This window comes from Megalops cyprinoides, chromosome 2 (assembly GCF_013368585.1).
Source record: "Megalops cyprinoides isolate fMegCyp1 chromosome 2, fMegCyp1.pri, whole genome shotgun sequence".
Lineage (NCBI taxonomy): Eukaryota > Metazoa > Chordata > Actinopteri > Elopiformes > Megalopidae > Megalops > Megalops cyprinoides.
The window spans coordinates 17645676-17717764 of NC_050584.1; the positions used below are offsets into that span (position 1 = coordinate 17645676).

At 41.3% G+C, this 72089-nt stretch overlaps 2 protein-coding genes and 1 long non-coding RNA gene across 4 annotated transcripts; 1 reads left to right on the top strand and 2 right to left on the bottom strand.

Annotated features, from left to right (window-relative positions):
• Nucleotides 1–822: 822 nt before the first annotated feature.
• mybl1 (v-myb avian myeloblastosis viral oncogene homolog-like 1) lies at nt 823–16458 on the top strand. Of its 2 annotated transcripts, XM_036521430.1 has the most exons (16): nt 823–1000; nt 6811–6910; nt 7286–7357; nt 7895–7987; nt 9172–9392; nt 9596–9782; nt 10234–10308; nt 11115–11213; nt 11963–12196; nt 12507–12887; nt 13033–13172; nt 13284–13398; nt 13752–13868; nt 14054–14161; nt 14898–15068; nt 15732–16458. In XM_036521430.1, exons 1-16 carry the CDS (start codon nt 978–980, stop codon nt 15855–15857), a joined length of 2262 nt encoding a protein of 753 aa, XP_036377323.1. In that variant the 5' UTR covers nt 823–977; the 3' UTR covers nt 15858–16458. The 2 variants fall into 2 exon arrangements, with proteins under 2 accessions (XP_036377323.1, XP_036377324.1); XM_036521431.1 differs by lacking the exon at nt 11115–11213.
• A 7220-nt stretch (nt 16459–23678) lies between these two features.
• LOC118769812 lies at nt 23679–25118 on the bottom strand. The gene is made up of 3 exons (XR_005004515.1): nt 25037–25118; nt 24677–24765; nt 23679–23774 (listed from the first exon to the last, which is right to left on the bottom strand). It is a non-coding gene; the product is annotated as an uncharacterized LOC118769812 (long non-coding RNA).
• Nucleotides 25119–32437: 7319 nt separating this feature from the next.
• On the bottom strand, nt 32438–34296 carry rrs1 (ribosome biogenesis regulator 1 homolog). Its single transcript, XM_036522120.1, has one exon. It carries the CDS (start codon nt 34287–34289, stop codon nt 33261–33263), a length of 1029 nt encoding a protein of 342 aa, XP_036378013.1. The 5' UTR covers nt 34290–34296; the 3' UTR covers nt 32438–33260.
• Nucleotides 34297–72089: the final 37793 nt, after the last annotated feature.

A 72089-nucleotide genomic window follows, 5' to 3' on the forward strand; every position in this document is an offset into this window, starting at 1 on the left:
ATAAAAATAACTACTAAACTTAAATTATTTCACATTATTATTTATCAGAAATACTATTTTACTTTATGGCAAACCTTGGCGCCTTTCTGACCTCGATAACGCAAATGGCCATAAGAGGGCAGCAGTGCGTCATATCAAATCACCCAACGCACATGCCAGTGCTGCCTTTTATAAATTCATCCTTAAATTCATTTGTCAAGCACATACATTTTAAAACGGCGTTACAAATAAGTTATAAATAACAGATCAAATGTTATTTTTTCTTTAAGTGAATCTGTACGGGCAACTAAAAGTAACTAGAAGTTTGTTTCCCACCGAGGGACAAACGAGGGCTGACTACAACATCCAGTGGTCCCATGACAAATGTTGCGTTTCCCCAGCGTCAAGGCGCCTTACGAAGGAGCGCTCCCCCCAGTTCTGGCCAATCAGGCGCGAGGCCGCGTGCGCAGATTCAAACAACTTTCTAGAAGGAGGCTGGGCGCGAGAATCGGCGGGACGGACAAAAAATCCCGAGTCCGAAAATATAGAGCGAAACACAGACCGAGGTGGGAGGGTGAGCAGCTATCAAGGCGGGCTACGGGCGAAGTTATGCGCACCTCATTGATTATCGCCCATCACCACAGTGCGGACACTGACAACATCCAAGAGCTGCCCTGATCAGAGATTTATCGCAGTATATGTGCGTCTGAAGGATTGAATCGCCATCTGACTAAGGAACAAAATCCGTCAAAAAAAGAGAAAAATGTAACCTGGCTAGCTAACTAGCTACTGTAAGCTACGTGCTGATACGTCTTATATTTCTACATCATTGGTGAAGGTCAAGAAACTGTGACATTGACAGTGAATGGTGTGGGTAATTTCATTGTTAATCCGATTGTTAGATTTCTGGATTTACACTAAAATTGGAGCAGGCTGAGGTTTTTTCTTTGATTTGACCCTTCGCATTGAAGAAAAAAGTTGATCATCGGCCGAAAGTCATGGCCACCAACAGATCACGCAGGTGAGTGACTTCGTGAGAGGACGCTATCGATAGCTAGTTAGCGAGGGCACTGCAGCTATAACTGCAACTGCACTAGCTAGCTAACAGCAATGTCCAAGACTTTACAAAGCATATACAGTCAGTCAGCCAGCTAGCTAATTTAGATGATATCGGCCACTTGCTTAACTTGACGCGATTAGCAACAACGTAGGTAAGTACGTAGGTAACTAGATAACTCGGATGCCAACTGTCTTACGAATAAGCGTATTTGTGATTGCGATCATTAGCTTACTAGTTTTGTTAGCTAGCATGTTAATTTTTTAATAATTGATGCGCTTCTGGCCATCTAACTTAGCTGGCTGGCTGCATAGACTCAAACAACTATCTCACTAATTCAGCTAGTCTAATTAACTAGCTCTTACAGCTGAAGGATTGAATCCGGGTAATAACATGTCTTTGTATGCAGAGGGTGAAATTTTTCAAATAAAATAGAATGTGCTACCTAGCTAACCAGATAATTTAACAAGAGATATGGCTAGCTACCTCATATTAGTTCGTGCTTTGCCACCTGTCACAGTGGCGGCGGCAAGTCTGCAACCATATGCTCATGATGACAGCAATCGACGTCTTTACCTTGCTAGCTCATAGTTTATGATGATAATATTACCATAATTTTACCTTATTTGACTATTTTCAGAGTGTGCTTTGCGTATTCTCAGCTAACATTACATGGGTAGCAAGCTAAACTCCATAACTTTCTGGGAATGATGACAGATCTGTACAGTTATGCAAAATAAAAAAAGTTATCATTAACATATTTAGGGAGTGTAAATTGGCTAGCCGTCTTCTTGACACAGCAAGATAGGTAACGTTAACTAGGATAGTTGGCGAGTTTAAAGTTTATCCACGAGTTCATAGGGAGAAATGACGTTACGTTACCCCGTTATCATTCTTACCTTGTGCAATTAACTATGTTTTGCACAGTTAACCAGTTAACCACTAGATAACCCTAACAACGTGTTGCTAACTTAACGTAACAGCGATACAGCTGGTACTCTAGTTAGCAGGTTATCTTGCAAGTTAGTTATTATACACTTTAGTAGCTACATATCAGGCTAAATAGTACAGTGTAGAGTGTGATGTCTTCACAAACAGCTATTTAGCAACCCAAAACTGTTGAAAGTGGTGATTCTGTGGCGAGCTAGCTTGTTGGCTAACTTACGTCACATTTCAAAATGAATTGGACATGTATTTAGCGCCTGATGGGGGTAAGTTAATTCGTTTCTTGTGCTATTTAGTGGCACCATTTTGTAAAGCATGACTAAAGCGGTCTTGTATATTAATAAAAAGAACATCAGTATAAGATCGAAAGCTGTATGGCATTGTGCGACTCTAACTTTTACCTGAACCATACGCCACGCTTGCCCGCAACAAATCTTAGGGGCTCCCCAGAACTTGTTTACTTAGCTTATGTGAAAATGTCTGACCTGTCAGAGGTTGCGATCCACTGCATTTTCGCGGCCTGGATTTCGAAGTCGGACACATTTCACCTGGCAGTGCCTGACTCAAGACAGCAACGACTTAGCATTTGGACAATAAAAACTGAAAAGGACGATCTCCATTTTATTTGTTCTGCACCAGTATATCCTTATTACTCACAGAAATGAAGCAGGTTTGGTCTCTGCTGATTGTCTAGAATGTCATATAAATGAAACAGTCATGCAAATTTACACATTCTTGGGCGGGCTCGCGTAAGTGAAGTGCCATGCCATTTTTCATGCAGCAAACACATTACCGATTGTATCAAAGCATAGCTAATTATACTGCAGATGGAATTCTTGTACAGAGAAACTTTGGGCGTTTCTCAAAGTGCAGAAGTAGTACAGTGGACTAGTGACTGGAGCGCTCGCGTAATTTCTGTTTCAATTAGAAACAATAATTTAACTGGAATAATAGGGCTTCATCCTCGCTTGGTAACTTGCGGTCTACGCCATAAATATACAATGGTGCCGCGTGTTAGCACATGTGGTAGGGTTACAAGAAACGAAAGCGAAGGAAGGCATTTTAAATTGATAGCGTGTAAGAGAGATTTGTAGTGGATATATAATTTGTTATGGACCAAGACACATTTGAAGGACGAATGAAGCTCCTGTGACTTCAGTAGTCTGGGAAACCATACTTTAATATATTGTCGGTCACACATTAATGGAAAAGCAGTAGTTCTATGTTTTTTAGAGTAAGTCCAATGAGAAGGTAAACCCAGAAGCTCTTCAAAGGCGGAAGCACTGGCAGAGAGGCTTAAGCTTTTGTTTGCACGCAGTTTCTGAACGACACCTCAGTTGTGACGGCATACCCATAATTATTTTAGGGAGGCTGATGGGGATTCGGCCATCCTCCCCTCTTTTAACATGCAACTGACCGTCATGACATTCCTGCTCGAATGGATGGTTGGAGTGTGGGATTCCCCTCCGGAGTGAGAGGGGGCATCTGATGTACCGTGCCTTGTGCCCTTACGAAGAAATCATCAACAATGAGAGCGTGTGGACTTTGTATTAGTGGAGCAAATACTGCTTGGGGGCGGAGGGGAGTGCCATTAACTCTATCCTTGCCGTAACTCATTACTCACCACTTGTTCGTCGTCCTTCGCATCCTGTTATCCGGCACTCCCGATTCAGCTGCCCCCCCTCCTTCTCACGCGATGTGCAGGCTTTTCGACGTAACAAATAATTAGAAACACCGGATAAACTTCATTAGCATTTGCCTCGCATAAAATTCCTTTAACAGAGCGAATGCTTCTGCCGCATAACACAAGAACCTTTATTCACGTTCGCGCTGTATGAACAGATCCTAAGATCGTGCAAGCTGTTGAAAATAAGCCAATATTACCAGAATTCTTCATACGCTTTCCATTTTTTTCTGAGGTCCAAAGTGAAATAGTACTCGAGGCATGTTTGGATTGTATTTCAAAGAAAGTGGACCCTTGAGTTTTGGTGCAGTACAGAGGGTGGCTTTGTGTTACTTGTCTGAATGTGTAGTAACTAACACAATTTATAGTAATACAATTTGAACGTTTGGAAAGAAAAGTATTGCGCTGGTTCAACTTGATAGTTTTCTGACTTCCAACTTTTCTAATTTCACTTACAATATTGGCTCTGTACACTTGACAAATCAAACAAGGATGGAGTTGAATTGAATTACATCCGTGAGGTCGAGAGATGGTAATGACGTCACTTTATGAATTAAATCTTGAGATCTTTTAAAACTCACTCCGGTTGCATTTGCCCTTTGATTCTTTTCCTCGGCTAAAATGCTAAGTGAAGCTCAAAGGTTTCACACTGAACTCTAAAGTGTTTCAGCTTCACATTGTTTACATAGAGGAGAAAAATACATATATGATAGCGAAAGAAGTGGATTTTTGAATGTGAATTCTGGGGGGAGTTTATTCTTGGGTTGGTTTTATTGCCCAACACAAACTGCTTCACCTCACTGTTGTGCTGAGTGGTGAGTGTATTTTGTCTAAAGGGAGGCCCATGTATGGTCCAGTTTTGAAAGGCAGAGTGCTGGAAAGTATTGTCATGACATGGTTCAGGCAGGAATGCTGTGGCGTTCTTACTTGCATTCCCAAGCTTTTCCAGCTTAGCCGACCCTTTCGGTGACATAAAACGTAGCTTTTTGTCTGGGGTTTCGTGTGTCTCTTCAGCCATTCTGAGAACATTGTTAGCTCTGCGAAACCTTAACTTTACTTACATCTCACACTGTAGCTCATTCAGAAACAGGCGGCTGATGTTGGAAGTGAATGCAGAGACCACCCCCCTTCCTCTGTCGAAACGATGTCTTCTGAAATCCAGCCGGTGTGTCTCGCTGCTGGAGCTCTCCTTTCATCAAAGGCCAGCCCCGCTGTGGAACTGTGGGGGGGTCATATTCTCATCTCAACCTCTTCTGCAAAAGCCTGTTTCAGAGGCAAATGATAGGAAATATTCAGCTCATCCACAGCACAACCTTATCTGGAGAGCAGAGGATTTTGCACTTCATGTCGGCCAAACCAGTTTCCACAGGACATTCGTGCACAGGTGTAGTAGCTACTGTGCAGCTGTCTGTCCCGCTCGGTGTAAAAGAGAATGCCTGTAGCATTTCTTAGTCTTCAGTTGTTCTGTGCTCTTTCTCTTTCGTCTCGCTGCGACTGCTCATAAGATCTGTGATTCTGTCTGCCCCCGTTGCTACCTAGAGTACCGTGTGTTCAACACTTTTTTCTTTTTGTAACATAACACATAGGATTAAAAAATAGCCTCTGTGTTATTTGTCTCCCACCTTTGCATCCAGAATGAGTAATGGCTTGATCAGCGCAGAGCCGAAAAACCAAACACGAAACCACAGGTGCAAATTGTTACAGCAGCAAATTGAGCCGTTCTGTCTTACCTGGCCCACTGCTCCATTTTGAGGTGAATAATAAATATGTTGCAGTATGAGTAGTCTCTGGAGCAGTGTCCGGCAGCAGGTTTTCTGTGTCTTTTGGCACAAGGCCTCTGCGCTTTCTCAGATACGGCTCCCTGCTCTATGTTTTCCCCACTTCCAATGCGTGTAGCTTGGTGCCGGGCAGTCCAGATGGATGGGCAGTGGTAATGGCCCCTTGTGTGAGTGAGGCCCATTGTACCTCTGTCCACACCCCCTGCTTCAGGCCTTGCACTGCTGACTGTCACTCCCTGCAGTGTGTCTGTATTTGAGGTCATGAGACAGAGTCTGACACCTTTATGTGACAGTGAAGAACACAGGTAAAGACAGGAGCCTGAGTTCCCCCTCCTGGCTCAGCTTTGTTAAGGCCTGGTGTGTAATGCTTTTTGGCTGCCTGTGCCCGCTGGAGTAATATAGAGGTGTTTATGTGCACGGCGGAAACCCTGAGCGACTCATTTCTTCTGTCCCCCGCCCTGTCGGTAAAATGGATAAGACTGGCCCTGTGCTTAAGGGGAACTGTTGCCTGGTAACAGGGCATTCCTAGGAACTGATGACTTCCACAGTGTGATTTCCGTGGATCTGGGTGGAACAGACACAGTAGATTGGATCAGTGGTTTGTCAAAAATCTCTGACACTTTCTCCTTCGGTCAAAGGTCTGAGTGAAAGCAGTAGTACTTGATTTAAGATGTAATTGGTTCAAAATAACATCAGCTTAAAGTATACTTGCCAGCAAGTACAGGAGCAAAAAAAGCCTCCAACTTATATTTAGTGGCACAATTTATCTCCTCCCTAATTGGGGTTTGGAATGTCCTGTTTAACATTCGGATGTTGTCATTTCCTTTGCACACTCTAAAAATGGGAGAGATTTGACCATAGATTAAAACATGTGCTTTGCAGTTAATCAGACTGCTGTCTGCTTTTTGCTTTACTTTGTTTTAAGCATGCCTTGCATGTCAGCACATTAATTTTCTTAAAAGTGCTTCTTGCTGATTGTCGGGTTATGAAGAGAAGTGTAGACTAGTTTATTAATTCATTGAGCATTCCTGCTTTATTTCTTGCTGGATACCGTGAATGCTAATATGACAATATGTGCAGTAATTGTAAAGTTTTGGTACACCATCTCTACAGATTACATTTAGACCTTTAGCAGATGTTCTAGAGTGCCTACAAAAAAGGAGTTCAAACTGCATCTAATAAATTTGCTCAAACAACTGAACGTGCTGAACCTAACCAACCACATCGAAACACCCTGCGATAATTAGTGCCACTGTAAATAAAAGCATGCCATAATAAATTCAGAAGTGCTCTATGCTCTATGATGTGCAACCACCAGAACAGTGACAGTCATTTCTGCCTTCCTGTGTTTCTTTGCCCTTCATCAGTGAGGACGAGGAGGAGGAGCTTCTCTCCATAGACCCTGAGAGCAAGGAGCTGAAGAACCCGAAGAAGCTGTTCTGCAAAGTCAAGTGGTCCAGGGATGAGGTATGTCACAGCCATGAAGTGTGTGTGTGTGTGTGTGTATATGTGGATGAGGTAACTCGCAACTGAAGTATGTGTGTGTGTGTGTGTGTGTGTGTGTGTGTGTGTGTGTGTGTGTGTGTGTGTGTGTGTGCGGGCTTCACCTCATCCATTGTGCCTTGTCCTGCATGTTGGTTGCTGTGGTGCTTGCACTGAGGTCAGGTGGTTTTCATACTGAGGTCACTGTGGTGCTTGAGGGTTCATAACATGCCACTCCAATCCTTTGCAGCTGGAGTACCTCTTATTGTCTTTTCAGACAAAGAGTAGTGGGTGGGATGTTTGGATGGCTGATTGTAGGGAAGTGAGTCCTGATGACTGTTATATCTCTTCTTTCTCCAGGATGAGAAGCTGAAAAAACTGGTGGAGCAACATGGCACTGATGCCTGGAGGCTGATCGCCAATTATTTCCCAGTAAGTTCTGTATTTAGTAAAACACAGTGTGATACACAAGGATAACTGCATTTGAGCACAAATTTTTATCGTCTTTATAGTTCAGTTTATATCCTTTATATATGACTTGCATTTACAGGGAAGGCGTTTCTTAACTGAGGATTTAAAAAACTTTAATTTAATGATAAACTTCCTGTATGGTTTAATATGTGCTAATTACAGTATAGAATGATATTGGGCTTTTGGTTTACAGTTACCAATATGATAATCATGAAGGTGCATTGTGGTTAAACCTGACCCCCCCTGTAAACTATTTTCGCAGTTGTTTTCCATGCAAATGAACATGCCTATTTTTGTGCAACTTGAGGACGCGGCCATTGCCCGTGTCAAACAAATGACACTTATGAAAATGTTTGCGCCTTTTAGTGTGTAATGAAGGCGCTCTGTAACGGGTTGCTGCCTGCCTTCTGGCGGGGCGGGGCGTTAAAGAGGATGTGTGGTAAGAGTGCACGGCGCGGCTGCAGGTGTTGAGAAGGCGCTTTTGTTGCACCGTGACAGAAAAGAACAGATGGCCAGTGTCAACACCGCTGGCAGAAGGTGCTCAACCCGGAGCTGGTGAAAGGGCCCTGGACAAAAGAGGAAGATCAGAGGGTAAGGAGAGCCAGGCAGTTCACCTGCCTGACAGAGGTGGTGGGTGGGAGTGGGGTAGGGGGCAGGGAGTCAGGGTCTGAGGGCCTATCTCTTCTCAACATTACATTACATTACATTTCTTCACATTCATTTAGCACAGTGTTTCTCAATGCTGCTCCTGGAGGCCCCCTGTCCTGCATATCTTCTGTCTATCCTTGCTCTACCTACCTGACTGAATTCATCAGTGGCACTTTTGATTAGCTGAGCATACCTGATTTAATCAAGCAGCAAGGATAGATAGAAGATATGCAGGACAGGGGGCCTCCAGGAGTAGGATTGAGAAACACTCATTTAACAGATGCTCTTATCCAGAGTGACTTCCAGCACAAAAGAGCAGAAGCGTATCCATTAAAGTTGAATTAGCAACGGTGTCAGACCAGGCTAACAACACTCCCAGACCAGCGACTGTGAGCATAACACTATCCAAGCCCTACCAGAAGTTAACTTGTGCAACCTGACCAGACAAAGGAAGCCAGGCACATAGAATCAGTCACTGTCATCAGCAGTGTCCGTATGAAAGTTGGAAGACGTTTTCTCATCTCGGCAGCGGTGAGGCTGGAATGTATTGAGGAGCTGGGCAAATATGTGTGGGGAATGCAGCATCTGAGGTACTCATGAGTCTGGACTGTGATAAGATCACATTCCCCGCTGCGAGCGCTTTGTTCGGGGCCGACTCTCTGGCCCCGGTCACTCGATACGTAATGCAGCAGTCAGGGGTGTGCCCGGCTGTGCTCTCCCGCTATGCGGTGCTTCTGCAGGGTCCGCTCTCTCGCTGCTGGGAGGTGAACAGTGCATTCCTCCACTGGCGCCGGGTTACGCGCCGGCTGCAGGAATGCCAGGAATGGCGGCTTGAGCTCCGACAGCCAGGCCCCTGAGCTCACGGTGTCTTATCTTTTGTGGGTTTTTTTCCCCCTTCTCGTAGTTTTAAAATAGCTCAGCTGATATGTGAAGATAAAACTCCTAAAAGATTCCTGCCCACCACAGCTGTAGTATTGTAGTGCTTCTTTGTATGCATTTTTGAATGACCTGAAAAGGACAGACTGCTGAAGTGTGGGGCAGATAATTCTCCCCTGTGTGTGTGAGACCCAGCACTCTTGTGTGAGCTCTGTGGCGTGACCCCCTGACCCTGCCCTTTGTGCATTCAGGTCATTGAGCTGGTGCACAAATACGGCCCCAAGCGCTGGTCCATCATCGCCAAGCACCTGCAGGGCCGGATCGGCAAACAGTGCCGGGAGCGCTGGCACAACCACCTCAACCCCGAGGTCAAGAAGTCCTCCTGGACCGAGGAAGAGGACCGCATCATCTACGAGGCCCACAAGCGCCTGGGCAACCGCTGGGCCGAGATCTCCAAGCTGCTGCCCGGCAGGTACGGAGCGGGGGGTGGCCTTCTGTGTGTCCAGAGTCTGAGGCTTAGAAAAGTGTCACTGTGTTCAGACGCTAATGTTGCTTCCTCCTGTGTGTCCACCAGTCACAGCCAGAAAGTGATGTGGATCTCAGTAAACACAGAGGATGAATTAACTTTACCTGGTTTAGTTGAAATTAACGCTTCTGTCTTGAATTTGCCTGCAGGACGGACAACTCCATCAAGAACCACTGGAATTCCACCATGCGGCGGAAAGTGGAGCACGAGGGGTATCTGCAGGACAACGCTGGGGCCTACAGGGCCAATCAGGCCATCAAGAGACGGCCCAAAACCTGCAACTCGGTGGAGGTGCTGCACGGCCAGAACCAGCTGGTCATGACTATCCCAGCACAGGTGATCATCCCCTCCCCCCTCTTTTGCCTGAAAGAAGGAGGTAATCCACAGCTTGGGGTGGCAGTGTAGCATAGTGGTAAGGAACAGGGCTTGTAACCGAAAGGTTGCCAGTTTGAGCCCCCACTGGGGCACTGCAGCTGTACCCTTGTGCTGTATAAATGGATGAAATGTAAAAATTGTAACACACTCTGGATAAGAGCATCTGCTAAATGACAATAATGTAAAGTAATGAGCTTGGTGCTCTTGGTGCTCTTGGCCCATGGTCAAGTCTAAGTGTTGAAGAACTCAACTCAGATAGACATTTAAAAACCAGTATTAGAAAAAAAGTGGACTTAGTGAAATGCATTGCCTGGTTCATTGTGTTCAAATCTGGTCATGTGACTGGGAGACTAAGCCCAGTTCAATGCAGTGTTTCCATACATCCCTCATTGTGTGTGTGGTCTCTTTAAAGATCGCGGGATACTCTTTCGGGCCGTTGGACAGGCAGTGTGTGGACAGCATCCCTGATGCCTCTGTCTTTGTCCCAGTGAGTGTTATCCACTGTCCCCGCCCCCCTCCACACACACACGCACACACACACACACACACACACACACACACACACACACACACACTGTGTCCATGTTGGCGGACTCTCTTGGCCTTCACACTGCTTCTCATCAACTTTATCTCTGCATCACATTGATGCTCTTATTCAGCCAACCAAGGAATGATTGCCTTTCTCTTTTCTCTGTTTTAACATTCTGTTTGTTTGTGTTCGTCCTCTGGTGTTCTTTATTGGTCTTCATTTGAGTTTTCACCGGTGCATCTCAGCGTATGATATTTAAAATGAATGGTTTTACTGTTTACAAGTTGTTGGGCAGCCATGCCCGATACAGTTTATGTTAATTATTAATTGATGAATCTTTTCCCATACAAGATAACTAACAACAAAGCCTCATTTACTGTAATGGCCTGGGCCTGGTCAAGACCCAACGTAAGAAAACCAGATAATATATTTCATTTGCCTGAAGCCTGTAAGAATTTCAGTTTACCTTTGGCTTATAATTGACACCAAAGAAATGCTATTGACCTACAAGTCATGATCTAGTGGCCATTCCATGTACCTGTTGGTAGTATGAAGCCTTCTCCCCCCTCCACCAGTTGGCTCAATTCTAGATTTGTATCAGTAATATTTGAGAATCTTTCCTTTAATGGCTTTCACACCGATGCATCGCTGAAGGCTCGATGAGGCTGCGGTAACATGTCAATAAATCGGATGTTTCCCCGTCTCTCCTCCCGTCCCCGCCTCCTTCCTTCCCCCCCGACCCCCCCACGTGTCTGTTCCAGCAGCCGTGCCACGATGACCCTGACAAAGAGCAGAGAATTAAGGAACTTGAGCTGCTGCTTATGTCAGCTGAGAATGAAGTCAGAAGACAGGCAGCCTCATGTGTAAGGACACTGTGTGTGCGTAGTTGCGCTGTAGAAACCCCGCCCCCTCCCATTCCCATCCTCACCCACTCATCCCGGTTAGCTCCGCTCACCGCTTTATGCCCGTCGGCCGGCGAGTCCTCCCTAACCGCTCCCCACCTTCCGCTCTTGCATAGCAGCGGTAGTGCACGGCCTGTGTGTGGCTTGGGACAACCGTAGAGTTTGGACAAGATTCGGCGTCTTTTTATTTGTTTGGTTTTTATTACTGTTTTTTTTTTTCTTGTGCATCCATGAGATTAACTGCATTGCTACTCTGAGATCTCATGCTGGCCCTTGTCAGGCTAGAAATCTCTCAGTTGGGACCAGTGTCACTCCATAAACATTGCCGTATCCATAGATTTAGGCTTCAGCTGCAAGGTAGATGCTTTCAGAAAGGAAGGCAATGATTAAGGAGGAATGGACAGTGGCTGAGGTGTGCTGTGTTGGTTGGTTGTTCAAACAATTGCTGGAGTTGGCGTTAGATGCCTCATGCCAGAGTGGCTGGTGGTACTGGCTGTAGCACGAGTTGCAATTTCCGTGTTCCTCTTGGCAGCTGGTGCTGCCTGCAGTCCTTCCAGGTTCAGGGCCAGTGGGGAGTATGAACCCTGCCCTCTGACCTCCGAGCCTGTCACCTCTCCCTGGTCTCCCATCTCGCCTCCCATGTGACCAATAGCCCCCGAGATCCCGTACCCATGGACCATTTCATCTGACGTCTATTCTGGCCTCCACAGCACTCCGACAGGTACCCCCGCTGGTCCGACAACGTGACGGACGACACCATGACCACCATGAGCAGCCTGGAGGACCAGAGCATGGAGTTCTGCCGGGCGGAGGACAGCCTGGGGCCAGCGGCGGCCCCCGTCCACGTGTCTCCCAGCAAGTTCCTGGCAGTGGAGGCCAGCGCCGTGCTCTCCTCCCTGCAGACCATCCCCGAGTTCGCCGAGACCATGGAGCTCATCGACTCAGTGAGTGGCCCTTAGCCAGCACTGGGCAGGGAGAAAGGATGTGTTGGAAATGCATTACATTGCATTACATTATTAGCATTTAGCAGACGCTCTTATCCGGAGTGACTTACATAGGTTACAGTTTTACATGCTATCTATTTATACAATGGATATTTACTGAGGCAGATGTAGGTTCAGTACCTTGCCCAAGGGTACAATAACAGTGGCCTAGTGGGGAATCGACCCGGCAGCCTTTAGGTTACGAGTCCTGCTCCTTACTGCTACACCACACTGCTGCCTAAATGTGCTGTACATGTGTCTGGCCCTGCAGGACCCGGTGGCATGGAGCGACGTGACCACTTTCAACCTGACGGAGGTGGTGTCCCCCCAGAAGCAGGTGTCTGCCGCCTTCCCGCAGCCCGAGGAACAGGACGAGACCCCTGGGGAGATGGGCTATCAGTTCGATGGCCCCGCCATCCCCGACCAGGCCAAGAGCTGTGCCAACCTGGGCCCGGGCTCAGACAAGCTCATCCCCCTGGCCTCGCCCATTGTGGCCAAGTTCACCACACCCCCCTCCATCCTGAGGAGGAAGAGAAAGGAGAGGGGTGAGCAGTCCCCCTCCGGCGAAAGCAACTGCACCTCCTTCCTGGACACCAGCACCGCCTCTCCCAAAAGCACCCCTGTGAAAGCACTGCCCTTCTCTCCCTCCCAGGTACGGCCACCCCTGCTCACACAGCCTTAGTAATTTATATATTTATAATATTAAAACTCTAAAAGATCGCCCCTTTTAACACCCAGCTTTCATCGGTTTGCACTCTGCTTCCAATTAAAAAAAAAAAACCTGAATGTTTCCTCAGTTTTTCAACATATCTGGGAATGAGCATCTGAACCTGGACAACCCGGCCCTCACATCGACCCCGGTGTGCGGACAGAAGTGTCTCCTCAACACACCCCTGCAGAAGGAGATGACCCCCAAGCATCAGAAAGAGAACGCTGGGTAAGAGAGTTGGCCTGTGTTCCACACTGGTGTTTGAAAGGGGACCCCAGCATTCCGAGAGCTTTTCTTAAATGTGCGAACAAAACATTTAAGATTTGCTCCCTATCGTAGGTTCAGGACCCCTAAAATTCGGAAGTCTATCTTGGGCCCTACTCCACGGACTCCGACACCCTTCAAAAATGCCCTGGCTGCCCAAGAGAAGATGTATGGGCCCTTAAAAATGGTGGTAGGTATTGCAGAGACTGTGCCGCTTAAATGACTCTTATTACCTGTTAGCAGTGGAAGACCTTGCCAGGTCAGATCTTGGAGGAGTGCTGAAGCAGCTCTGAGTGCGACCTCCCACTGCAACCCTCTCTCTGGCCGTGTTTCCTCCCTGACCGTCCGTCACTGACAGTATCTGTGTGTTTTTCACTCTGACTGTGTATATCTTACTGATAACACACCATCAGTGTCCGGGTGTTTTCCCCTGTGTGTCTCATCGCCTCTGTGGTTTTCCACTGTCGTCGTCTCCCCTTGCCCCTGCGTATCTCACTGGCGGTATCAGCATGTCACTGTCTGTGCTTTTCCCTCGGTCCTCAGCCGCAGCCACTGGCCTTCCTGGAGGAGGACATCCGAGAGGTGTTGAAAGAGGAGACGGGGACGGATATATTCAACCGAGGGGAAATGCAGACTGAATTCAGATCCTGGAAAAACGAGGTACCTTCCAACTTCCTCCTGATGAATGACCGATCCAAATGATTTATGGTTAGAAATAAAAACTCAAAGCGTGACTCAAAGCCATGTCTTTTAGGGATGAATTACACCATTTGTATATGAGGAGCATGTTGGTTGTGAATCATCTTTCAGCTGGCCTTCTTAACGCTCAGTATTTTGAATCCCAGCTTGATGCCCCTGCAAGGAAAGTTAGGAAGTCCCTGGTGTTGGACACCTGGGGGAAGGATTGCCTCAATGTCCAGCTGTTCTCCCAGGAGCAGGTCAGCAGCATGCAGGTGAGGACCTTGCTCACCCAGCTGAGGCTCAAACCCACAGCGCCCCCAGGGGCCAGGATTTCTTGATGTGCTCACTTCAGGGCTGACACATCCAGCTCTCTGTTTGACACGATGCTTTGACATTGCTGCACCTGAAGTATTGCTTTGGGGAGATTTATAGAGTGCAGTATGTTTATGTCTATTCACACTCCTCTGTTTGAGAGGGAAGGATCATTGCTTTTTCAGTGATTTCAGTTGGACTGTGAGGCATTTTGACTGGCGGGCGTGACAGAGCAGCAAACTGAAGCCCTTTCATCACAGTCAGTGTGGACCAGTCAAAAGTTTGGACACAACTTATAATCTTTGTTTTCACTATTTTCTACATTTTAGAATAATAGTAAAGACATCAAAACTATGAAATAACACAATAAATGGAATTATGTAGTGACCAAAAATGTGTTGAACAAATCAAAACTATCTTATATTTTACATTCTTTATAGAAGCCAAAAAATATTTTTAAAAATGCATTTTATTTGGAAAGAAATCCATACATGAACATCAACTTCATTATGTATATTTGTGTAAGAAACAAATTTCAAACATTTAAGCATAAGTCTTTAGAACAAAATGTCTTTGAATGCATGTTACCCATTATCTTAATCAGGTGTGTCCAAACTTTTGACTGGTACTGTAAGTGCATGGTAGAACCTTATTTTCTGGGGGAGGCTGATGATAACAGCGAGCTTCACTGTGCAGGTGCCCGGGGACAGCCTGCTGACCAGCTCCCTGCTGATGACCCCCCTGCTCGATCGGGAGGAGCATACCTGCTCGCCTGTGCCGGTGAAGCAGGAGCCCAGCTTCAGCCCGCAGGGCAGGGGGGACAGCCCCCCGCCGACGAGGACGTCCCGATACGATAGCCCCGCCCAGGTGCCTGCGCGACGTCACTTCCTCATCCTCTCGAGGGCGAATCTGCCCACAGAGCCTCTGTACTGCGCTTTGTTGGCCATGAGCGTAACTAATCTCAATCAGAACCAATAGGAAAAACCATGTTTTCATTTTGTATTCTCAAATACAGTACAATACCCCAAACAAAAGCAAAACACAGTTAAACATTGCGTTACATTAAGAAAATAAGTATGAAAGTCAGCCTACCCTGTGCCTAAGTCCTGTCCTGATTCTTTTAGTTTTGTGTGTCCGGGGTGATGCTCTGCGCATTAGAAATGACACTGCTGAAATTTTATTACATTTTTACGCGTGGGAAGCCTCGCGTGACATTACGTGCATTTAGCAGACGCTCCTATCCAGAGTGACTTCCAGCACAAAAGAACAGAAGTGTAATTCATTCAAGTTGAATTAGCAACAGTGTCAGACCAGACTGTGAGAATAACACTATTCACCCACTACCACAAGTTAAATTGTGCAACCTGACTAGACAAGGGAAGCCAAGTATACTACCATGCGTCACAGTTGCATGCTGATGGTTATTGCTGCACTGCCCTAACAGCATATTACTGCGTTCTGCCCTCATCCCTTTGTGTGTATCTGTCTGCCTGCTGTAATGGCTGCCCATCCCCGGGCCTCTGTCCTCAGGTGAACAGCGAGTGGGAGGCCGTTGTGTACGGGAAGACGGAGGATCAGCTGATCATGACTGAGCAGGCCAGGAAGTACCTCAACTCGTACACCACCGGCTGCACCTCCAGGGCCCTGGTCCTCTGACCCCAACCGCCACACTACACCGTCCCATCTGCCTGTCGCGGCAACCCGTCTTCTAACCGGCAGACTTAACACTTAGACAATCTCGCGTAGGAAACTGACCGTCCAGTTCTTTTTGTTGTTTCACTCCACCCTTAACAGAGTATAAAAGTGTAATTGCTGAAGTAAAAGGCAGAAGTTTATTTTTTTCCATCTCCCTGTTTGTAATATTGAATTCGACCCCCCCCCCCTTTTTTTTGGGCATTTTGTGAAAGGTAGGGAGGAGAACAAAGAAACATGCTGATGCACCCCCTCCTTGTGCTGCCGCAAGCAAGCAAAACCCTTTGGTGTGCCTGCAACCTTCTGGCCCTTCCGAAATTGTGGACCTTCTCCACAGAACTATTCTAGCCATTATTAGTAACCTCGTTTACTTTTCCCCCAATACCTGAAGCTGCAGGTATCTTGAATACCAACATTCACCGTTCCTTAGGCTATCACATGGGCCAGATGGCAGAAACAAAATTCATCGTGGGCAAATTCTATTAGGTTTTTGGCACTATTTTTGTCTATTCAAACGAAACAGCTGCATATAGGTTGTTGAATGTAGACTCAGTGTAAAACTAGAGGCGCTGCTTTTAAATACAATATTATATTATTATAAAACATGAACATATACTTTTATATAATATAATATTACAAATATGTATGTACAAATATCTTCCTGCTTTATTTTATAACTGCCTTTTTTTTTTTTGGTGGAAAGGATGCTAAAACAGTCGATATGAAGTCTTATGGAACAGAAAGCACTGTCAGCATTGCACTACTTGTTTTGGTTTGCCGCAGAGGGAGGAGCAACTTACAGTTTAGGAGTACCATGATAGCACTTGCAGCGTGACTGTATCAGCTCCCAGCAGTTGAGGGTTTTGCTCCTACATTGTTCCTTTTAGGAGTCTCAAGTTGAGACATTTATTGAATGTATTGTACAGCGTGTAACTGCAGAGAGCCGTTGTAAATCGGAAAGGTACCTTTCTTATTTTTTATTTATTTTCTGCTCTAAAGCTTAAATGTTGATATTTATGTATATTGGGCATCTGGAAGTTTTTTTGCTGTTTCCTGTAAAGAAGTCCTACCTGTGCTGGCAGTCAGACTGATCTGACTGCTCTGACGTCCCCGCCCCCCCTTTTCCCTTTCACTGTTCACCACAGCTTACTGTTGGCTGATGTCTGCAAGGAATCATGTTTGGTACCAACTGAAGGTTCATTTCGCAAAGCTCTCAGGTCTCAGTCCCTTCGGTAAATTGTTCCAAGAGCAGCTGTGTGGGTGAGATGGATTTCTTGTTTGTGTAGAGCTGTAGGTAGAGCTGTTGTATTTATTTATGTCTAATTATTTATTTCTAAAATATTGAAGAATTTCTATAATTATATTTCCTGTCAGTTTCTAAAAGAAAAAAAATATATTCGGCTACCTTCCACCACATGTCTCAAAATACAAAGAAACAGACACTGCCACAATATTGACAAGTTCATTTATGTTGTCCTAAATGGAGAAAAAATATTCCATTATTACCCCAGTAGATGTAGCACAATTTATGTGAAGTTCTCAGAGCTTGTTGAAATGAAGCCAGTTTTTATTCTGTACAGGTAGCAGCAGTCAGCTTCCGACGTCTAAAAGTAGAAAATTTGCACTTTTTCAATTGTTTAAACGTGTGTTTGTTTTTGCTGCTGAGGTAGCTTTTTTGTTTTTGTTTTTGTGTTGATTTTGTTTTACTATTAGCTGGTGATGTTTGCCGAATGTCTAACTACACGTGATGATTGAACAATTGACACGTAACGGGGAAAGTTGGAGCTGTGAGACAGGTGTTTTTCGGACGCTAGCCCCCCTCTCCCCCACTCACCACTCCTGAGGTGCGCTGCTGTGGAATAGCAGGGTATGCCTGCTGCTACTTAGGGATCTGACCAAAACTGTGGGGTCACGCCCTGATTGTACAATCGAATGTGGCGCACAATGCCAGCCCCGGCATTAATTCAGACAGTTTCTAGAGACATAGAAACCCTGGTGTGACCCCAGTGATTTTCACTGTATAACATTTTTTAAATTGATGTTTGTTCTCGCCATCTCCTAAGCAAGTAAATTGGGGGAAAAAAAAAAAAAGGGGTTCAGCGAAAGTCAGGACTGTTCCGATTCACGTGGATGGGAGAAGTGGAGTTTGGGGTGTAAATTGAAACTGAGCCGACTTTCAATGACTCCTGAGTGTAGTACTCAGAGCAGCCAGTGCGTGTTTAACAACTCCTTAACAATACTTGCAATTTCTAAAGCTAGTCAATAGACTGTTATAGAATAGATATGGAAGCCATGAAATGTGGAGTTCTACCCCATGGTCTTAAAGACCCTGTTTGGTGTTTTTAATAAGTTGGTTTCACAGTTCCCTTTAACAGTAAGGGACTGAGCATTAAGAATGCTTTTAACAAGAGAGACTAGCCACCGTAGGTAGCAAAATCAAGAGAAAATAAATATACGGCGCACTACACAGCCAAAATAAAGTACACTGATTCAAGTTCCGCTCAAATATTTACTGCATCAGTGCAGTATGGGTTTGAAACATGGGTAACAGCCAAGTATCTTGTTTGTGTTTTGTTTTGTCATTGGTTTTTTTCTTGGTGTATGTAAGATTTATAAATGTTTTTGTTTTATGTGTAGATCCTAAGTTGTATTTGTAACCTTTTGTTTCTCTAATGTTCCACCGCCTAATCCTAGGTTTTGAGGGAAGAATGTACATGTAGCAGTTGTCATATACATACAACAAAGCAGTATGCAGAATTTCTCTTACATATTGTACAAGGCAGTACACTCAACTTTTTCTTACGTATCGTACTTCATTTCTTACAGAAGTAATACTTGCATTATATTTCATTTACAATTTGACAGTTCTCTCTCTCTGTTCTGCTGAAGGATCACACAAGCATTTCTGTATTCACCTATACCATAGAAGTCCTGCCAACTACTGTTGTAATGCATGTACTTGATATGGAGTAATAAAATGCTTTATGCATTTTGCTGTTATTTTATCATGTCTTTTTTCCCCCCCTAAATGTGCATTTGATGAAAGCAAGAGACACTAAACAGACACGTCCAATGGAGCTGTTCTATGTTTCTATATTTGTATTGGTCAGCCCCCCAAAGTTCATTAAGATCTTGACGTACATTGAATAGATGATGCGAGGTCACCAGCAGTCCTCATATTGTAATTGGCCAACTTTTCCCAGGCAAACAAGCCTCGAAGCTCCCTCGCCAGGTCTTAAAGAATGCAATTATAACTGCAATTCATAGCCTCTCTGGTTGTGTCCCGTTCCAGAATGTTCCGCTACAGGGATGTAGGCAGACTCCGTCCAATCCCTTCAGTGGGGAGCTGTGAGATCAGGTGTTGGTGGCAGCAGGGTGGGGGTGGCTGGGGACCCTGTCCCCCCTGAGCGCAGGGTGCTGTCAGCTCAGGCTGTGGTCTCTGGGGACACACGCCCTCCTCGACAGTGGGCTCTCCACAGGTCAGCTGCTGCGGGTAAAGGCCTCCACTCGCCCGTGAAATAATGCCTTTTGGCTCTATTGTTCCCCCAGTCTGTTGGTTTTGCAGGCCCATTCGCTCAATTGCCTCTGAATAGAGGAGCACACGGCCTTGTCGACAGGCCTTCTGCCGGTCAAAGGCATTGGAAACACATGTGTGTCAAACCACTTCCTTCTCTCTGCGCAGGATGTAAATCAGCACCACTTTTTGTGGAGCCAGCATGTGGCGGGGTGGGGGGGGGGGGGGGGGGGGGGCGGAGGGTCCCCACGAGGGGCCCCTCCCTCCACACTCTGGGCCTCTCACACTGCTGGCCTTTGTGTGTGCCAGACAGCAGATGGCAGTCCATTATAGCGGTGACAGGAAAGTCATCTGGCAAGCACCCCGCCAGCGCTGCGCTGTGGCACTTGTGGCGGGAAAGCAGGGCTCCCCGTGCTGGAGCTCAGGGCTGCCTATCTAGGTCAGAATTTCCACTGCCTGTGTGCATTACTGCTGCTAGGCCAGACAGGACTGGATTTGCACCCCATTAGGACCGAGGGAGCGAGGCGGGGGGACGCAGTAATGTGCTCTGTAGTTGTGTGCTCTGTTATAAATGCTTATTGCAATCATTCAAAAAAAAATACAACATTGAAGAAAGTGCTGCAGTATGTCATAATATGATACCTGCCAAATGAGTCATTGTATTGAGTGAATGAGGCTCAGTGTGACCAGAACAATATTGTAACTCACTTCTGGAGCAGGTCTGACATCTGCTGTGTAACAGGAGCCAGAGAAGGGCTGGGCGGGGCCCTGTGGGGCTCTGTGTGTGTGTGTGTGTGTTTAGGAGGGAGGCAGGGGGATGTTATGAATGGGTAAGAAAGGGCTGAGAGAGAGAGAGTGTCACGAGAGGGGCCGTGGACGGGGACGCCAAAACGGCCGGAACACCGAGTCCCCATAGGTGAGGCGCACGGCACCAGCTGCCGTGCAGGTGAGCCCCGCGGCCCCGGGCGCCCATCTGTCCGTAATCATTGTCTGTATGACGGGGACACCCTGAGCCCTGGAGAGAGAACCTGAACCCCCTCGTCTGAGAGGAGCTGCCGTTCCCTCGCATTGTGCTCCTCCGGCTGACGCCACACCCCCGTGGCTGTTGTGCTCCTGAAGTGCCGGAGACTGGGGGGCGAGCCGGAGTGCTCGGCTTTCTGCAAGAGTCACGATCTCTAAGATTTGCTCCCTGGATTAAGTCTAATTAAAGCACTCCACCTGCTCCGAGTGAAAGAGCAGGAAAAGCTGTTGTCTTACAGGCTGCTTTGAATTGCACTCAGCAGATGGTTTTGGCAGCCTTTAATCCCACGTGCACTGCACATATACATTTCTGAGAGATTTTTTGGAAATCAGGGAAGATGAACGAAATGGGCCCTACTTTGTTTTATTTTTTAAAAAAAGCTTTGTGCTTTTTTAAACCGTAATACAACGCCGTGCTCTGATAGCAACTCTCGTCTGTTTTAGCTATTGCACAACTTCTGGGACCCCTTGTTTCATCCAGAGTACCAGGGCTCCAGGTTTAAATGTATCTGCAATCCGTCTGGGATTCGACAGCCCAAATGTTGTCCTCCAGTGCATGGCCCCACGTTGCTGGCAGCAGGCCTCCTGTCACAGAGACATGTCTGTCTCTGCTAGATCTGCAACTCAACTCTCGAACAGAGAAAGAGAGAGAAGGGGGGAGCTCGTCGTGTCTATTAGCCCCCTGCGGTTTCATCATCAGAAGTGTGGACCCTGCAACCCACTGAGGCGGATGTGTTGGACTCGGGCCTCGCCCCCCGCGCCTCTGATCCGGCAGCCGGCGAGGAAGCGGCTCTCGCCTGGAATCGCCCGTCCGGGGCAGCCCCTGTTATTTCTGTGGGGCCCGCGCTTGCGTTTCCTGTTGTATCCGCTGCGGTCGGTCAGAATGAAAAGATCTTTGACTGAGTAGCCTGGACGTCAGCGGACTGCAGACTTTATGGAACTAGTGAGAGTTGTTTTAGCGTTGCTAGGGCAACCCGCATAACAATGATGCCATTTCTTTTGGAGAAACATTTAACTCTTGAGCGGCTCAGTCAAGCTGTGAAATACCCCGTAATTATCAGGCTTTTCACCTGAGAGGTCTCGCACACTGTAGGATAGGAAATCACACAGGCCTGGGAGTCATGCCCTCTGTGGTGCGGAAACAGACAGTGAATATGTTTGACATGTATTCTGGTTTTAAATGGAAAATATTATTATCTCAAATAAAAAGGAAGTGAGGGAATGTAATGACATTTCAATGACAATTCCATTAACAACAGGCCTATTTCAGATATTGATAGAAATCACGCTATATTATACAGTGGTCACAAAATTCTCTTGATATAAAAATTTCATGATGATGACTTAACTGAAGAAATGCAATGGTACAGTATAAATATTCCAGCATGGATAAACGATAATGTGTAAAAATCACTATTATCAGTACTGCACAGAGCAAATACTTCTTGCAAATAACAGCATGTTTTAAAAACTCACAATGATCAGATGAACCCACTGATTTTTTTCATAGCCCCACAATGCGCATTTGTGCATCTGTACTTTGAGGACACTCAGGAAATCCTGTGGTCTTTTATGAGGTACAGGCACTTCCCAGAAAAGGTTTTGGACCACTTCTCCTCGTAGAATTTCTCTAGCTCCTCCAGAGCCAATTTCTTGGGTTCAAGCCAAAAATGTTCCTTTGGTTTGAAGTTTGGTTGAAGTCCAGTCCAGAAGATGGAGTTTGTGTCCCCTTAACTGTTTCTTCATAATCTTTGATGCATGATTTGCTTGTATGTCTATTTTCAATCAGACGTGGGACAAGCTTTTAGTCAATAAATGGTATATAAACTAGTACAAACCTGGGCACCAGGAGAAGTCTGTAAAGCTCAACTTTTGTTTCACCAGTTTAAAAAACGTGGTCCCAGGTGTCATTAAAATGCAGCATAACTGATCTGTGTTACTTCTTTTTTGCAGTGGTGACTGAAAAGGCTTCTCGGTTAAAAGAAAAATGTCAAAAAGGATCACACAAAGGCATGATTCCCTTTCCTTATGTGTGTCTAATATTGCACCATTATGGAATGGTAATTCTACAGATTACAGTGGTACCTTAGTGCACTTTACAGTAAACCATGTAAATTAGCAGATTATACCAAAGAAACAAATGGAGTTTAACTTAAAACCAGTCATTTTTTTGTGATTGCAGCAATATTTGGTGATTGCTATTTAAATGCCATGCTTGTTCATCAAGCAAAATGATCTAAAACTATCTGCCTTAAACACAGCAAATGGAAGGTTCACTCCTGTGTGTGATCTCCTTTATATCTGATGGTAACATATAGTTTTTTGAAGCCCATGTGACATTCCTGAAACTTTTCAAACAATGTAAATTTAATGCAGGATAACACATACAGGTTTTCTTCTCAGATAATTACATGGTGTAGATACATTTGGCCATCCTGTTTGTATGCAGAAGAAATAAAGATGATTTATTTACATAAATGTACACATTTTTGTTAATTCATTCAAAAAGAATGACTGTGCACTTGCATTTTGCCTGTTATACAATTTTTGTTGTTTTTCTTTAATTGTGGGTTTGCATACTTTTACACATTACATTTTAATCACAAACACGAATTACTCAGGGCACCTGTGTGTCAGGAGTCAACTTATGAAAGAGAGAAACTTATGGAAGATGAAGTCATACAGTATAAAATGAAATGTAAGAACATTTTACAAAACAAGACAGTCTAACCAGACCAATCCAGTGACAACATGGAAAAAACCACAGAAACACTCATAAAGTAGTTTCGCTGACGTGAACAGTTTGAAGCCCTTAATTGTGTGTTAAATTGATCACAAATCTTATTATTCTGAGAGGCAAATCCACTTTTCTAATTACTGCTCTGCTGCCAGTGCTTACAAAGCCCCTTTTTCCTCTGTCACCCAATAATTATGGAATTACATGTTAATAAACACAATTATAAACCTTCCATACAGTCTGAAACTCTTTGAAATTTGTTGGTGCAATATTGGAGAAATAGGCTGGCACTGTCGCTCCTGTATGCTGTTGGCAGGCAGCTGCCATGGCAATGGTTACCTGACAGCAATGGCATCTCACAGAGTCATCATAATTTAAAATAGAGGGGACAGGGTCAGCCCCTTCCCGCCCAGTAGACAGTCAGTCGTGCTGGAAGGCCCCATTGGTGGCCCCCTGGCACTCGCCCTTCCTCCTGGGCTTGGACAGGATCCTGCGCAGCAGGCTGGGGGAGCGGTGGGCCGGGCCCTCCGCGAGCGGGAGAGAGGCCCCAGGCCTCTGAGCCAGGAAGAGGCCCTCCTCCCTACCCCTCTGGGACTCCGGGCTGCGCCCGCTGGGGACAAAGAGGAAACAACAAAAACAAAGGCCCTGTTTATTCCCGGTGACCCAAATTCCAGTGCTTTCACAGAGGACAAGGACGTGGCTGTTCAGCCCCAGCCGGGGCCTGCGCGGAGGCTGTCACAGCTCCGAGCGACAGTCCACCCACCTCCATACACTAACCAGGAGGCCTGAACCTACACGCCGTTCTCCGACCGCAGAGAACTATTGTAGTTTCCAGCCTTGAAACATTAGATGTTTCAGATGGTTTCCTTTATGTAAAATGTGGTGGATGGACAAAATAAAAGCAGTGATGAATTCCCATTTTGTCTGAGGATGTGGGTTGCGAATCCGTTTCCTCAGAATCACTTAAATTGAGCTACACAATAGATAAAGATGAAAAAAAGATTACAAAACCTGTTCATCAAAAAAACTGCAAAAGAGAAATAGGGCATGGGTGACAAAAGCTTTCATCTTAGCCCTTTTTATCTTCTGAGTTGACAAAGGTCATTCTCACAAAGTGGTTTTACCTACTGTATATTGGTGTCCTATAACAAAACCTTTTTTTTTTTAGTTTTTTAATCACACATACACCTTAAGGTGATGGTGCCTGTGGCTATTCTTTGTCATTAACTACTCTTAATTACAAAGCTGCACATGTTGCAGGCAGTGTACTTAGGCAGTGAGGGACCCTCAGAGATAACTGAGGGAGTGCCCCCGCTGTCCTCAGCTCGGCGGCGAGCAGTGAGGCCGGGGGTGAGAATTGATTGGGGTGAGCGTGTAATCTGTGTGCATTGTCAGCTAATGAAGTATGAGATGGGCCACCTGCTCGGGGGACGGCTGGGTGGGGCGGGGTGGAACAGCTGCCGGGGGAGAGGGCTGGGCTCGCACACGGGGTGGGTGGGGGGGGGAACGTACCCTGCGCTGGCTCCGAGGACATCTGCAGCCACGGGCTGGACTGAACTCTTCTTTAATGAGCTCGGGGAAACTTTCGCGGGCTCGTCCCTCTGACAACACATGTGGAACACTGTTAGTCTACCACGAATCTGCATAGCAATTTTAATTATGCAATTATATGATTATACATACAAACATTAAAAGCTTCACATATATATATAATTGGTATTCAATATTTCAAAATGGATTTTACATCATTTTACAAACATAAATTTTAATCTGTCCACTTTTACAAGCTATCTAATAATGTGATTGGATTACTGTAACAGGACATCTTCTCTTTAAAATGGTGAATTTACTAAATTCAACACAGGTACTGACCTGAATAGATTTTACCACATAAGTAGCGGGGAAGAACCCTTCTCGTCCATTCTGCAGCCGTCCAAACCACCATGAATCGTCATCTTTGAAGAGGATGTGAATGACGTCACCCTGACGGAGCTCAAGCTCATCTGGGCTTTGAGGCTGGCAGTTGGCTGCTACCACCATCTAGAGGAAAATATACAAATTGCAGCGAATCACCCACCAACAATAAAAGAGAGCGCTGAAACACCTCGATGACAATTTCTGCTCAATCACAGTGTGTGTTTCGTTAAAATGAGAATGTTTATATGCTTTTTATAGCTCTTAGGGTTCATTCATGTTATATATGCATCTCAGACACAGCTCTGTATGTACCTATTCATGAATGTTTTTTACCGGGGGGAAAAAACCCACTCTGCAGCCAGATCATTCTTAACAGTAACCAATACTAATGTCCATTCCTTCCAGTATTATCACTGCAGAGGCACTGATATGTATTTTCATGGACTGCCTTTGTCACAGTTACAGACAAACCCTCAATTGAATCTTTTGCTGTTCTTAATTCTCTGTTCTTAAAAGGGAAACTATTTAATAATGAAAGGAATATTGACAATAAGAGGTGAGCTTATTTCCATATACATGCATCATATACTATATCAAATATTAAATATTAACTTGTCATATATAATTTGTCATATTAATATGTCACTGTGTTGTACCTGCTGATACTTTGGGTCCAATATAAAAGAACCTGGAGTCCAGGTTAAATCAGCAGTACCGCAACATGCTTACCATAGAAACTCCTGCCCAACCACAGCTTAAACACAACATGTATTATTGGATATCACAGTGCTTTTGAAGCCCGATGCCATGAGATATGCCTGAAACATAGCAGTACAAGAGATGCACTTTCTAAACTGTTTACCTACTGCAATGTACTGCAGAAATACTCCTTCCATGTTACTTGAGGAACGAGAATATCTGGAAATGTCGTGACGCACAAACTCTGTATGTTCTGTAAAGAACAGCGTGAGGGTCTTAAGAGAGGCTTAACGGAAGACTGCCGTTTCATCACCAAACACTGAAGGATATGTCTCGTGTTGAATGTGGCCTCTGTTCTGCCTTGTTGAAGAAATTACAATACGTGAGAGAACATGAGGTATAACTTGCCTTTTCTGCTTCTCTTATCCTGTGTCTGTTCCTAGCTCTGCATGCTGTGGAATCAGAGATTCGTCAGGTTAAAAAAGATTTTATATACTGCTTATTTAACCATACAGATTTAAATTGTTTGAAAAATGTTTTAGTAGTGTTGCATATTTTATATATTGCTTACTGCATTTAACTAGTCACACTTCTATTCCTATTCCACTTTTACATAAAGGGTACAAGGTCTAAGTATGATGCTCTCTCTTTTGTGCTGGATGAAGAATGTTAGATTTTCCCCACACAACAATCTGTAGAAACATATGAGTATTACTCCTATTATTGCACGAAACTCAAAGTAATATAACGTCATACTGCAGCCATGTCAAATGTGTTGTGGTTGGTTGACACGCCGCTCACCACCAAAACAACAATGACCCTTTGGGCCCATTCTGTCACTCACGCTACTTGATTGTCCTGTGAACGCACGCTGCTGTCAGGCCTGCGTAGGCTCCACTCACCTTGCGGAGAGATGACAGTGGTGAAGACCTCAAAATTCTCATCGCGCTGCAGGTAAATGTGCTGCATCCTAGACCTCTGGCTCCCAGAGACACTAATGGCCACACACTCCTACTCTCTGTTTCAAATTAAAATGGGTCACTAATCCACTATAGCATCTACAGACTGCGCCCACACACATACACACACACTCATACACACACACGTTAAACTGCTGTGCATGATGGAGAATGCTGTTATCTAACAATGATCCCCACATCCGCTAGTTTCTGTTTATTTCATTGCTGTCAGGTACTTCAATTCTCTAAATGAACACTCACCAGCTTAATACATTAAATCAAAAACAAAACCTAAATGTGTCAAAACACATACATGTTATTCAATCCATTAATGGCAATATGAGTACAATTAATAAAACACAGAAATTGTAATATTTCACATAATTGGTGTGCCTACTGGAAATCAACTATCTGAAGCACACATGTATGGAATCTAATGGTAATTCATATTTGCCGATTTCCTTGGGGGGTGGAGGGCGGGGATGGGGGGACCAAAAAGGTTTATCATTTGTCCTTTCCCCATCTGTCTCAAGGCGTGAGTCAGTCTGAGGCTGAAGTCTCTGTCTCCCTATTAACGCCCTGAATTAATGACCTCACACTCATAGAGGTCAATAGATTTTTGATTGATGGCATCCTGATTTTCAGCGGGAGCAATAAGATTGGGATGAATTGGTTCCCCTCTGCAGGCAACAGATGGGGGGGCTGCATCAGAGACTTAGAGGCGTGCGGCGGGCTCGTGTCAGCAGTCAAACAGCATCCATCAGCACACGAGAGATTAGGCGGTGATTTAGAGGAAGAAAATCCCTCTCAGTACCCCTCATAACATGTACATGCTACAAAAAAGAGCATATTTTCCCTTTGTGTCCTGCGAGGCTTAACTCAAAGGAGAAAGACAGCTATGGGCACTTTGTGAGGGCAACTGTGTATTACTGTTATGATAATTATTTTAAAATATTTTATGCGATGTCATTATCAAGATCGATGTACAGAAATAAAAACACCAAATAGGAAGAATTAATCGTTCAATTATTAGAATTAGTCATAATTGATAGTTTCTGACAAATTACAATGTAATTTGATAACAAAACAATCTGATTTGTATTGGGGGCAAAATAATAGACACACTATAACCTTATGAAATCAGGATGTTGTTCAGTATTTCCCAACAAACACAGGCCTGAGAATCAAGAATGGTTGCAACGCAAAGTGAGTATGATGATGGAATTTTAGTGCATATTGGGCACCTGAGGTGATGCGGGCAGCCCGTTCTCTTGTCCTGTGCTCTACTGCGAAGCAAAACGGACACACCATTGCTGCTGATAGAGGCAACAGATGTCGGCCTCCCTCACAGGAATGATGGCCGTGTCACATTTGGTTTAAAAAATGGCAATATTTTCTGAAGTAGGTCAATGATAAGCTTTAGCTGCAGTGCATCTGTTGCATGACACAGACCTCGACTGGCAATTTCTTCATGTTTCGTGTGAGATAATCATGGGAATATGATACAAACTTTACACAGGGTGTCTAGTTGAGCAATGTTCACTGTTCAGTGTTCAAGGTTCAGTGCCTGAGTGTGAAAGGATGTAGGCTGCTTATCAACAGGGAGAAGAAGCTACAGTTAGGCTCTTGATTGCAGGGAGAATAATGGGCAATTTAGACCTCAGCACAGACACATTCATACCCCTGACAGCTTATTGACCATTATCATCCCCAGTACTGACACATGCAATCTTTTTTGATTATTCTTCCTTACCTCTACTGTGGTAGGACCGATTTTGCAAACTCATCTACTGTTAAAGATCATTGGAGCAATTGTCTGTATGTTCCTAGCAGACAACAGGATGGCCTACCTGCAATACAGCTGTGCAATTTATGTGTTTGCTTCATTATCCTCATCTCTTCTGCTGCCTGTGGTTCATGTGCATTGAAGAGAATGGAACTTTTTTAGGTAGGATATATTACTAAGAAGTTGGTGACTGTGAAGACTGCACAACAGTTACGCAACATAAATTTGGCACAGTGCAATAATATTTCTACATGGTGCAATAGCATAAGTACAATATAAAACTGTAGCTTTTGATATGCCACTTCTTTTTTATTCTATTTATTTATTTTTATTATAATTTTATACATTTTTTTTTCTGTTGTGTGTTTGTGTGTGTGTGTACATGTGTAGAATGTTAATATGCCGTCTCAGGGGCTGCACAGCAAATTTCATTGTACAACAATGTGCAATGACAATAAAGACAGTCTATTCTATTCTAAAGTTAATATAAATATCACATTTCAGGTCTTCAGTCCTTACAAGACTTACTGAGCAAAACATTTAGGGGCTTTGTAACAATATCAGCTGAATAAATCATGTAAAAACATATCACTAAAAAGGACACAGATTTATACTCTAAAAATATCTCCTGAAAAATGTAACATATTTCTGTGTATTTATTTATGGACCCGACAGTGGTTGAGTGATGCACCTGTGATTTCATGCTGACAGTCAGCGCTGCTGACTCACCGAGACAGCCATAGAAGATTGCTCCGTGCAGTTCTTTTTGTGTCCTTCTCTCTGTCAGACACTACTTGCTCAGTGTAGTCATGCTAACTGATTGATGCAGGTGTAAATCACTTTAAATTAGAGCAATAAGTAATTATCTATTAATAATTATACATTAAGTAACATTTTTTTATAACCTGCAATATATTTCATAAATTACAAAATACTTTCAACTATATAATCCAGTAATGCGTAATGGATGTTTTTTCTCTTCACAGTCATTTCCACATATGCCACGTGAGGCTCTAGGTTTGGTCACCCGTTTCACACAACCTGGGCTGAATGCTGTTACAAGAAAATGCTGAAAACAAACAAACAAAAAAAAATCAATATGTCTGCTCTGTAAAAGCCTCCCTGTTACCGAGTACTTGGTGATATTCAGTTTCATGTGGCCATACAGCTGAAACATTCATCTCAAAAAAAGGTTGATGAGTGAGTAATTGGCAGTCGTATGGTGTGAGCGATGGTAGGTAATGGTACGCAAGCAAAGCTGCATCTGTCTCTTTCTCTGTCTGGTGCACACAGACTTCAAACATGTCAATCAAGTCCCAAGAGTGCATTCACGGTGACAGTTAACTTACCATCCCCTGAGAAAGGAGCACAATGAAACTTTTAACTTTCAATATTAGCATAGAGGGGCCTAGAATATAAATAGGTTTATTTAACAATTAACAGAATATAAAGTAAACAGGCTATGGTATTTTGAAATTCTTAATAAAATCAAGACAAAAGACTTATACTTGCAGCTTGCAACCACCTCTGTGTGGGAGCACTATGGAAAAGTATCGAGGGTCTTCATGCCTGCACATGAATTGCCATTTTCAAATCCATTTTCCCTAGATACAACTCATGTTAAATTCCACAGAACAATGAGACTCTGTTAGTGTGAATGTGCTGGGTCCCCAAGCCTAAATTGCTGATGCAAATATAAAATAATAAGAAAATAGAAATTAATTCAGAAAAACAGAGATGCTTCTTAGATCCAAATTCACTTAGAATAATTAGACATACAGACATTTGTTTTGACATGTGACAGGCTGAAAAATTTTAGATTTGGAAAAAACATGGGGCAAGAATGTCATCTTCTCTGTGACCATCTAAGCTTCAGGCCACCATCTCCTAACTGCAAACTGGATAGGAACTGGCACCTGGTGTCCCCTCACCCCAGCCTGGCATTTTCTATCCGAGTCCAGACAGAGAGGAGTCTGTTAGGCCGAGTCAGAGTCAGGAAACCTCCACAGGAGTTCCAGACCTCACACAATCCGAATCATTCACACTGTGGAACACAGCCTGGACACACACAGGTAGAGGAGAAACTGCAATGGCATTCATAACAGCGTATACGGAATCAAATATGCATCACATCAAAGAAAAATGAGAGGATCAAAAAATGGTTTTAATTTGACCTTCTTCCTAATACCTAAGGTATTTAAGGACCTTCTTCCCTCCAAGCTACTTGCCATTTTTTTTGTATCTGTGCACAGTTGATGGCTACCCATCCCACTTGTAGCTCCCAAGCGACTCCGCCATTTCATGTTTGCTTGGCAAGATGCCGCTATCTGGGTCGTGCCTTTGCAGGTGGGCTGGTTGGTGGAGTTGACGGAGGCTGCCCATGTTGTAGAGTAGCGTGGTGTAGGTTCCTGGCTGACGGCTCCTCGGGTACACAAAAAGACATCAGCGGACGACCAAGCCCCTCTTCCACCCTCTGTCAATTAGTCTATCCCATCTGGCACTGCCTTCATTGGGGGCAAATGGCACTTTAATGCATACCGAGTGACCTAAATGGATCTATTTGCAGTGGCAGTTTAAACAAAAGAACAATAGCGAATGCCTCAGAAACCCACTGTGCGTGTGAAAGGGACAGCTCAACCAGAAGCAGAGGGACTTATTAATTTTGGCCCAGTTTATGAGTTTTACAGCAAGCGGATGTTATGGCCTTTAAGGGAGATCACATGGTTAAGTGCACACATGGAGCAGACCCACCACGTACCATCGGGTACTGAAACTGTTGCTGACAGACATTTTCTGGGGCTTGTGCCAAGAATGAAAATCTACTCCAAACATTGGCTCAGTGACGATGCTAACCACCCCTACCATTGACCATTTGGAAAAGTCTGTAAGATCTGAAATTCATGAAAAATCTTAGTAAAAATATGTAAACACAATGTCCCCAAAAAAAAACAAACAAATCTGTATCACTGTATCACTCTGCATTCATTTGCTTGCTTATTCGTCTGCAGCAACACAGTTTTCTTGTCACTCTGTAGGTGGGATGGCATTTCCAGCCAAAAGCCTCCCCTGCCAGGACAACAGAATTGAAAATATCCTTTTTTACCAGGGAGTATCATTGATCTGAGTTGCAGTGCAACAACAATGTGCCCCATTAAAGTGAACCCTGCAAGGTCTAAAATGCCTATCAGACATGTCTCCACATCATGAATTCCGTGGTGCTGTCATGAAACTTACATCATTCGTCTACAAGGGCAAACTTTTAAATTAATCATTGAAGTCAGGCTAAAAATATCTATTAGTACTACATAGTAATACTTAACTGCTATTCAGCTTCTTCAGAAATTCAACTGTCATTTTATTTCTTTAAAAAATTTTAGCTAGGGACCTTAAAACAGCTGTCAATATTGCTTGCAGCTAGCAAAAATGTACACCCTTTATAAATATTTACAAAATTTAAATATTTTTATTTATATATATAAATATATATTTATAAATATTCGAATGAGTTGAAAATAAAAATCATAACTGAGGCAATATGGGAAACATAATGCCAAGATTAACGTATCAATGGTGAGTTTTCCTGTTCTGAAATGATTCTGTGATGATAAAAAAAAAATCTTGGTATTTTTGGGTGTTTAAGACAGTTCTTAAGCGGTCTTTGTTACTACACTCATATTTATTTTCTCCACCCTGTGACACAGTATGGTAACACAGCCTTTCACAAGTATTACTTTACTGTTTATATGCTTAAATTTCTCTCTCTCATTTATTTATATATATATATATATATAAAACAGGGAAAATTTTAAGCAAAGACACACTGAAACACTTAAGTTCATAGCAAACAAAGCTCAACTCAAGGTATCGACATAAAATTTTGACAGTGTGACTAATCTGATATCGTGATGTGCCTCAAAATACTAAACTAAAATACTCTGTGCATTTACAAAATCAAACAAAAACATTAAATGTTCAGTTTACAGCCCAACAATAGCGCTCAATACTGCATATTGTTGTTTTTTCTAAAGTTACATTTGTACGTTGGTACATGGTGTGTCACGGTTTCAGTACCTCTTACAATATAACACGTTTACAGGACAAACTGACATCTCTGAATTTTATTTATTATCAAATATTAATTTTTATACAACTTTCAATCGACATGCTTCAACAGATGTTGGTTACCGCTTTATAAAATGTTTTTCTGCAGGAATTTTAAAGAAATATCGGTGTACACATCAAAACAATATGCGCGCTATGTTGATAAAATACTCATTTAAGGAATAATTAAAAAAAAAAAAAAAACATTTCCACGAGTCTTTCTTTCACAGCAGTGACGATTCCGTCAAACAATCCCATCATAATCATAAAGCATAGACACATGAATACAGACATGAGCCTCAAAAGTTCAGGTGAGCTTTCATTTAAATCAATTCAGATTATCTAACGGCTGTCAAATAACGTATGCATCAACAAACACTGTTAGATCTTGTGGGTTTGCAATGGTTTGCGAACACCCACTGCGGACAAGCCTGACTAGCACAAAGCTTAAATGGCATCATCACATTCATCACAGCAACTTCACAGCTTCCCGATTACTGCTGTACTTTCAGATGGACATGACATTGCATGGATTTAACAAACGAAAAACTTAAGAAAAACGGATTATATGAAATGACAGCTGTGTGCCAAAGTTTTCTTGAACTATTGTAAAGTATGAGAAAGATTAATCTCTCTATCGTTTCCCTTGCTTCATACGTGGTTTTCGGTTCTTGCCACTCTTGGCAGTCGATCCAAATCCTTTACCCTTCTTTCCAGAGAAATTACCCTTGCGTCCCTTCTTGCCAGATCCTTTCTTCCTTTTGGAGCCAGATTCCACGTCTTCTTCTCTCATTTGTTTGTTCACTGCCTTGGTAATGTCAAGACGGGGTTTTTTGCTGTCCATAACTTTCAAGATGTCCAGCTGTTTTTGCTTTTCGGTGGAGAAATCGCCGATAAGAGGCTGGAACTTTCTTTTCTTTCCAGTGTTTTTTGGCGCTTTCTCCTTGGGCAGGCGGTCTTGAAATTTACCCACTGAAGCGGTGGACACTTTAGCCACTTGCACGGCTTTCCCCAGTTCAGATTTAGACTGCTGGTCGGTCGGTGCAAGACCCACCCCGGGTACTTTTATCTTCTGTGCCCTGGCGATGTTCCTCAAACGATTTAATTCGTTCTTTGCCACTCTCTCCTTCTTGGCCTTCATCCGCTTCGCAAACTGGTCCTCATTTGGATCCGAGCTCTCGGGAACCTCGATCAGCCACTCTTTGGTGTCATCGTTAGCACGCTTGTAGCCCCATCGTCTTCTCCATTCCTTGTGCACGTCGTCCCACACCAGGTTCGTCTTCTTTTTCTTCTGGATCCCCTTCAACTTTGCAAATTCCTCCCATTTTGTCGGGGGCCTAGGTTTCGGCGCTGGCTTTTCCCTCGGCAGTCGAGTGGTTGGTTCGGGTAGTTTTGCAACTATAACCTCATCTACTCTTTCAGTAGGCAGTTTCCAGATCTCGTTGATGAGCAGTTGCGTGTTGTCCCGGGCCAGTGAGCACAGAAAGTCCTCCTTTTTCTTCTGTCTGAACTCTCGTGCATCAGGCGGATTCTTGTCAAAAGCAAGCAGGTTGCCTAGGTCAAATTCGAGATCTAGCTCTTTGTGCACTGTGATACTTTTGAGCTTTTCCGCTTCATCTTTCTCAGCTTTAGCCAGCACGTCTTCTATACTGCAAGCCGCCATTTTGAACCATGATATACATCTCCCACGTGCGTACATGCGCACCTCTTATGACACACAAAAGTTGAAAGGTTACAATAATCGCTTCCGGGATGTCATTTATTTTGTCACAACGTTTTCAGATACCGCCACGAGATGGAGGTATTGGAGTATTCACAGAGTCAAGTTTACAGCGTTCTACACACAACACGACCGACATCAAATTGAAACGATGGTGCATTTTTTTCTGCAGGTTTATGGTTTATAGTCTTTCTGATAAACGCTGGACAGTGTTTAACAAAGCAAGATGCATAAAAATAAATACCGCACGTGCACATTAATCGAAGCAGATAATGTAATCAGCTTTAGGTTCTCTCAGATTGGACCTGTTATTTAATAAAAATGTTCAAAATATTTAAATTTTCTACAAATGGCAGGCTTATTGTCATTCTATGAGTTTAACTGCTAAAATATAGCATTAATATGTTAGATAAAATGTCACTCATTGAGGTATTGCAACTGTTGAAAAAAAAATACAAATTTGTATTCACTTTAATTTATTAGGTGAAGTGACGTCCATTCCAGAGTGGAATCCATGTACAGCATAGTGTGTCGGTCTTAATTAGTTATTATCATACATGTCAATCACATGCCATGCTACAGACCTCAACGGAAGGGAGAACAAGCAATATGGACATTTGGCCCTCTGATGCAGCATGAAGATTAAGGATTGCCAACCCCAAAAAATCTCTGATTGCTGCTGTCACAGCTGCAGTGAGTTCTAGAAATCTGTCAGCACAATGTAGATTCTGTACAGTCATAGCTGAACATAATCTACCTGCCCAGTCTTATTGATCTGTCACTCAATCAATACTTGAGTCTGTCATGTAGAATTTTTTGGTGAATACATCCCCTCCCTCACAACAACCAGGGAAAATGTGTTCCACTTAAGAAAAAAAAAAGATGAGGTAATTCTGAACACACTCCTAATGAATTGTGATTTTCACAGAATTTAGAACATTTAGAAACAAACCACAGTTCCATTGTTAAATTTTTAAAAGTGAGTTTCAAACAAGTGTGTGAAGGGAAAAAAAGAACAGCAAAACGTTGCTAAAAACAATAAATATCCGAGCTGAATTTTTCGATGAGGTAACTGAAAATTGAACTCCAGTGAAATTTTAGCTCCCTTTTTATTGGTTGAAATATTGGAACTGAATTTATTAAGAGGTGATATGCAGGTTATTGCCAATACACTAGCACATTTTAGACCAAAAAACAGCTTTTAAGAAATTTTCTGGCATAAAACATTTCCCCCTTGAGCCTGTAATGTCAGAATATCAGGACTTTGTGAATATTTATGAGATAAGGTGAGTATACAGTTGTGTTCTGATCTCAAAGGTCCTGTTACATAGGCTGTCACTGCTAGTGCTATCCTCACCGGGGGACTGAGTTAATTTATCATTCTCTCTTTAAGATTTTAGTTTGTTGTTTTATACAGACAACCCATGACAAGGAATAACCAATAATTTATTTATTTTGATTTAGATGTTAAAGTCTTCTCACCTAACACAAACTTTTTTATTGAGATGACTTCTGTGGTTTCCAGTCTTATCACTCAGAGTGACCACACGTGGTTTTAAACATTTATTATTTATTGAATGTTGTTTGACACACAATTCTTTTGTGTGGGGGTAGAGTTGACAAGTCATTCAGATGGAATACCAGTGAAAATGTAAATCTAGGCCTGCTTGTACCACTCATATGCACAGTGACTGGCTTTCAACATGTACGATAATAAAACAGAAACAAATAGTCTACATTTGTTGTACTGAATCCTGGAACTGACATACTGAATGAAGCCAGATAAAGGTTGCTCATAAAGAAGCAGAAGCTACATATGCGGCTGCAAGGGGAAATATGAGTCCAAACGCTTTGATTGATTACAAGCAAGCTCCAGCAAAACAGCGTGAAAATGGCTTTTTCATTGTCATGTTGCCTCATTTGTACACAGCCCAAATAGAGGCAGTTCCCTCACCTGGAGAGATGGCCTTTTATTGCCTTTAGAAGAACATCAGTTCTCACTCTTGTCAGATTGTGATATATTGTTTGGGAATCTCATATCAGTTGCCCTCAGATACCTACGACTTTAATTCTATTTTTGTACATTTATCCAAAATAATGGTACTTTATGCAGAACAATGCTAACCCTGCAATGTATTCAACAGGATATAACCAAGCTACCAAGACAGTGCATCAGATCAAAACTTTTCACTTTCATCTAATTTGGTCTTTAACATAAGTGTGGTCTCAGATTAGCCTAGTGTCAGGTCTCTTTGAAAAATAAAATCAAGAAAACATAAAGCCAGCAACAGGAGAGTGTGCCGTGCAAGAGGAAGGCGGATCCCCTGCTCCAAATAGAAACATGGTAACCAAAGACTTCTATTTCATGAACTCTACGATCTGTCTGTTTGCCTCCATCATGTGGCCTCTCGCTTTCTGACTCAGGTACAGCCTCTCTGGGAGCTGCTGTTGTGTATCATTCCCATTAGTCCCACTCTTACAGTAGAGGTAATTATTTCCATCAGGGCACAACAGAAGAGCTTTGAAGACGCATCCTCGTCCTTAGGAAGTGAGCTCATTGCACGGGTGCAGATTTAGAGGTAGCTCATGCTCTTGAAGTCCCGCACTTAATCAGTTTGGTGCAAGGGTGCTGCACGTGATTCCTCTTTTTGCCGGGACTGCAGGCAAGCACTAGGGAACAGTGCATCAATGGAAAGGGAAAGGGCAACTCTTCTTGCAGTACAATTTTTGCTTTTTATTTGCAGCTCATTACAGAGTCAAATTGCGTTCTTTCTTCTGGCAGTTTCTGCCGAATCGTGGCACAACGAGGTAATGACGCAAAGCGAAATGGTAAAATGACCAGCACTGTATGTAAGTGGGTGATTCAGGATGATGGGAAGCCTCTTTTAATCAAAACACATTTGAAGGGACTATTGTGACACAGATTGTCATGCCGAGTAAATCATGGCTCAAAAGGCCATTACATTTGCAGAATAAGTAATATTCACAACTGCATTATTGTCTTCCACATACAAATCCTGTATTTGTCAAATCGTTCTGTAAAAAAAAAAAAAAAAAAAAAAAACTAAACAAAACAAAACAAAGCAAAAAACCCACCATGCCTGTTTGCAAATTCTGTTCAGTATGTGCAGGTTCTCAGACACAGATTTAGAGAAGAAATATTTAGCTGTGAATAAGAAAAACAGAAGAGGGAAGATTTAAACAAGCGAACTACAGACTGAAGTTCATACATGGGAGCCAAGCTTTCAAAGGTGAGGTTGCACTGACTTTATTTGTAATGGACAACTCTGTACCTAAAATAATGTTAGCAGTGACTATGCACACTTCCTGCATTAATACGTCTTCTCACCTCAGTGTAGAAGAGGGGTAAGGGAGCTCAGGACATGGTGAGACACAGCTTTACCCAGTGACAACTATCTGAGAAGACAGGTAGAAGAGGCACTGAGAGAAACTCCACAAGAGTTTGTCAGTTTTGGAAAGTGCAATTTCCCGGATGCCCTTTTAGGATCTCCATAGCTTGAGACAGTCAGTGTAATCTTCTAGAGTGTCACTATACTCTGCATGATCAATGGTCTTCTCTGTTCTTTGCTTGGCTCTGTTCATTTGGCTAAGACCTGAGCAATGAGACTCACTACACTAACTTAAAAAGCACAAATACAGCAGATCCAAATACGTTGAATGGGGTAGAAAAATGAACAGAACAAGAGAAATGACACTGATACCAAAAATATGGAACTCAGATTTTTTTTTTTGCTGTTTCTTTTTGGTACGTGTGTTGACAGAGTAATTAATATTACTCTAATAGGATGCGTGGTTGATATGCCTGCCTGGTTAGAAGCCTTGGATAAGATGCAATCTACTTTATAGAGAGACAGTCTCACTGAATAAGCAGTGCTTTATTAGAAGACCTTGCAATAAACAGTAAACCTGTCCAAGCCTGGTGAAATTGTGAAATATTGCTGACATTTCTGCGTCTCGCAACTTTTGAGTTTCATTTAATTGAATCTCGGAAGTCAAATCATTCAGTTGTTTAACTGAGCAAAAACAAATGACATGAATAGAGAAATCAGCACTTCGTTTGGGATGCACGGCACCCACGGTTTAAGCTTGTGAAAAGCAATAAGGTGACGTAAAATCAGTTATGCCTTTTTGAGTCATTTATAGCAATGACCTTCAAGCACTCATCACACCTGAAGGGGGTGAGGATGTAGCTATTAAAGTTGATGCGGATGCCCTCGTGGCTCATAGGCGTATGATTACGCTCCTTCTATTGTGTTGAACTCAGTATGCCTCAGTCCTGAAACACCAGAAGCAGTGTGTATTGTGCAGGGCGGCACTTAGCTATAGAAACAGGCCTGTTAATGTATGTTTGAAAATGTTGTGATCTCCCACCAACCGTCATGTACTGGAATGGAGCACAAGCTGCATTGTTTTATTTTTGGGCTGCGCTAATTATATCCGGCATTAAAGTCTTCCTGCGAGAGCGAAGGTGCTGACAGCCATTGAAATGAGACCAAAAATGACGTTTCTATCTGTGCCTGCAGGTAGCGCGCTGGTGAACGTCCTAATGAATAGCTGGCAGACCCAGCTGACGCATGTTCGCCCGCTGCGTCTACAGCATCACAGAAAGGTATGGGAAGAGCTCTTTTGTCTTATCCAAAGCACTCCATTTCTCGTTGGATGCGTCTGTCAGTCGGTGCGATTCTCTGCGGTGTGGTTTGTGTAAACTCCATTGCCTTCGGGCGCTCTGTGCGCCCCTCCCCCACGCTGCCATGAATCTAATCACTACTGGGGTCAGCAGAGGTCTGCTGAAACGCATACTTATTAGGTGCATCGCACAGTCAATTCTGTTTTGTCTAAACCCACTCATGAATATTAAACACCCGAGGACATTTCCGTTAAATCAAAAACCCTGGTTCATTCCTCTAAATAAGCATAAACAACAAATGGATTTAATTAGACATGCCTAGACATGCCCCACAGCAGTACATGCATGTTTGCAGTAGTTTATATTTAGTGGACCTGATGTCATACTATTCTTAGCAGGTCTCTATAGATAAATTTCATGATTCCCCTTCCCATGGCACAAAGTGTTTTTTTTTTTTCTTGGCTTCTTAAAGGAATCCAAATATCTCAAAAACTGGCTATGCCTTGCTTTTTTGATTGGCATATCTGATAATGGATTTTAAACCTATTTTTTTTAAGTGATTCCAGCTCCCAGTCCTGCCTCTCAAACAAACACCATTAGTCATATGTAAGTCATAATAAAATTTACAGCCTTCTGTATTTTGTGTTAAGCACTGAATGTTACGGAACATGTCAACCCCTGCGAATTATCGGTGCTGAGAGTGTTTATTCCTTGGTTAAGGTCAAACTGTCATGCATAGCTGGCGGGATTAGCCGTCTTCCACAGGCTCACACTGTAACACCTTGTGACTGGTGGCACCTTGGATGAGCGCTCTGAATTGTGATCTATGAATCACTGAATCGCGGATGTCAGATATGCGGAGGCTAAGTATTCTGAAATAAGCCTTCAGCTTTGCACTTGCCTGGGTGACATATTGTAGCTGACCCGTTGTAACCTGGAGAAAAAGAGAAGATAAAAGGGGGAAATGGGGGGAGAGGATATTTCATTGCAGGGCCCAAGATGGAATGAAAGTGACTCAGTGTAGTCAGATTGATGATATCCTCACTGGTCTTACAAATATAGAAGGGAATCTTGTTACATAAATAGAAAAGTTAACTGACCCACTTTTGTCTGATTTTTTTTGTGCCTGCCAAAAGCAGAGAACCACCATTCTTTACTGTATGATGTGTACTTGGATGAGAGGTCAAACCTTTTAAAATATTGTGTGATCCCCACAGCATCAGCAAACAGATCTATTTCTTACAGCTTTATCTTTTTACATTTATCTCAACCATTTGATTTTGTTTTTGAACTCCAACATAGTACCAAGGTGTGATTATAACATTTGATTGATTCATGTGCTTTGTCAGTTGAATTTGATTCTGGGCAGTGTATGTATTTTTCTTACATCGGATGTTATTTCTCTTATGGATCACGGAGAGGGGAAAACTGAGGATCACTAAAATGAGAGACAAACCTAGTGATCATTTATTTAATAGCTAAGGTAAATATTCTGCAGGCCAATATCATCATATACTACCAAATGAAGTTGATTTTTAAGAATTTATTGTTCTTGATGGTGGAATGAAATCATGCAAAACAGAACAAGATTAATTTCTTCTTCTCAATGTTACAATGGAATACAGCGCTTGTATTCTCACTCATGAGAACATGGACCCTCAGTCCTTTGTGGAGGTGAAAAATGGGGGTTAGTTTAGTGGTTATCAAACTATACACCATTGCCATTAAAGTAATTTACCCTGCTTTGACCTAGAAGTTGCTAAACATGAAGAAAACATGCATATGTAAAAATGAACTAAGCAGGCGACAAGAATGCTTGGATTCATATGTCTCCTAGTACTCCAAAATCTGAGAAATATCTACTTGCGCAGTTAACCTACAGATTCATAAGAGTGTTGCATCAATTTAATAAGTGTCGTCAGGATTCTGAGATCTCAGTGTCTTACTTGAACAATGTTCACATTGTACTGCAACACTTTTTATTTGGAAAGAAGAGACCCATATTCCTCAGAGGATGTTGTTTTCTCCAGCGACAATGAAATGAAAGAGGAAGCCATTAGTGGTTGTGTCTGGCTTTGAAAAGGGCTTAGACACAATGCATACGCATTTCTTTTGCAAAGACCACAGTGGCGCCTTTCAGATTCCCTAGTGCCAGAACAGAGCTGAGCAGTCCCTAGCAGGGCTGGAGGAATCCAGCTGTCTGAGGTGAAACCCAGATGAAGCCAAGATGGAGGGACCTGGCTATCTGAGGATCCCACATGAAACCAAGAGGCTTCACTGCCAGAGAGAATGGAACCTCAGACTGCCTGTGTGAATACAGACAGGAAGTGCAGACTATGGAACAGCCAGTTTCTGAACTGGTTGACTTTGGTTAGTGTTATGAAGACTATAAAACTAAAAAAATATGGTGTTTTGTCAGCAGAAAGCACTTTTCTGCTGTGCGGTGGGTCTTGGGCGCTATATGTTACAAAGCCAATCTAAACAGCTTTTCTCCAAACATTTCATGTGCTAGGTGATAGAGTAATTAAAATGAAATGTGAGATTCACTGTATTCAAATTCAGATTTTTTTCAGTGTTTTTTTTTTTTTTTTGCAGATTATGTCATTGTACTCGTTTGAGTATTGGATCACATGTTGTCAGTGAGCTTAAAATGCTTCTTGTAAGTAGATTGCTTACTTCTTTGAAGCAGAGTGACTGATTCTTACATCATTACTTCTTATAAATGGAGTGTACTGTGCATAGTTTCTAACCTTTCATTTAGGTCTTACATGATGAATCAAATTTTTAGCTGTCAGCACCTCATTGGTATTTGTTACTGCATGCCTTTCATATTATTATTTAGCAGCTGTTCAAAACGGTCATTTGCCAGCTCTTTATTCTTGACAGACAACATCCGCTGTTCTCAGTATTTAAGTGCTGGGCAATGAGTTTGTGCCACGATTTCCTTCCTGTGGCACATCGGTGTGGTTGACACATTTGTCATAGCGATCGAGAGGCAAATGAAACGGAAGAAGGCATCCCACCCGGCACGAAGTTCTGCAGAGTGTGCTGAGTGCGGTTCGGGCTGCAAGGGGATGTGGATTCTGGGAGCTTGTGCCTTGCTCCGACCGAGGGCTTCATGCCATTGTCCCTCACCCCCCCCCAGAGACCCCCTGCCCTGGCTCCTGACATGTGTCATTCCAGACCACTCCATCTGGCGGATCGTGATGGCTGCAGATGCCAGCCGCTGCTCTGTGGGGGGAAGCTGGCCTCAGTTCTGAAGTCTGGCTAAAACTGACAGTGCGGCAGGGTTTCACCAGGAGAGTCACCGTTTCCTTTCAGCTTAAATGTGCACTGGGCATCGGGAGAGCAGTGCATCGCTCCACTCACGCATGTATGATTTTAGAAAAGTGGCATTCCTGGACTCTGGATATTGACCGAATTTGACCAAATTGACAATTTGATTAATGGGCTGTTCATGAATGAAAGTGACATACTCAAGCACCTTTTACTACAACATAAGTCCATTGATGCAACTAATGAGGTGATTTACCCTGTAGGAGTTAAGCCTGGTAAAAATCAAGAAAGAAGAACACACGGGGGCAACAATATGTACAAATAATCAAGACAATAATGTCTCACAGCCATCAGTATGTTGGAAGCTGGACTGAGTCAGCACATTATTTCTTGGCATCTGGGCTGTTCACAGTCAGCATATTCTATCCTGGCAAACTGGTACATCCAAAAACAATCCGTCACCGGTTGGGTTAACGGGGACATCACATGTCACAACACTTCACAAAGACTGAGACATTATCATGCTCCATCTTTGTGACCAGTGAATGTTTCAGCATCGCCTATTCCACTGCATCAGAAAGGCCACTGCTTCAGTGTTGGCATCAGCACCAGCAATACGGCTATGAGGAGACAGCGACATAGCAATTATTTGCAGACCAGATACCTACATGGGTACCAACTGTTCACCAAGGTAAATTGACTAAACAGAACGAGATATCAGCTGTAATGACATCTCACTTGCAATACAGCCAAGTCCCTTTTAGAGATAAATGAAGACCTGCTGAAAGCCATCTTAATGGATGGATTATTGTTGACTAATGTGATGTGAGCACACAATGGTTACCTGAAGCTACTCAAACATATCGCAGTCAAGCAGGATTGATCAGTTAATAAAAATGACTCAACATTTGAGAAATCTCCTTGCATACATGCATAAATAAAATTTCTATTGAATTGCTTCTATGAATTTCTAGTGAAAATCTTTTCACACTCAGTATAGAATGGGATGTGAATGTGATTAAAACTAAAACCTTAGAGGTTAGATCCCAGCTGTTCTCAGCTATATTTATGTGAAAAGGAATAGTCAGTACACCTTTCCCCTGGGGTTTGATAAGTATAAAATGACAATTATTCTTCCTTCATTTATATCCAGTTGTGGGTTTTAAGAAAAAAAAATTCTACCTTCTATGGTACGTTGCATGTGTCATATTGTTTTGAAGAAATGTTCACGGTGCCTGGTTTTCCTATAATTGGACCCTGTTCTGCTGACGTCACAGGAAGAAACTGGAAGTGAATGAGGTTTTTCATTATTCTCATTATAAATGTGGACCAAGTGAATGCTGCATCTGTTTAAAAATGAAGCAAGGGCTGTCACACCGCGCTTTCTGCAGAGATCTGTGCTTTTTCTGTAAGACATAAATCATTGTTCTCATTTAAGGCAAAGAAATAGTTGCTACTCACTACATTTCTTCCAGTAATTATGATGATTTACATTCATATATCTACTTTGATGTCAGGGATGTGCAGCACAGTATTTCACACAACACTAGGATGTATTTCAAACTCTAAATGACCTACTCATTACTGTATGCTTCCTTAAGGGGATATGAAAGTGTCTTTAAAGAGTGTCATCACTATAAAGTCACTATATCGGTACATTCTATTGTGTTAGAAGCAGTCTTTAGATTTCTACAATTTGTCAAGCTCCCTAAGAATAGTTTATGAAATTAAAATATAAGCTACGACATAAAAAATTGTAAGAAAACAGTGAATTTTTTTTCCCAATACAATCCCCTTTCAATTGCATGTCAGATTCTGTCACAGAAATGGTCCTTGTGTTCTTAGAATAGGCATGGTTTAATAATCAAGCTAAACTACAATTGTCACGCCTAATTTGATCTTCAACAGTCTCTTAAAAGGAATTTAATCTATGTTCAGTTACTTGTCAACGTGACAAAATATCTACAATCTTATTAAAAGACTAAATGATTAGCAGCAATTACCAGCTTTTAGAGCTAAAGTTTTAAATTTTTAAAAGCTAGACATTTTGTCTTTTGTAAAGTGGCAGGCAGAATCTTTCATTTAGAAAGCATTACTAAAATATCTCTGATGTGTTCAATTTTACATGGACAGTAAATAACTGAGAGATGGAAGCAGCAGGTACCTCAGGTTGAAACTTGAGAAAGTTTTTTGAGTAGGCTAGTGTAATCCACTGAACATTAAAAAATATGAGGAGTGTTGGTGGAAGTGGTTCTTTTTGATGTTTTCATAAGTGACAATAATTTAAAAACGTGGAACACTACTCAGCTGTTCATTGAACAGGAAATAAGAAAACACATTCAGTTTAGTGCTACCCAGACTTTCTGTGATTTCACGTTGAAAGCTGTAGCTGCCATTTATTTTCAAATCCCAGTTTGTTTCAGCTGAGGGTTTGGAGAAGAGGTGGGAATTTAGCCATATGCTCACATAAGTTACATTCACACTGAAAGATATGATTTTATAAAAGTCAATATCTAATTAAATATATATCTATATCCTCCACCCCCAGAAATAGCCCTGATTTGGTGCACAAAAATGAAAAAGGGTAACATTTGGTTTTGAGCCTACGGTGACCTTTGATCATCTCGGCAAACTCAAAGTGAATGACCCCTCACAATAATAATAATAATAAAAGCACCTGTGTAAAAATATCATCACTTTTCCAAAAACTAAAACAGCCTCTCCATGCCCTCCAGTGTATGTACCCGAGAGAATGAAGGGAGTCTGCTGAAAAGAGGCACTCAGGATGCTGAGGGTAAGGGGATGAGAAGTCTCCTTAGTGCTGTTAGCATAACAGTCAGCTGAGGTCACAGCACCTTGTTATGCTGAAAGCAGACAAGCCATTAGGGCCTATGAAATGCATAAAAACCCTGCCTCCTTTATTCACGCAGCCATAAATAACATATGATATCAATAAATGCAGATGAAGAGTGATGTTTAATTTTTTAAGATCCATTACCGCCGCACAAAGCGGAGGATGTTTTGTCAGTATGGCTGTATATAACTGGTTAACTGGCTACGTGGTTGGACTGCTCCCTCTGAGAACCAGCAGATGGTGGGTTCAGTCTCCTCCAGAGTCATACCAAAGGTATTCTGAGGATTGTCTCTCGGAACATAGAATTGTGTCACGTTTCTGCAGTGAACTGGGAACCTGCCTATGCTGTCCTGACCAGCCAGTTAACGTCACAAAAATCCTAGAGCTCGGCCCAGCACATTCTCCACTGTGCCTGTATTTAGGAGTGGACAATCTGGCGATGCAGCTAAGATGACCAAATAGATGTTGATGCAGGATATGTCTGCACGGGTCTTGGTGAATTAATAATATTTAAGTTATTGTAAAAAAAAATTATTAAATCAATCATACCAGAGTTGAGCTTAAAAATGGCATTTTCTGTCTGTGAATCTAATGCACATACCAAATAACACAGCGTTTCAGTGAAAGATAAAAGCCTGCTATACTAGAGCTTTGATTTATATCCTTTAATTGGACAGAACAGAACACCTGCAGGCTTTGAAACAGACCCCCTGTCAGTTTTAGTACTAGATGCAGGAACAAATACTTAAAAAAAGAACAGCCTGAAGGAAATCCAAGCGTCTACATACAATTTCCCTTGGCATGAAAGGATTTACTCCCCTGCATTCCAAATTGTGTGTTTTTTTTTTTAGATTTTATATATTATTAATATGGAAGATAAATCTTTTGCAAGAAAGCATGTATTTTCTCAGATACTTTGATCAAATGTAGCGCTGCAGATTTTGTCCATTTAACTTTGTATTTAGTTTTTTTTTTTCTACTGTGTTGAATACTGCTGACGCCATCTTATGCATACAGTATCAGGACATTAATATGAAATGATATGTGCAGAGCAAAAGCATCCATTATCACAGAGACAGACATAGCAATCCTTTCCTGCCTTTTCTGCTGTTCTCCTGTTGATTCCATTTGCTATGAAACGCACTAGAGTCTGACCGGGCTGTCTGCCCTCTGCCCTTAAAACAGGGCTGTCCTTTTTTGGGCCTGAGTAACAGTTTTTAAGGCAAAAATGCAAGCCTCCATCACCAGTGTTTCCTTCCCAAAGACAGACTGCCTGGAGTCTCTTTCAATTGATGGATATTTTAATTTATATATATATTTATATTACCAAGCCTAGCTTCACACTTCATTGCCAGAGTCTTACGGAATGGTTCTGCTGCTGGAATACATGAGGTGTGGAAGGAGAGACCTGCATGTCTTTCTGCACAATCTGATCAGACCCCTGGAGCAGAAACAGTGTGAGGTTAAGAATCCTTGAGGCAACATTCCAAGTTTTTATTGTGACATGTGGCAGCATTTCCCATTCACTCCATGCTGTGGACTGGAAGGTCAGGCTTTTTAGACAAATATGTAATTGGCTCCAATTGGAACGATTAATTGGGGGGGGGCTGTCCTCCAGCCAGCTTTTCCATCATGTGGCCTAAATCAAGATGCTCCACCCACTGTGGGGCAAATTAAATCTGTCTACAAAGGTTTCGGCCATATGCCAACGACGTGACCTGAGATCACCATACCCTGATTTATATATGTAGGAACATTGGGACCGCCTGACTGTCTCTCACTGTACGTCTCGTATCTTTACCCCAGATTAGCCCAACAAATTTCCATCTTTACCTTTAGATGTTGACAGCAAGTGTACACTACTTTTCAACTACAAACACTTTGCAAAATGTCATTCAAGCTTTCATCATTATATCTTTATTACTCTTTGTTCATCTGGGTAGATATTAGTCAATCATATTTTTCATAAACAGCTTTCTTTATGTCCTTGAAGTCTTGTTACTCTTTTCATTTCAAAGCACACTGGGGCCATATGAATAACTAGCAGCTGGTCAAAAGTTTCTTCCTGTCAACAACTGAGAACGGTACATTGAAGCTTGTCTCATCACAGATGCTTGTGGTGATCTGTCACTTAGCTTGAAAATTAGTTTACATACATCAGGATTCAACTCCCCGATGGCATCGCAATGCACAAATTTTTAATTTCCCTGCAGATTTTTATATTTATGTTGGCTAATTTATCTTGATGAAATAAGCTACCTATGCAAATAGGATTAACTATATGAATGCAAATGTACTTGTTGCTATTCTAAACATTTTTTTCTTAAGTTAATACACATTCATATATTGATCCAAAATTTTCAAAAGTCTTCAATTCAGCTGGCTTTTTAAAGTTTTGGATTGATTACTTGCTGCTCTCAGCACTCGTACAAGCCTTTTTCTTCTCTTTATACTGATATATTGATATTTGGGTTGCTGAAGTAGCTGCTACTACAATTGGCTTCCTGATTTACTTAAAAATGGTGCAAGATTGGACTAGTGGGTACTTCCTGGCTAGTTACATTACTGCACTGTTTTTTTTTCCTTTCAAATGCTATAGTATTGCAATGTAACTTTGTAGCTAACTGCTTTGTAGATAAAAGGTTATACAAGATAACACAGGGATTATGAGGGAATGAATTTATATGGTCATTCTTCTTCACTTTATGATTATTATCATTAGAAGCAGTATTATCATCATCATCATCATCATCATTAACATCACCGTTATCATCAAAGAGCTAAGAAATAGGAACAGAAGAGACAAAAATAGAACAGACTTCTTGCAAAATAAAAATAAAATGATGAAACGATGATATCATCACAGAGATAATGTGTCACCATCCAGGATTCCAACCCACAGCTCTCAGGTTCAGGGGCCCATGTGCAGCCAACTTCTCCCCACAGCTCCCCCCAGTTTCACATCACTGTTCTGTCTTAATCTACATGTGCCAGTGTTGCTGGGGTAAAGAGAGCTTTACCATATGCTGACTGGGGAGTAAAGAGAAGACATGGTGATTACAAATGGCAAGTGTCAGTTCAATGTCATTGTGCACCATTCAGTCCAAGTGCTTTTCTGCGCTCTGAGGTTTCTGCCAACAGTCAACAGGGCTGGCTCTCAATGGTTTCAAGGAATGTAGCCAAGTTTTTATCACCAAGGACATTGGTTGGGGAGAAAGGAGAGAACTGCACACTTCCTGGAACCTTAGATATCACATTTTCATACAATTGGTGGTGCTTCTGGTGGCAACAAGATAATCGGACTTTGTTTCAAACAATGCATTAGCTTGTTGTTCAAAGGCTGCATGTATTCACCGGATCAATTGAGAGTTAATGTCTGAAAACATATTAAAACCATCTAAGCAATTTTATCAAAAACATCCAGTGTTGATCTGCCTTAATTCATTTATGCTAAACATCTATTTTATTTCTTAGATTAAATATTATTCAGAGATTCAACTGTGACTCAGTTTATAAACCTTGTAAGTCCCCTGTTATGACTAATATACAGCGTGTCAATACTTCTTGGCACAGACACAGACGGAGAATAAGTATGTTATTATCCAATCACTTCAAACAGCCCGAGGTGATATTCTTCTCTGGCAACTTTATCTGATCTAGAACAAAAATAAAAAAGGAAACAATAAGTATGCAAATGTTTAGAATGCAATTACATCCTAGAGGGAATGCCCCATAAAGATCCACTTTCAAATCACCGAGCTGCTGTAATAATGATATGCTCCTTTAGTGATGAAACATTTACCAACAGGACTGATCATCAAGGTTAGGTATTACTCGTGTCTTAAATAGTTCACTGGTCCACATATGTATAATTGTGCAATTATTACGTTTTATTTATAAAGACATGGAAAATATCCTGTGACCCTTATTTACCACAGAAGAGAAAATTACAGCCGAAGACAAAATGCAGATTGTGGATTGCAAATGATAAACTGAAAGAGGGATGATTAAAAACTAACGTTTTTTTTTTTAAATAATTGTTATTGAAATGCAGCATATATTTAATCTGCCCTGCAGACAGATACAGAGCATGGGATACTCTCAGTGTATCAGAATTGACATTGGCATCAGTGGAACAGGTTAGCGTACGTTTTCTATTTGAGTAATAATAGAACTGTTTTAAGTTTAATTTCCCTGGATGTCTTGCAATGGAAATTTATGAGATGGTTGTCTTGCATAACAGAACAGTAGACACGCATTTAATTAGATGGAGCCTGTCATAATTACGCAGTACATGTACAAACTGACATGTTCTTGTTGTGGTAGAGAGATCTGCATAGCATATACAAGTAGATATGGTTTCATTGTCGGCCTTTCAGTCCTCTGCAGTATCAGTAGAGATCATCTGTAGTATAAAAAAAGGAAACCTGAGTGTGACTCAAAGAAGAGCTTTGCTTAAGGCACACCAAAGACAGCTAACAAACCTTAATTAGCGGTCAACTGCTGAGAGAGATAACACTGGAGATAACACTAATTCTGCATGCCAAGAATATCTCACAAGGCCTATCACGGTGATGCAAGCTTCACCGTCAACATATTTTTATGACTGTCTAATTTGATGGTGTTAAACCCCAGGGAACCAAAGCAAATGGAATAAAGGGCTTCTCACTGGGTCTACAGTTTGACAAGTGACAAATTGGCCTTTTGAAGAACGAGCGCCAGTCATTATTTTGTTTTTTTTTTCAACCCCTGGGGACCAATCTCTTTCCATTTCTGTGACGTTTCAGAAAGTTAGATTCCACCCACTGACATTCCATTCAGTAAGAAGAGAGGGCAAGCATTAGAAGACTTAAAATACAATCCTTCAAAAAGTGAACAGTCACTTTCATGTTATAGAAAAAAGACAACCGTTTACCTTTGAGGATTAAAAGAGTGCTTTCTTTCTAGTTTTTTTTTTCATCAGATAGTCCTCTGCTAATTTGCTTGGAAACTTCTTTCAAATGCTTATTCAGATGGGAATATGTAATATTAACTTCAAATTAACTTAAAATCTTCTGTATTATAGATGCTGTCATTAGTTCTTCAACAGCCAACACCTTGTGAAGTTGTTACTTGGAAGTGTACATGACAAAAGAGGGACAGATGCCCACAGCCAACCTAATCGTACTGTGCTTGGTCCTATAAGGTCACATGAGGCACACAAAATTGAAAGCTTGTAAAATGGTTACACAGCATTCAGGGATAAGTGAATTGGGGTCATGGAGGCCTTAATGGAAGGCAGCAGTTTTATTCATAATACCATGAATATATGGATACAGCTGAGAGTTTCCAGATGTGGACTGAACACTTGCTCCTTTGAAGGTCACCCATACAGTATGGCCCTCATACATGTTTTGTCTTTCAGGTGGGTGTATAGGGATTCTCATTAATTCAACACATAAGACAATGACCCAGTGGCACGCACTGATAAATGTGGGTCTTTCCAGACGCCAAAGGGTGGAAATGTTTGCTGCGAGTGATACAAAATGGAGTTGTGGTATCTGGTCCGTTAGAGGAGCTCTGCAATCGCCCACTCAGTGATGCCACCTGCACCTGCTGAAATACGCACCCATTCAAGCCCTCTGCTCCACTTTGCTTGAAGCTAGCGCCAAAAAGTTAGCTGATCAATGTCCCTCTGTGATTAACATGAGAAGCACTTCTCCCGGACCTGTCACACTGCTACATTTGCTAATTGCAGGCACCGTGCACTGAAATGTCAGCTGTGCAGAACATGACAGATGCCCGGTTGCATAAAATTCAGAGCCACTCTCCTTTGCTATAAATAATTCAGATTACATATGTAACCCTTATTTTAAAAATCCCAGGGCAATGCTCTCTGTGTTCTGTCCTTTACTTTCACGTTAGGATCAACATTAAGGTGACTGTTTCCTAATCCTCTTTTTTAATCTGAAATATTATTCATCACCTACTGATGCCATTCCATAGGCTTCACACAAGTCATTAACGACCATGAGCCAAGCGGATGTAAGAAGCAACATTTATCATTGATTAAAACTACTACAACTGTTACTGTACCAACTCTTTGTCTCTCAGTAAACAGTAAACTACACAAAGCACTTCAAATACTTGTTTTGGAGGCTGCAGGTTGGTGTCATTGTGGACATTGTCATTTGAAATCATTGCATTAGTCTGCCATCCTGTTTGCCACCAGTCATTATGAGAGTGACTCCTTTCCTGGATTTATGTCAATGTTTTTTTCAGTATAGGAATTCTGTGAAGAGAAACATGTTTTTTTGAAGTGATTTATAATTAAAGACATTCTGCCCTTGACTACATAAGACATGTGATGACTCCCATAACCCGTCTCTGTACGATGACTGGGATACATGGGTAATATCGTTCAAGACTGATATGCATGCGGAAATACATACTGGCCCCTCGAGAGGAATTGTGCTGTTGTAGTTCCAAAGTGATCTTAACACAGGGAAAACACTTGCTACATCTTCTTTCTGGAACATGGTAATATGGCATTTTTAAACAGTTTTAATAGGTTTGCTTAGCCTGTGGGTAAACAGTTCTACTGTGAAAATTTTTGTTTTTGGCCAGTCACAGGGAAAATCACACACTTCAGTATGTTATAGAGACAATATTTTCTGAAATGATTGTTGAAGTTTAGCAGCTACATAGATAACATGAAAGGGAATATTGCACTTACAGATAGATGATATTTTTTCTGATCTTATTTATTTTTTTGATATCCATAATATAATTGAATTTAGGCACTAGTGTAGTGGGGTGATACATTTGTATACAGTGTTTTGTTCTGGAGGTTAAGTACAGCTATGTTTAAAATGGACAATTATTATTTTTTTTAATGTGTGTAATTAGTTTTCATGGTAATGTCCTCTTTAAATCAATGTAAACAAAAATACCACCATATAATACTACATTGATGTACATAGAAGAAAGTAAGCATTTTTTAAATGTGTTTTCTATGACATATGGAACAGAAATTGACCAGAGTATCTGAACAGACATAATCTGATTTTAACTCGAGCTTTCACTAAAACTTCAAAATTGGCACCAGGTAAGTTTTAAGTTGCTCTGACTGTAAATGGCAAAGACACTCGGGCAATTCTGCAGTGTCTTCTCTGGGAGTTAAAACGAGGGAGGAGAGGTGAGCCTTTTTACTGGGGAAAAAAGCGTGCGTTTGGCACCGATGACGCAGAAGGCTTGTTGTTGGCTATAAAGATGGTAGAAACCCCCACAATTACTCACAGGCACAAAGACGTTTCACTGCCATCCGTAATGAAGGAAGAAAGTGACATGTTCTTCGGGTGTGAGGACTGCAATTAAAATAAGGGGAGGTCAGCAGGAAAATTCCAAATAGACTTATTTCAAATTGGATTCTGTGTGGCAGATAAAGCGACGAGTAGAAAGGACACCTGTGTGACCTAAAAGGTCACCAGTGAAGGGAAGACAAACCTCTACTTCACTCCTGTAGCTGGTTTTAATGGGATTCCAGCTGTTGCTCAGGACTCCTGATAAATCAATTCCACATCAAACACCAGCACCCATCATTGTCACAGAATATTATACAGTACACATCGCTGGATTCTACCATTTACAAAATAAGAAATATGATTCTCATAAAGGCTTGGAGAGCTCACTTCAGTGACTCACAGATTATTAACAAACGATTATGTCTATTGATCTCAAATTCAAGGCAGAATAAATACATTTTTATGTATGATCCCCAGAGCTCTAGACCTCTTCAGTAAGGCATGTGATTAATGTATCTACCTTCTCTCGAAACAAGGGTATTGTCGGAAGCATGTCTACGGCTGATGGACATTATTTATATTTTGCACTGCAAATGAAGCAGATGAATCCATTCTTGAGGAATGCAGCTGATGGAGGCTATGCTGTTGGTTTCCAAATAGTATTGTCATGAGCACACGGGATGTGCATCTGTCTCTGACTACTGTTTCCACTGTCACACAGGCCTAGCTTTTGTTGGGAGATGACCGCAGGCCATGAATGCCTGATTTGTGTCTATGTCTTTCTGCTTCGATGGTGAGCTCACTGTCATTAACCTCAGTCAAACTATAGCATGCTCAGCAGGGCAAAAATGAGGCTACACATTATATCACAACTGTACACACACATACGCACATGCACACACACACACAACTACAGTGAACAAATGAATTCTAAAAACTGAAAATAGGGATTCACTATAGGAATACTTGTTAAGATTTAAGTATTTCTGCAGCATGTCTGCATTTTTCTTTTTTCTCCAGAGTCACTTCCAGTGAGGAACTACCATGTCTGAGGGAATCCCCGCCGTTTTGACCGGTAAACCCTGGCGTAGGTGTTGAAGGCACAGCTCAGTGAACTGCAGTAATCAGACCAAATTGAAAACCCCCTCTTTGCACTTTAATTACAATTTACTCTTTCCAAACTTTAATGAAAGGTGTTTTGTTCAATTAATAAATAATTTAACTTTGTGTTCCTCAAAACTCTTGCTCAAGTTTATCCAATAATGTTTGTTTTTCAATCAATTTTTGGAAAGATTAAAGAAGCCCATGTGTGCTGTCCCCAACCCACACATATATCAGTTCTAACACCTTTTATCAAGCTGTAAAGAGTTATTTCATGATTGGAATTACATTTCTTATGAACATGGCAGCACTGCAGCAAATCCCTTAAAGTTCAGTATAATGCCACAAAGGATTTAGGTTTCTAGTATGGAACTATATCTGTTTGCTTTTTAATGCAACGATGAGAGACACTAACTGGTGTAATCTCACATTAATATAAATGTTCTATGTTCTATGATATGAATATGTTTCTATGACCAGCGTTCTATTGTTTAACTTTGAACTACCTTTGCATTCAAACTGGTGAAATTCAAAATCAGGTACCCCAGGATACCTTGACCATAAATTTTGCCAAGATTTTATACACCAACTCTGACCATGACAAGCAAACAACTGCAAGCAGGGTTGAAAAAATCTAGTTAAAAAGTTTTTTCATCAAAAAACTTTGCGCTAAATAAGCTTAACATCGTTGTAGGCCTACTTTCATTGAAACGTGTAGAATTATTGCTTTGTTATTTTAAGGTCAAATTACTGTCCGAGTGGAAACATCTGAAATTCATTAACAAAAACTATTTTTATGTCAAAGTTTAATGCTGGCAAAAGCCACAAAAGGCAGGAAATTTGTGAAATTACCTCTGTTGTTATCTTGGCCTATACACTGCTAAGGCTTTTCAGCACACTGATTTGATACACGCTGTGATAATTAAGCTATTTTGCGTTTTTTTACCCAACATGTGCTCACCACTGGGCAGATTACTGAGGGCTCAAATGTTATTTCAAAAAGCGAAATATAAAGTCCTCAGAGGAATAAAGGAAATAAATGTGCAAGTATTTGGGTCCATGTGTACTGAGACATTATTGGCTGTATACAATTATGTGTATTATTACCTTCTAATAAATAAACATTTCAGTCACTATGCAAAAACAACTACATTAAGACTACATTGCCATTCAAAATTATATATAGACCAGGAGTAGGCTTAGTCTGGGTCTGGGAATTGTATTAGATGACACAATTATATTAAAAATAAAAATTATATTATATTAAAAATAAGATTCATAAATGGTCAAACCAGTCCACAAAATAACACACTGATTATGGTAAACTGTGTATTTCGAAGAAGAAATTAGCACATATCTGATGTCTAACTCACAGTGCATAGAAACTCATATTCATCCAACTTGAAGCACTCATTAGTGGACTGATTTTGAATATTGTGGAAATATTTAGATCAGATAGATTTCTGCTTATAATATCCTAGAAACATTTTGGACATGAATCCACATAATTTGGGGAAATAGACAATCATCACAAATAATGGCTTCAGTATCCATTTCAAGAAGAAGAAAATGTCAAGCAAATGACCATGCTGTGGCACTGTCACACGTGTTGTTATCTCCCTTTCTGCAATGCAGAAGCACATAAGCCTAAATGTATGGAAACAGTTAATGTGTACTAGTACTGCATTACCTGGCAGCTGTAAAGACAATCCTACGGGAAATCCAGTATTATACATATACTGAAGCTGTGTCCGTGTCACAGCAGAGTCATTTCACATACTTGCCTGAATACCGCTGTACTGGAAGACAGCACATACCTGCATTTTCCAGATTGTGTTTGTTGATTTGTTAGCCTGAAGTCAGATCTTACTGCTGGAGGACTGCTTAGTGTAAAGCCCTTTGCACACCAACCTGATGGCCCCTGACCAAGACTCTACATGTAGAATTAATGGAGACTAGACAGAACTGCCAAGCAAACTGGTTGCCAATATCAGCTCAGTCTCAGGACTGCTTTAACATTTGGTATTTGATCTCTGGCTCGTTACCTTCTGATGAATCACTTGACACAAAACATGGTGCTGATTATGGCTTCACTCTGGTTAATGTTTGCAGTGATGAAACTGCCATATTCAGCTGCAAACACAAAAGAGTCATGTAACTCAAACATAGCATAGCTTTATTTCCTCATCGAGGCAAAGTCAAGGAATGCAAATTATTTTATTAAAACCCCCAATAACAGTTGATAACTGCACATAAACACAAACTAATAATAGCCACTGACCACATACAAATAAGTGTCAGTGCTAAGCACACAGACAAGTGAGACAGCAAGTGCAATTAAAGTCCTGATTTTAAGACATCTTTTACAGCAGAAACGTACTGGTAATTAGTATTGACGTTAATATAAAATACATGTGTAGATTTCTTTTCAATTGTGATTCAGCTCCTTCAAGATACAAGTCCTTTTTCATCTGATGTGTCTACCCCCATAATAACATTTATACATACATGTGTAATTCAATACAAATAAAAAAAATGGAAAAAAACATTTAAGGAATTTCATAAGAATACAGCTGGATAGTTACTGAGGCAATTGTGGATTAAGTAACTTGCCAAAAGGTACAGCAGCAGTGCCCCAGTGGGGAATCAAACCTGCAACCTTTCGGTTACAAGCCCTGCTCCTTACGCCCACCACACTGCTGCCTCAGTTCATTCCATTAGTACAACGCTGGATGCATTTATGTTATGTGCTTTGGCTTTGGAGCCAAATGGATTGGATTAACAGTCAAATAATTGAAACAAACTGCTAATGTGCACAAGGGCAGTACAATTAGCTTTTTTAATGAAAGATTTTTTTGCTTTTCCATGTTTCATTACCATCTGTAAACACATGAGCTTCATCTCATTTATCCAGTTAATTTTAACTTTTAAAAAAACTGAATGGATGAAAGAGTTACAATGTTGTGCACTGTCTAGCAATGGTACACACGCAAATGCTTGTATTATTTATAATGAGCACAAATCGATTACTTCCTGCCTTTCAATAATAGTAAGCAGGAAATTAAAAGTACACCGAATATATTAATTTTAATAAAGCTAAAACATATACATAATTTTTGATTGTAATCATGCCAACAACTTTCTCAGTGTGTATGATATGCACTCATTCTATGCTACCATTTGTAAGGTGAACATCACACATGCACATCCTGGACTTATACAGGACATTGTAATTCAGTGCATTGATAAGGACTGGTCTGTGAATGAATTTGCCATTGGTGACATTTACCTCTAATTGACTATTGACGCTCTATGTCACACAATCCGGAACAAGATGTCATCATTGCTTGTCGCAATCACTTATGTTGATGACTTCCTGCATCAAGTGAAAAATAAACAGTCCACTTAATATGATGAGAGGGGCAGCAAGTGTCTAAATGTCTGCTGTGTCTGAGCTTATGTGGCCAAAAGTTTAGCCTATGTTAGATGAAAGGTGTCTTTGAGATTTATATTCATATTGCTACCATCTAAGTGATTACATTTTGTCAATTTCATTGATTGATGCATGCCTCTTCAGCCTATGAATCAGGTACTTTTAATTAAATTAGATTTCAAAGTTTCATTGTGTCCAGTTCAACAGTACAGTCGTATAAGATTCTGTAATTCAGGGATTTCTGAAGCATTTATGACATACTGTTATGTACTTGGTCATCTCTGTCATATGTGTTTAGTAATATGTTGATTATGAATGTCAATAACTTGCCTTATTTGTCAGATAAGATTAAAAAAGGTTTAGCAAAAGTTAAAAATGTGGTAGAAGTCACACAAGATACAGTACAGCCTCTAGCCTCATGATGCGGTCCTGCATTGTAGGGTGTTGACAGTATTACTTTTGGATAACACATAATTTTCAAAACATCAAAGCAGATTTAAAATGACACTGTGTGTTGTAATTTATGTGCATGTTTCTGTTTAAAAATTCTTATTTTGAAAAGAATATATTACCAATACCACAGTTGTGGTAATTATTTTTCATAATGGATCATTTGTAGTAAACAAAGCACAAACAAAATAAAGAAAACTGGGAATATCAAATTATTGGCTTTATCATTGTATTTTGATCAGCCGATGGATAGGCATACACAGACAGAGGTGTTCAAATGCATCTCATGTGGCTTGAATCTCTTGTTATAACATACCATATCCTGTAAGAGCAAAATTCAAATGGACAGGGGTTGCACCTGTTTAACATGAATCGGAAATCTCTTTGGGGAAAGTATTCTCAAGGCGGCACCTGGCAAAAAAGGAAGCGGTTAGCGTGTGACAAAAGTGCAGAATTGCATTTCACCCCACTGCCCGTGTGCACCAGGGATCTGAATTAGCCCAGATCCAAATTGCATCTGAATGGTATTTATTGAAGTCTTCACCCTGCCCTTTCAAGTGGGGGTGACACTCGTGGAATGGGTAAAAGCACTCCCTCTCTGGGATTAAAAGCACCTGTCAGTCAGGGAAAGAAGGGAATGAACCTTCCATAGGGACTCGCAATGGCTCTGATGCAAGACTGACAGGCTCTAATCACACAGCGCTTAATGAACTGTCTCCCTTAAACTGGCCGCTGACTGAAGGATCTCCAAAATAGCCACCAAGCTTAAGATGCAGGGAAGACCTCAAAGCAATGTCCTCCCAGCTAATGACAACCAATTAGTAGTCAGGATGACTTGGGAATAATTCCATGCCTTCCTTTGGGTTAAGAACAACACCTCCTTCCACCTGGAGAAAAACAAGGGGATGCGTCATACGGATTCTCAACAAGAAGAGCACAGGCCCTTAAATAAAGACCGCATTACTAAGCATAAATGATTGCATCCTAAAAGAATAATTTCTTTGGCTTTTGATGTCTGCTTTATTATTAAATGCAGCACTCTCTGTAATGTCAACCTGCAAACCTGTTTTTTTATTACTTTAACACCTTTTTATTTCTTTAGGGAAACAAACCAATATTGAAGTCATTATTAACAAAAAATTGAAAAAAACACATGAAACAAATCATAATGGCAGGAACAATGAACAGCTTACAATTACAGACATACTGTCAAAGGTGAGTTACCACAGAGAATCAATACCATATATGCCCAATAAAGTGGATACTAAGAATACTAAGGCCAACTGCACAGATCACCTCCTTCAGCAAGCTTAGAGGTGGAAGCTTTAGAAAGAAATCACGAATACAGTTTTGTGGATTTGCAGGTGCCTAGGCCACTGTAGAGACTGATGCAGAATAATGTTTGTGGTTATAATGTTATTTTAATTTTATGTAATATTATTTCTGTGGCAGTGTTTTTTTTACTTAAATAAATCTGAACTTAACATTGTTAGTGTAGACATTTACTGAACATTTACTGAACATCATGTGAAACAAGATACACCAATAGTACTGGCATCTACCACTGCTCTTTGCTTAGCTCTAAATTCAAGCACTTACAGGATGGTCCCCTGTTACAAGGACTGGTCTTGACTCAGGCATTGTGATTCCGTTCATAAATCTACAACCAGAAGCTCTGTCCCTGTCCAAGCTCTGCGTAGTCTACATTTTGAAGGATTGATTTCCAATGGAGATCAAAGAGGCAGCAGGAAGCAACAGTAAATCTAGAGACAGACAATTCTTTTATTTTTGTTTGCGCAGTTGACTAACAGCCTCCAACTCTTGACGTTCGTGTTTGAAATACCTACACATGTCCATTTTACTGAAGTCATACTAGGAACAAAACAAATTTGAAGCAAGTGTAAAATGATTGAACTGGATATGAAAAGCCACAGACGGTGTTTTATTTCAAACAAATGCTACTACCTTAGTATACCTGTCTTGAAATACAACAGAAGCATGCCAGGAACGGCTTGTTCTCTTTTGGCCAATCAAAACTGCTGTATAGTTGATTGGGCTCAAGTTACGGAATTCTCCCTCCCTAGGCAAAAGGCTAGAGGACATACTAAGGCCGGGTTTTTGAAGCTGAATTGTAACTGAGGCAAAGAAAGGAAAGCTCACTATGCGGATCGATACTGGCCGGCTCTTTCTCTTCGTCGGTGCTTTCTCTGTGGAGGCAAGATTGGCGAGCAGTTCGGAGCTGTTGGCAGATTACATCAGTGGTGTCATTAATGTTTTAGTTCTTTTGGTATTAACAGGAGCAACAGCTGTAATGGGTTATGTCATTGACCTTCACATTTCTGCAAGCTGTAAGTTTTAAATAAGTATCCTGTCTATGTTTACATTTGATGCATGATCCACCCTGTAATCTGACATGCATTTGTGATTGTAACTGTCTGACTGAGAGTCAGTAAATTACCATTTACCACTAAATTTATTCATTTGAATCTGAATTTGAACTGTTGCACTTTCCAGATTGGACCAGATTGGATAGCCAAACAGTATCAATGGTGTTGCTATATCTTATTATATCATGCCAAAGCTGTTTTAAACTTGACTTGTGTTTCACTTCCAGCCATTGGAAGTCACAGGAATGTCTTCCATGTGCAAGTCCCTTTGACTGTCTTTATGCAGCAGTGAATGAGAAAGCTGTGCTTGACTCCAGGCTAAGAATACATCACGAGCTTTCTTCTTGAACAGCTTTCAGTGCAACAGGGCATTGTCAATCCATTATCCACAGTGCAAGACAAATAATCAGACTCACGGAACAGTCATCAGCAGATCAACATTGAGGGAGATTATGTAAATGCCTTCAAACTTAAAGGGCATGATGCATTCTGATTTGGCTCAAGTACCATAGGACAGAGGTGACTTATTCTTGGACTTAGATTTTATGGTCAATTTCAGAAATGTGAGCAGCAGATTCTCTCAGGAGAAAAAGCAATTGGTTCAGCCACCGAGTGAGAGTGAGAACACCGAAAGTCTTAACGAACAAGCACTTTCCTATTTACATAGTACTTTAGTTCTGTTTTTGTCATCTCAAGGGCTTCCTCGTGTCACAGTCATCAGCTGTCCTGTCTGTAGCTGTAATCAGTCATGGATTTAATAGCTTGACTACCTCATATGAAATTCATCAAATGGAAGCAAAGTCTTTATTGTATCCTGTATTAACTCAACTCAGTTCAACTGAGATAAGATTCAGCTGCTCTAGTTGGTTTGCTTTGCCATTTTTTTCTAGGGGCTGTGCTTTCTTTGTAAGCTACTTTAAAGGGAAACTCTGACATCTGACGAACTGATTATAAATATACACTTAATGGGGTATGTTAGTAGTCCTGACAGCCTGCTTTTCTCAACAGGTAAAATATATTTTTTTACCAAACCAGACAGATGTGAGTGTGTCACCTAAACAATAACAGCAATGGCACCTCGACAATGTTCTGTGATTAAAGCAACTGAACAGCTTTTGGAACACCATACTAAAATTTAGTGTAATGATAGCATGAAGGAAATATCACATGATATGTTCTGATATTGGGAAAAAGGTTCCAGTGAAAGGTTCAACACCTATTTAAACTCTCTCCTTAGGGTCAGCATGGACTTACAAGACATCTTTCATTGTCTTTCACTGCATTAAAATACACTGTGCCCTGTCTTCAAGATTTATGTATTGATGCATGCTTGCAAGAACAGTACTTCCATAAACCAAACATAAAGAAGGGCGCATCATAACATGATTTATGAAATATGACATGTTTTGTTTTGTTTCACAGCACTATATCCCTGCTACGAAGTGTCACTTATTGTATATGTCTGCTTTTGTGCATTCAGAAGAAAATGGAGGCTGACCTAGTTGATCATCCCTACGTCACACAGACCTCTGAACTTCAAACCCAGGAGAAAGACCTGGAGATTTTGGCCTCATCACTCACTCCTCCACTGACTGCCAAAGGTCGCAGAGAGACCGGGACCATGCAACACCAGGGGTATGAACAATGAGAAAAGGCCACAAGCCATCGATTGAGTGTCACCGGGACTTGATGATGATCCAAAAGGACAAAGTATTCACAGAGGTTACGAGTACCATTTAAGGAGGCATGTCAGTGTTTATTTTCGCAGACGCTCTTATCCAGAGCGACTTACATAGGTTACAATTTAAACAAGGATTTCTGTAACTGACTGTAACAACCTTGTTAACCACTACCTTTGGACCAATTTATAAAACAATAACAATGATTATCTATCTATCTATCTATCTATCTATCTATCTATCTATCTATCTATCAATCTGTTGGCAGTAACAATGAATGGCTCTCACTACACCACATTTCACCATACAAGGCAACTGGAATAAATGTACTGAGAGACTTGACAATTCCTGGGTCATTATACCAGTGTCTTGCAGTGGTCATTGCTGGCAGTAGTTTATGTGTATATGTTATGAAATTTGATCCTAAAGGTGGGCTTGTTGGTTCTTTTTCCCATTTTACCTTCTTGGGTGGTTATGAAAAGAATTACTGTCGTATCTAAATGTTCTCTTTTTAACCATAAAGTCAAAACTTGCAGATGTTTTCGTAAACCAGCGCTTACCTGACAGGTGGCTTGGTAAAGTGATCTTTTTCATCTGTCAACATGAGTAGCACTGTGCTGACATAGTTAAAAAGGTCACACTTATCTGTTTTTGCAGATGTAATTTAAGATTCCCTTTGTCAATTGACGTTCTTTCTTTGTGTTTCTTGTACTCATCATGCAGTGTTTAATTCTGCAAGCTAGCTGGCTAACTGCATTTTCTTCCTTGCAGCTAATACTTATAGCTTATACTATTGCTGGCCAACCACGCTGTAACTGCTCTTTACATTGTTCTGTTTTTGCCTTTAGCAAAACAAGAGATAGGGGCTATATATTTAGTCTGATTGAGAAATATAATGCTTGTGTATGATACCTCTAGGGGGGAAGCCGGTAGGCCTAGCCAAGGAGAGGTGAATGCAGAAGAAACCATTGCAGATTCATTGGAATTATACTATTTGTCTAATAAAGACAGTCAGTCATTGAGTTCTCCTGTGCATTAATGGCCCTATCAGATGATTCACTAAAACTGAAATGCTGTGTCTGATTCTCAAGGTGGGTTGACTTTACCAATTTTGTGATCACATGCATTACTGAAAGCTAAAGGAAATAGTATGACAAATGTTGAGTTGTCCATTGTGTTTGCCACAAAACAGAAGCTGTGGTGAGGTATCTTTAAATCCAGTATGTGAGAATACAGGGAAAGCTGCTAGTATTTGTTGCTGCTGGTACATTAGCAATGGTCCTTATGTACCAGTAGAAGCGCCCAGAACCAGATAGGAGTTTCCTCTTCGAAAGATTGTTTCTCAGTCTTTGATTTGTGCATATTGTAATACCCCCATTACTAATATTGGTGGCTCTGATGAAGGGAGTCATTGGGTACCATGTAGAGTGATTGGGACAGCACAGTGGGTTAAACACTTTTCCAGCTACTGGAACCAAGGTGGAGCTTTCCCCTGAAGAGCTCTTTAATGGATGATGCTTCTGTTTCCCACTTTAAAATCCCTCCATCTTAGTATTTTGCTAAGGGCCCCTCACCAACAGTAGCTTTAAAGCTTAATGATTAGGGAATGTACCAGTGCTCATAGTGCTTGTGCAGAAGAAGGGCTGTGGCATAAAACTACGGGTTGACTGCAGGCATGAAGACATTTCCTTCATATTTTGATCTCATTTCATTCAAGAACGTCCTCTTTGAATTAAGGTCCTTTGTGAATTAAAGTGAATGCCCTTTGGGCTTTGTTACACCCCTGGTACATTTCTGAAACGAACCCCCGAGCTCCCCCCCCCCCCCCCCAGGTATCCTTGTCCATGTAGGATGACAGATGTGAAGAGAAATTTCGGTCACTGAAGGAGAGGGTCATTTTGACACCTATACTGACTTTTTACTGCTCCCTCCCACCACAGCCATTTTGTGTGGAAACCAATGCTAAACAAAGATTGGGGGCATTTTTTTTTCACAAGTGCAAGAACTAGTGCCAGTCTATTGCTTTTGCCCGTTGAGGCCTTCGAAGAACAGAAATAAATGTGGACCATTGTGTTTCAATAAAAATTGGAATTCCTGGTGCTTAAATGGGCTGTCAGTGAAAAGAGGACATGTGATGGGAAATCCTTTTACTTTATACACAGACAATAACCCCCATAACAATCCCCAGACTGCCAAATTGAGTGCATTTGGGAAACAACAGGCATCACACTTGGCCTCTTTCAACTGCAAAATCCTGTATGCAGTAAAAAGAACGTAAATGCACTGCACAGGAAAAATTTAAAAGAGGTGACATACAACCGTAGGGAACAAACAAGTCCTCTAAGAAGTCAGTATCATAAACGGATGACACTTGATTGTTCAAAAGCAGGTCTTTCCTGGTCTTTCCAGGTCTTTCTTTTCCTGAAATCAAACATTGTTATTGCATGCTTTTTGAAGTGTCAGTGTGAGAGCAGGCCCCCTGAGCCAGAAGAGCAGAAGACACTATTTGTGTGGAAAGCTACTTACCATGCAATGGAAACACCTGTTTGAAATTGCACTGGCTGACTCCCACCTCAGAGGGTAGCCAAGAATCCATCAACTACTGCTGCCCCAAAGCATCCAGAAGCAAGTGTTCACCAGCCTCCGTGAAGCAAATGACACAGGGGGTAGAATGCTGTTTTTGGTCAGGTATGTTGAAGGATGTGGATCATTGGTACTGTTAATACAAAAATAATGTATGCTTCACTGGTCAATATGATTGAGAATCCATTCATGCATCGTTGATCCTCGTGGGATGTTATGCATTGATTGTATCATTCTGGATCCAGCAAGTGATGGAAGAGAAAACATTCTGGTATTAACAGACATTTATATAAACTCGTGGAATCCTTGTGAGAGACTGTCTTCCTACCTGTAGTCCAACCAAGGCTGAAATTTACATGCTAAACGATGGAGCCATAATTCATTACATACTCGTACAAGCACTACACCCTCTGCCTTAAGGTGGGATTGGTAAATTAAAACATACTAGCTTTACTCAATAAATATTCAGGTTGACATATTATCTCCCCAACAATCAGTTTTTGTAATATTATGGGAAAATCAAATGAAAACAAATGTCAGCTTTCCAAGATGTTTGCTTCAGTGATTGATCTGTAATCTGTAAATCGTCAGATTTTAAGGAGCATTGCTGATTGGTCCTTAACATGAAGAACATTACGAAGAACATTAAGGTTAACATTAAAGTACCCCCAATGGTACGTGCTGATCTGATTACCTTTATGCTGACAATGATCTATGGGATCTGTGTTAATGATCTGTGGAAGTCACTGTATTATGTGTATAGCCCCACAAACAGATCAGCTCCACAGGGTATGTGGTTTCTAGAAGCACCCAACAAAAGAGACATCTTGGAATCTGGCTCCCTCCATGATGAATACAGTACACAGGGCCTTAAGGCAACCATTCACATGTGAGCTTTCCCCCTGCGACACCAGCTTTGTAGTAATTGTAGTTTGTAAAAAAATGGAATGAAATGAAGAATGAAGCATGTGATGTCTACTATATCTCGAAAATCATTTTTTGTTTTGTTTATCGTGCCAATGCATATGTTCCGCAGAGACTTCTGGTGAAGGTTTTTAACTGTGTTTTTCCTTTGCCCTTTTCTTCCCATCTTTAATTGATCGATGAGTTTTGACTTTGACTTGCTTGGGTAGAGGCATGTCAACATTACGGTGTTCACATGTCTGGAAGTGACTTGTCAGTCTCCCATGTTGACAAACCTCTTTAAAGTGCCATGTTCCCCTTGTGGCTGCTACAGAATTATCAATACATGAATGTGTTTGTCATTGAAGGAATATGTTTTGTTTAGATTTCAGTGTTATGGTTTTATTGGATTAAGACATAAACCAAGAGAAGACCAAGATACTGTCACTCTGGGCAGCATGCTAGAATGTGTTTTAGCAGGAAGACTTTTCATTTTCTCTAAAAATACATTTAGCAGTTACATATTTAACATTTAAATAAATTTAAGCTAAAAAGTCCTTATGGCCTTGAAAAAACAGTGGAGGAGCAACTGATGTTTTGTTGTCAACTTGTCAGTCAGTCATTTCTTTACTGAAAGGCATGCTGATCTGGAGATTTTGATCATACAAATCATCTGTGAAAACAGACAGGGACAAAACTTATTTCAACTGGACATTAGGAATACTAAGATGACAGACATAACAGTTCAGATTTTACTTATAAAATAAATAAAACAGGCATTCAACGCAGACATATTTAAGTAAAGTATGTGCACATTAGTCGATTTGTGCATAAATCTTAAAATGACTGAATTAATATCACTTCATACCAATACCAATTCATTTATGTCAAACAAAGGAGCTTTTATTAGCGTGTTATAATTTGTGCCTTTAATATATTATTTGAAGTCAGAATCACCTTTTTAACAGTCATGTCACCTGGGCAAAACTGAACATCTGAACATGGTTAACAACTGTGACGTTACCAAATCCAATGATCAACCCTCTGTCTGTTCCCTAACTAATTGCTACGTCACTACACTTATGGTTTGACTCATACTCATTTTCATTAGTCAAAGACTACCAGTTCTTCTGAAATGTCAGTGCTTTTATATTAAACACCTCTGACTGAATAACATATCTGTTTTTTTTTACTGGCTGCCATCATTTGTCTCTAAGGCCCTGTTTACACTTGGTTTTAAAATGCGTCTTGGGCAATCGGATCACAAGTGGACAGCGCTAAATAGTAAAAGTGTAAAAAGTGTAAACGACCACCAACACGAATTGTGATCCGATCACTCAAACCACTTGCCGAGGTGGTCTGGGATGCATTTCACCACATATCTTTTGTAGTGTAAATGCTAATGTGTCCTGATACGTCCCCGACAAGGATGTAACAAGAAAATACGTTATCAGTGCAGGACGTGGTGGTTGTTTTGGTGACAGCGCGCCAACGCTTGAAAAAATGCTTTTCTAACATTCTTCCTTTTTTGTCTTGTCCTGCGCTCTTTTGCAAGTCGCAAATGACTTTGTCCTGCCAATCTCAATAGTTGGAATAGCCCGTACATGTGTATTAGTTCTTGAAATATATTTGTTTTCTTAGCTAGCCCGTGCTAAACAAATCTGCCGCTTGTCTGGTGACAGAGACTGACGTAATAACTGTGTGCGGGGCCCTGTGACCTTCTAGCGGAAGTGACGTAGGCAGTAACGAAATGTGAACACAAGTGGTCAGCTGGACACCTTGGAGACGCATGTTAGACACAGTTGTAAGCGACGAAGTGTCTCAGCTGTGTACTTGTGATACGATCCCCCAGGACGCATTTTAAAACCAAGTGTAAACAGGGCCTAAGTTGAGACTTAATTTCAGAAGTGCATCAACTCAAAATTTTCTAAAGAAAACCAAGCAGATTTATGATTTTGAAGACTATAGCCATTCACTATAAGTAAAAACTGTTCCTATTTTGTTACATCAAGGCAGGAAGCAAAGGCTTATATGTTTCTGTCTGATTTTCTGTCTGGTTAAAAATTTTAAACTGTTTGACAGTTAATCAAGTCTAATAAAATGTAATTCTATGGTATGGGATTTGACAATGTTAAAAACACATATTCTCTCACTTGAAAGTGCAGCATCCAAACCTGAATTGAACTACAGCTATGACTAATGTCACGTCGTCATAAGCTTCATCTATCTATTTACTGCCCCAATACTACATACACAGCAAAAAAAAAAAAAAATTGAAATGTGCTCAAAATGTCTATCTGCTGCACACTGAAGGGACATTTAAATTAGCCTCGATTCAGCAGTCCTGTACTATGGCCATGGTTTTCACTAAATTTAGGCTACAATCAAGGGTTGGTCTCCATCGGCTCACTTTCTGGCATGACACTCAATGTTGCCAAAAGTGGCTCCAACAAAGTAGGCATGATCATTGTGACACTGCTGAATGTTAAATCCAGTTTATTTTGGTAAATGCCTCCCATAAACAGTGTAGCTTCAATGTATTTGTTTTTATTTGATTGTTACAGGGGGAAAAGTAAAGGAAATGCATTTGATAACTTATTTTCGCTACTCCACTTGTATTGTAATGAATCATGTTTCTCTGGCTGTGTGAGAATGCACCATGCTCCTCAGCTGTCTACATTCACATACATACATGTACCAATGTTGTGCTGCTACAAGGACTGTAGAGTCATGCTATATATGAAACACAGCACGATTATATGCTGGAGCAGGGCCAGTGTGCATTTGAAAGTGGCATTATCGCTCATTCATTACGTATTCATCAACTCTTGCTTTTCTCAAAAATCAAGGAGGAGATTTATAATCTTTCAGATGAAGATATTACTGTCATGGTATGTAATCTCACTGGACACTCATGGACATCAGGCTGTAAAATAAACTCTTTGGATAGCTGTATACAATTCTCTTGGGTTGATACTTGTCATTGGGTTGAGAATTTCCCATGAACTTGGCATGATTAACATTTTTAAAAAGTGCCTTGAATTAAGAAGCAACAGAAACATACCTGAAATGTTAAAAATATAGCACTAAAATCAAAATCAGCTGCTTCACTCCCAAGTGTTTTATTCTTAAGGGCTTATCTGAGGGCTTTGTCATTTTACAGTCACCAGAAATTTTCATTTTCTTGAAAGGAATAAAAGCTCACTCAAACACTTAGGGGTGGTCTGGGTGCTTAATATAAAGAGTGCTCATGAAGTTGTGAAAATGAATGTCATGTTTGAGTCATGGAAACTTGTGAAAAAAAATCGATGACATGCATGTGTTTATCGATGATGTGGGCCATTCTTTACAAGATTTACTTAGCTTTTTAGCACTTTCTAATTATGTGGTACTTTTGGTAAATGCTTTGTTTCTTTTCCTTTACATATTTTACAGAAAACTTACTGTGGTGATTTTCTCATCCTGCTCAGGGTCATATGTATTTTTATTTTATACGAGGAATTCACAATAATAACACAAATCTATGCAAAACTTTCTTAAAAACAGAGCTTGGAAGTAACATATTTTACAGATATGACATGAATGGTATTGACATGCTCCAACGTGTTTTGTAGGTCAAAGAAATGCTATTTAAGAGACTGCCTCAGAGGCTTATTTTTCCATGCAAAAGAGCATCAGATTTGAAAATCATTGAACACATTATGACGAGAACATTGTCTGCTGCTGCCATGCATTAAATTGGACCACAGACAGGAAACAAGCCTGGTGTGACTGAAGATGGATATCCAGCCAAATGATAAAACAAAGTAGGTACTGGCAGTGATGTCAAGGCTTGTCAATCAACTGGTAATTCTTGAGGGTTAACCTATTGACTTAAAACCAACCTACTGTTTGAATGTGACTAAGTGGTTAAGCCTATAGCAAGCGCTGAACAGCAAGCACAGGGTGGAGTGCTGATTTATTGTGACTTACTGTGAATCCCTATTCCCTGACGGCTTCAGGCTGAGGAATAAAGTGAAGCTGGCGATAGCGATTTGCGCTCACTGCGCTGGCTGACACAGGATGTTTAATTGAAACCGCACAGACTGTAAAGAGGGAAAGCCAATGCCCTATACATAAATTATACTTGGATGTTAAAAACTGACCCCTAAAGGATCCAGGGTTCTTTTATGCATTACACATTGACTGATTGTTTGTCAAAGTTTTTGGAGATCTTTTTGCCCATCCAGGCAGCAGTCTGACCATGTAACACCGTCTCAAATTCACAGGGATGTTGAATGGACATTATATGTGATATGGTTTATTGGCATATTAGTCCTTCTGAAAAATTTTGGCTACCTTGTAGCACAGTGCTCAAAAATGATGTGAGAACAGATTAGTAAAGACATACACTTTTTGTAGTGCACTTATTTACTGACGAAGAGCTTCTTAGTAAGAATTCAGCATGAAAAAAGATATCATGTTTATGGAGCTTTAGTTTTCACTCCACACCAGCCTACATGTGTTGGGCTGAAGGAAGATTGCAGGGTAACATCGGTGCTGTTCTGGCCATTATGACAAATTCAGGGGAGATTTTACTATCTTTTGAGACACTTTCAATATACATCATAAAACTGTGGGAAATGGGAGGGTAACAACTAGGTATTGAGTGGTTGTGACCTAGATTTCTTTTTTATATTTCTTTTAAAAAATCCTTTCAGGAGCTACCGCGCATTTCAAGCTTGCGTCACAGAGTTTGATAAGTACAGACAAAGTATGCAGAAAATCACCACAGGTGCCCTTCTTGTTTAAATTATTCAGAAATGCACTGAATCTGTAGATTATAACAAGAATGCACATCTACTGGGTGAGCAAGACAACCGAATGTGTTGCGATTATTCTGTCGCTGCTTCCTGTCTTTGTTTTTTTTTTTTTTTTTAATTAAATGGGTGTACTGTATGTGTGCTGCCTGCAGGATCACAAGCAGTCTCATGGGACTGAAATCATACAAAGGAAGTCTAAAACGCCAGGTGCATACAGGCACTTGTCTACAACATTCAGGAATAAAACTGTATGAATTCTGAATATGAGGGAATTTCTTGTTGCAGCAGGCATGAGTGCCCTGCACAGATCCGTGGAGCTCATTACACTTCAGTACTTCATCTGATGGAATACGTCAGAAATATAAGCTGAAGCTATATTTCTAAAAATCTAAAAATGAAAACAGTATAAAAATCTGGAAACGTGTCATCATATGTAACAACAACAAAAATAAATAAATAAAATGTTCTATGTTGGAAACTCAGAGCAGCTTGAAAAGCATTATTGGTGCAATAAACAAGCATTCACACATGCACACACATATGTGAAGAAGAGATTGTTTTCAACCACTGGGTATTACTGCATCCTTTTTTTGGAACACAAACAGTAGTGTCAATGTGATGGTTTCTGGTTCACACAGGCCTCTCATTATACAATGATTAGTTTAACGTGCGAGAAAGGAATTGAGGTGACACAAGGCTATTGCTCATTATGGTCATCAATGGAATGCTATAGCTCTTTTTTTTAGCCTTTCACTGCTAATCAGATGTTATTCATTCAGACAGAGTGGCTCGCCCCGGAGGTGACAAGATACAGTATTACTGTTTGCTTCTAATCAGCAAAAAATACACAGTCGACTTGATTCCTCTGACCAGCCTTTCACTGCAGGGATGGTCACACAATCTCCAGAGTTCAAAATGGTAATATTGATATCCTTTTTGCCAAAAAAGGCTTTATTATTATATTGATAATGGAATGCATAACAAGACAAAATGCCAATGTATCCTTCCAAATGAAATAACACCCCACAGGACAGGGGTAGGGGTGAGAGAAGGGCATTCAGTCTAACTGCTATGACTCATTGTCCTTGTCTCTAAGTAATGCAAAATTACCTTTTTTGTCATCACTAGTTTGGTGTCAAGAGGAGTGTATGAAGATATTGTTAAGAAACAAGGATTTAACATAATGTAGCATGGGGTAAGTATTCTGTGTTGTGCTGCTGTTTTTGTCTGCGTGGTTATTGGTGTCTTCCCGTCATTAGTCACCCTATTGTGTTCTGGGTGAATGCTTAATCTTCCCCACCGTGGACTGAATGAGTGTGAAGTAATGTGATGATGTCCTTGTCCGTTATGATAGATTTCTGTGAACTGTTTAAGTCACTAAAGGTCTGGAAATTTAACTAGTTGCATGGTGGTTCATTATAAAGCTCCTTCCTAGATAGATAACAAGAAGAAATACTTTGATATGTTACCCATATTGCTGTTCATTCAGAGTGACGCACATTTACATTACGTCATATTAGCGTGTACATTTGTGCACATACTCAAATATATGTTGCACATTTTATGAAAGACTTTTCACACAAATGTTCCTCAGTTTATTCAAACCTGCCTGTTTGGCATGGCATGCTATCCAAGTGTTTACCTTTATGTCAGAGAGCAAGATAATGTGGGCTGTATAATAATGTGCAATACTCTGTGTGATACATTGCAAGGTGGAGACAATCAGCACAGCATTTACAAGCCCACTATCATGTCAGTGTTAAAAGGGTGCTCAACAAATGAACAAATGAAGCATGTACATATTCTTACAAAGTGAACAAGGTTCTAGAACAATATACTCACAAAACTTCTAGAAAGTATGGCTCTGTGTAGGGCAATCTGGAATAGAAAGAAAGGAGCATTGGCAACAATCAAACAATAGGACAAGAGAGATCATGCATGGTGAGACCCACATAGCTGCAGTGAATACCTGTACCAAGGGGACACCATAGGGTAAAGCCAATGAAGCTGCCACACCCCTGCTGGAATGTGTGATCACTGAAGGCAGGACTGAAAAAAAACAACATGCCTATATGCTAACTGGGTCACACCCACAATCATGTGGGACAGCCTGCTTTCTGAAAGAGGCTCATCCCGTAAAATCGCGAGGAACGAGTGATAAGATCACAGTACAGCACATACGCTTCTTCTTGGGAGGCACTGCAGAGAAATTGTCTGACCAGACAATATTGGGATGTGGAGGTAGGCATCCCTGAGGTCCACTGTCATGAATTAATCACCCTGGCTGCTGGGTTGTTGCTCCCTGGCGAAATGAAGTGTCAGATTAAGGCTCTGGGTCTTACTT

Bases quoted from the DNA above. Each gene is read 5' to 3' on its own strand.
- mybl1 (XM_036521430.1), top strand. From the start codon at position 978: ATGGCCACCAACAGATCACGCAG. The intron at 7,988-9,171 runs GTAAGGAGAGCC...TTGTGCATTCAG, and splicing joins CAAAAGAGGAAGATCAGAGG to GTCATTGAGCTGGTGCACAA. The intron at 9,783-10,233 runs GTGATCATCCCC...GTCTCTTTAAAG, and splicing joins TCATGACTATCCCAGCACAG to ATCGCGGGATACTCTTTCGG.
- rrs1 (XM_036522120.1), bottom strand. From the start codon at position 34,289: ATGGCGGCTTGCAGTATAGAAGACGTGCTGGCTAAAGCTGAGAAAGAT.